At 44.9% G+C, this 72,089-nt stretch overlaps 1 protein-coding gene across 1 annotated transcript; it reads left to right on the top strand.

Annotated features, from left to right (window-relative positions):
- The first annotated feature begins 14,077 nt into the window (after positions 1 to 14,077).
- klf13 (Kruppel like factor 13) lies at positions 14,078 to 45,127 on the top strand. The gene is made up of 2 exons (XM_084335537.1): positions 14,078 to 14,799; positions 37,925 to 45,127. Exons 1-2 carry the CDS (start codon positions 14,358 to 14,360, stop codon positions 38,260 to 38,262), a joined length of 780 nt encoding a protein of 259 aa, XP_084191663.1. The 5' UTR covers positions 14,078 to 14,357; the 3' UTR covers positions 38,263 to 45,127.
- The last annotated feature ends 26,962 nt before the right edge of the window (positions 45,128 to 72,089 follow it).

Below are 72,089 nucleotides of genomic sequence, written 5' to 3'. Positions count from 1 at the left end.
TTATTAGCAGTTGTCATGACAGCGCGTCGCATGACAACCAGGAGAGGGGCGGGGCTGTCGTTGCTATGACGAAGATCTATAAATCGAACAGTGGTTCCGGGTAGGGGCAGACTACAATCTGACTGAGACTAAGAGGGAAGAAACCATCAGAGACTCTCATCCCTCTCACCATCGCCGGTGAGGGGGGGAATGACACATCATCATTAGCTTCGGCTAACGGGAGAAGGGTTCTGGCTAGACAAGGCCTGAGCCACCATTGGACTGAATAACAGCAGAGACGATAGCAATGAAAATACAATCTGATAACATCTGGGCTGAGGCTTCTGTTTATACCAATAAACGCTCTTTAGGTATGCTGTCAAGGTGTCGAATTCTTACGAAGGTGGTGAAACATTATGGTGGCGGTTTGCACTAACGGGGAGAGATAAGGATTGTACAGCCAGTATATGAGACGTCGGGATCATTAGAAGTACACAACGCAGAGGGACCATGGAGAGGTGATAACACAAGAAAACGTGATACTGGCAGATTGATCAGAATCTAACAATGTACATTGAACACTTTTGTCTACGTACTTGACTTCTATTTTATACTTATTATACTTATTTTATACTTATCTATTTTTATCTAGCACAATCTCTGGAGCAAAACAGAAAGAAGCATTTTATATAAAAGTACTCTGTATTTTTGTATGACAACTAATAAAGAAACTTGAAACGTGATACTTTCAAATCCCTCTCAGAATGTAAAGCTGTAAATGTGATGGTGTTCCCCACTAGGAGTAGAGCTCAGGCGTGGAGACAAAACGCTCTGTGGTGAAGCTCATCATCGGGACGCAGCATACAGCTCCTAAAATGTTACCACACCACTAACTCAAAATAATTCTCTGAGAGTCACTCACAGTCAGTTGACGGTTCACTCTCTTGAAACTACCACAAGTCGGGGAAAGCTATTTAAATGTTTATAGTTAGTTATCTCACACTGAGACACAGTGGTTTTCTTTAGACACCGTAATGTTTAGTCCATTTCATTTAGTGATTCTGTTGGATGTTTTACTTAAAACTGCACTATGGAAGATTGGCATCCTATTGGCAAATTCACTGGGTTTAAACATGGAGGATGAGACAAAATGGCAACAGAAAGCATGTTGTATCGTTCCAATTGTTAGGGCAAGACACATGCCTTATTCCTCCACAATGTTATCGGTTATGTCGCTTATTGGCGTTGTCTAGTAATTCTCACATGACTGTAGCAAAAATGCAAAGTATATACATGGGGAAAACACACATTATGGGCTCTCAAGATCTGCCAAAGTGTAGCTCTGTGACGTATCTGGAGTTTAAACTGTTGTTGACCTACATACAGAGGAGCCATGTTGGTGTGTAGATCTGCCCTCAAATCACCCCGACCCCAAATGACTCTCCAGACAGGACACTCCCAGTCAACATAGCAACAGTCAGAATCTCTCCTCCCACCGGAGCCATGCAGGCCACTGCAATCCCTGCTCCACTTGGAACTGGCACTCTGTGGGGGGAAGGGACTGAGTCAACATACAGTATGGCTTTATTGTGCATTGTAAGGGCTTTGCAGATGATGTATAGGTGGCCTCCTCTGTTAGTCTAATGTATTGCTAAGTGTATAACTGCATAGCTGACATGTATCACCCTTTTAATATTTACGAAAATATAGACAACGCCTCTGGAAAGTTTTCTGTGGCTATTGCATGCATTTCCATTGTACAGTTGTTACAGTGAATTACTCAGTTCTCACCTCCAGCCTAATATGTTTCATATTTGCAAGTGTATCACGTGGGCTGCGCCCCCCGTGGTGCTGCGACACCTGCAGTGGAATGATCTGATGACTGTTTTCTAAGCATGTTTACTTTGGGAGGAGAATGAGCTGCTGGCCCCGTTTAGTGGCTCCATCGCGTGTCTATAGCAGTCTACCACCATTTGGTGACGCAAGGAGAGCTATTAATACCGGAACGGGATGTTCTCGGTTCAGCATCGGGGTCATTTGAGGAAACAACATATCCCCCCCCCCCCCCATACAGTTTCAATATTGCGAGTATGAAAATATATACAGTGAAGCACCTTCTCCTGTTTCCTTTACTCGCCCGCCGCGCGCTCCGCCACAGCTCACCGCGCAGTGCGCTTTTTACAGTCGATCGCCCACTTGTGTGTGAACTCGATGACTTCAGAGTGCACTCCAACCAGAAGCCACGTGCAGAGAAACATATACATGTGATGGAAGAGTTCCCCCAGAGAAAATCTGGTATTATTATTATTAGTAGTATAGTAGTAGTAGTAGTAGTAGTAGTAGTAGTAGTAGTAGTAGTAGTAGTAGTAGTAGTAGTAGTAGTAGTAGTTAGTAGTAGTAGTAGTAGTAGTAGTAGTAGTAGTAGTAGTAGTAGTAGTAGTAGTAGTAGTAGTAGTAGTAATATTTCCCCCACTTAGACCTAATTGGAAATGTGACTTTTCTCTATAGGTTTGTGTGTCTATAAGCCTGGTTATGGAGCTATATGTGAGAGGCAACAATTACAGGCATCCTTTACGAGTGAATGGGGACGCTAAATAAAATGAAACTGCACAGAATTATTTCACATTAAATGCTATTACATACGGCATTAGATTATATTAATTACTATTACTATTATTATTATTATTATTATTATTATTATTATTATTATTATTATTATTATTATTATTATTATTATTATTATTATTATTATTATTATTATTATTATTATTATTATTATGTGTATCATGTCTCTGTTTACTATAGCCTTGACTCCTAACATTACAAACGTTAGGGGGGGGGCATTGTAAAAAAGGCTGATGTAGGCTATAGTCTGAGAGAAAAGAGCTCTTGATGATGAGTGCTTATCAATAGGCTATTCCAGTGCCTTTTGAAAGCACCATAATGAATAATACAGGTGGCCAATGGAGCAAAATACTTCAGTCCGGCTCAATCTGAGAGGCTCAGCTTCAACGCTGTTTTGTGTGCATGCATGATGAGTAACCAAACTCATTTAGGAGTAGACTAATCTATTGAAACCTTACACTCAACTACGTGTCAGGAAACAAGTGTCAGGGAAAGAGAGAGACAGCCATTCTGATACTCAACTTGACCTCAGACCATTCACGTCAAGCTAATGTAGTGCTTCAATTGAATATACAACACAATAGACACATAAACAAAAACCCTTGTGCCCCCGGTGCTCCGTGTGATCTTGGGCTCGGACCAAGTCCAGTAAGTGGTATATATGCTATAGTTCCTCTGGGACAACACAGCTTCGGGGCCTCGTGTGTTGAGCGGCCAGGGAAAAGAGCCTCTCGTTCTGAAACATCACCGTGCGGGGGTGCTGCGCCGTGGACTCACCGTCCGGCTGAATGGAGCCTTTGAGAGTCGGGTCGCCTGCACCGGTGGCTAAAAGGCACATCTTTCTCTGAGCCACTGCAGTCTTTGAATGGGACTACTAGTCACAGACGAATGGGCGCAGCAGCAAAAACTGTGTCCGTGTGACTTTGCTCTTTTCAGTTGCATTGTGCGGAGTGGATTGTTACAGTTCAAGCCAAAAAGGACGTCAACAATTCTTTGGGACGGAAGTACTTTGTACCCTTTCCTAGGTCTGTTGGTTGTCCGTCTGTCGGTCCATCCCAAAATGTAAAGAAAATGTTGTTTGCAACATCATAGTACATGAAAGAGACATGAGTCTCAGTGATAGATATTGGTGTGCCAGTGCCTCACAATAAATATCTCACAAGTTGACCATTATGGTGATGCAAAATGTAAAACTTTTGAAAATCCATAACTCATACACCATAAGTTCAAGGAGGAACTGACTACCAAGGGCCCCGCGCTGACGGGTTTACATACATGGCGGGACCCTTGGTGAGTCTGAACTAAACGGTTTTTAAAGGTTTTTCTTACTAAAAGGTGTGTATGAGTCGCAAGGGGGAAGGGGTCCCACAGACACATCATGTGCACAGGGCCCAGAATTTCTTGCCATGCCCCTGGACACAAATCCACCTAATCTTATTCTACAACTTTGATACTGGGATCCCCCATGTCTGCCATATTGGATTTTCTGCCATTAAATATTTTTGTAAAATCACTTTCCCCCCTCACTCATCCTAGGCCGATCTTAGCCTGATTCTGACAGAGCTTGTTGTGTGGCATCTAGGGAACGTCTTCACATGTGTAGTTTATGAAGTAAATTGTAGGACTACCACACCCAATTGCATTTAGGAAAATCATAAACAGGAACCCTACATGTTACTTGTTAAAACGTTGTCCTATTTGCACCAAATGTGACACATAATGAATCATTAATAATAATAATAATTCATTACATTTAATTCATTACACATGTTTGTTCCAAGAGGTGCGTAAAAGTTTTGTGTCATTTGGCCACATGGTGGCGCTATTCACAAGAACATAATAATAATAGAGACATGAAATTTGCCACAATAATAATAATAATAATAATAGAGACAAGATATTTGCCACAATTTGCCACAATTATAGATATTCGGTTTGTAAATGCCTCACAACAAATATCACAGCAATCAGCCAGATGGTGGCGCTATAATCTAAGGTCAAAATGTACAACTTTGACAAGACACAGATTGTACACCTTAAGTCCAATTGACATGAGACTTCATACACATTTCCAGTGATCCTTAGTCTACAACTTTACCAACTAGATAACTGCATAGAGATAATATCAAGGCAGCAATTAATGGTAAGAACGGTAGGTTTCCTGTAGCCAGATTGGTCACAGCTTATCACAAATGACAAGCTTGTTTCATGGTCATTGTGTCCTGCTTTAGGGTGAGATAATGGTAAACAAAGAACAGCAGCCAAACAAAACACAGGAATGGACAAATTCCGAGGGCAGTCTTTGTGTGGGAAATGGCAAAAGGGGGAGGGTCTTAACCCCCTTGGTATACTATCAGTGGATGAACTTGTCAGTTATTCTGGTCTAAATCACCACAGGCAATATTTGAGTCTCTTGTATAACCTCAGTCTCTTTTAACCCTTTCAATACCACACTACCAAACTGTTAACCCTTTCACTGCGACAATACAGAAGGTTAACCCTTTCACTACCACAATACAGAAGGTTAACCCTTTCACTACCACAATACAAAGGGTTAACCCTTTCACTACCACACTACAGAAGGTTAACCCTTTCACTACCACACTACAGAACCATCTGTAGTGAAAGGGTTAACCTTCTGTAGTGTGGTAGTGAAAGGGTTATGTTTGTGCTCTTTTGTTTATTATAATGACGTTGTGACACTGGAGTCTTGGTGCTGTATGGTAATGAATAACATTGTTGCTCATGTAGGCAGAATATCCTCCTGGAAAGCAACCAAGCCACAGTCTTTTCCACTAACATTTAGTTTGGGCTTGTTTGTTTCCCTCAGTTACACCTGACCTCTTATGATTACAGTGTGTTGGGTACATTCACCTGGGTGAATCAGAGAAAGCATGTGTCATTCACTCTCAGAAAGTGCTTTTACAATTAATACGTATTCGGACATGACTTGAAGTTGCACTATGCAGTTTTGGGGGAGAGGGATTTGTTTACATTTGCAGAGCCTAGCTGCAGTTAGTTTATTTCAAGGTCATCGGTCATGTAATCGGTCCAGTGTGTCTCTCTGACTTGGCTGACAGCGGGTCAAGGACCTGAATTCTCTAATCTCTTTAAAATCGAGAAAAGGTCAACGACAAGTATTTTAATTTCTATCATTGTCCATTGGAATAGATATTAGATTAGATTGGATTTGATTAAAATGTATTGTCATTATACAGCCCAACTACAGTACAACAACAGAAAAGTTTGGCATCCAACCAGAGTGCAAATTTAACAGTAAAGTGTAATAGTAATACAATGCACAGGTGATTAAACTGGGTACAAAATATGTAAATTAGTACTACTGAGTAATAGTGCTAATCAAATGTATACAGAGTTATAGTATTATTATGTACAGTGATACAGGTATAAAGACACTATGGTAGTAAGTCATACTGGCCAGCAGTATAACTAGTAAGAGTAGGTAAAGGATATGTACAGATATAGATATAGTATCTATCTACATATATGTAAAAAGGACTATATGCAGGTATGTACAGACAGATGTGGATAAATATGTATACGATGAGAATAATAAAAAAAAAATATATATACAGCATTATTGTACATGCTTGCTATCATACAGAGCTATGGGTTATATGCAGGTGTATAAGTAGGTATATAGAAGGATTCTATGCAGGTATATACAGTTATACAGATATGGTAAATATAAATGTATATATACGGTATATACAGCACTATTGTACATGCTATCATACAAAGTTATATGGGTAGACAATAGTTGAGGTAGGTAGTTAAGATTACTATAATTACAGTGTAGCAGTTGTAGAAAGCAGTAGGCAGGCATAGATTGAGTATAGGCATCTCATATCAGAGGTGTCCTTGAGGTCCCAGAGGTGTCCTTGACAATGCTGCGTGCCTTCCTCAGACACCATTTGTGATGAATAGACTCAATTGCAGGGAGAGATGTATTGGTGATGCGTTGGGTGATGGTGAACCTTCTTGACCAGTGATGAGGTGTTGAGGGTCCAAGAAAGGAGATGTGGACTCCCAGGAATTTGAAGAGAGACACGCTCAACCTCCGTCCCGTTGCTATGGACGGGGGCGTGCGTGCCGGTGCCAGCTCTAGTCTTCCTGAAGTCCACAATGAGCTCCTTGATTTTCTTGGTGTTGAGGGCCAGGTTGTTGTTGGTGCACCACTCTGCCAGCCGACTCCCTGTAGGCCGACTCATCGTTGTTTTGTTGTTCCTATACATATGCATTCAAAACATTTATGAATTCATTTCCATCATTGTCCATTTAAATTAAACCCCACCCTCAAGTGTCTAATAGTGTAATACTGTGTAATAGTGTTATAGTGTAATAGTGCGTAATAGAGCATAATAATGTAATAGTTTGTAATAATGTAATAGTGTTTAAGTGTGTAATAATTTAATGTGTAATAGTTTAATAGGAATAGTGCAGGGAGATTGGTCTATGTCTGCTGTAGACTAGAAACAAAAAATGTATACCCTCTGCAACTCCCAAATACATAACCCTGATTGTCAATTCAGATCTTCTAACTTCCACAGTCAGGAGAATAATGCCATCAAATCAAGCTCATCTAGTTTTTTCCCCACCAAACTGTGGATCAGTGCAATGAAGACTTTTGTCAGTCTGCCCTTGACTGGACAACTTGCCAGCTGGTTTTAGTGGTCAGGGTGTCCTGTACTTGAAGATCTGTCCATTGACAAAGGCAAAGTGAGGGCCAATGAAAGCACACTCCCTGCCTGACAGCTTTGTGTCCCAGACAGGCCTGTTTGGACACCGTGCGCTGGGGCTTGGTGCTGGGATTTGGGATTGTACAAAAGGTCTCTTGAGTCATCACATTGCTGTTGCCACATGGAGAGGGGGATGTAACGTCCTCCTATGTCCCTCTAATGGGCATTTCAGATCAAGATCATAGAAAATACTTAAATGTGTCTAAAGATGAATACTTTAACGTAATAATCAAATATTTTGAGTCATACAATTATGTCCTCAGTTAACATCACAGCGTGTAACAGTGACGATCTATTGCTTTTTGAGAGGTTCAACATGTCGCTGCTCATCTCCTCAACGCGTTGTGTTGTTGTGTTCAACCAGACACTGAGAGTTGATATAGCTGTATATCATGGGGGGAGGAATCTTGTGAAAAGAGGAACCAGCCTCTTGTCGCGCTGTCATAAACCAGGCCACCAGAGCGCCACATGAAACACAAGAACACTGAGTTTTTGTGGTGAAAGAATATGTAAAGTAATACAGCCAGATGGCCTTCTGAATGCCACATCGCCCGGTTCGCACTGAACACTGGGAACTTTCTAGTGTGGGCTTTTGTGCACAGAGCTGAAAGTCTGCATTCATTCTCACAGGACGGTATCAGCTGTATCAGAAAGGCAGGTCTAATCCTGCAGGCTCAAGGCCCAAGACCGGGGTTTATTCCCACAACTGAACGGGCTATGAGGTGGGCAAATAAGAAACTAACAACTTGACGCGTTAAAACTGCATTATGTAACTTTTTCATGAAAGGAAATATTGCTTCTTTAGCAATATACATCACAGAGTAAGGCTAAACAAGAAAAAACCCTCCCAACAGTGATACATGAAACACTGAAATTGCCCATGCAAGCTCTTCTGGTTGGGTACGACCAGTGCCAATCAAAAATGTAAAAGCCTACACTCTAATTTCTAGCATAAAATGTGAACAATAATGTAAAACAGAAACCAGGTTGAGGCGAATCCGGGTGTCAGCATTGCCTCCGGCTTGGGCCGGTCATCATACTATCTCAATTGGCAGAGGTAGCGGGTGGAAGTCAATGGGTGGGGATTGGACGTTGTGGACAGCGACTCCTACAGGTCGGTTGGGGGACGCCTGCACAGCAGAGACAGGAAGTAGCGGGGGTAGTGTGAGCCTCCCATGCGTTACACCTCGCCACTGAGAGTCCGCGCTGTCTGGTGAAAAGATGCGACAGGCTGCCTCCTCGTGTACCGGAGGGGACACGTGATGCAAGGCTTCTATCCTCCCTACGACCGACCAGTGGGAGGCATAGTCAAGCAACGTTCAAGACAGGGGAGGGGAGAATTGGAAATACGAAATTGGGATGGGAGAAAATTTGAAAAATAAGGAGAAAAAGTGGATAAAAAAAAACAGAAAAAAAACAGGTGTCTTTTATTTGCAGTTTTTTATCCTCCATTTTTAAACACTGTGCAGTTACTTCTCACAGCCATGGGGTGCCAGTCTTCCACAATGCAGCTTTAAATGATACTTCCCGTTATTTTCAACCTATTTTACCATCATTTGGCGATCATACCAATTGATTCTGACCAAAATGGGCAGAAAGAAAGTAGCCTCTGCATCGGTCTCCAAGCCTGGCGTTACTTGTGTGGTGTTGTTGTGTGGTGTTCTGTGCTAGACACACACTACAAAGGTTTTCCACAGACTCCCAGAGGCACTCTCTGATCGGCAGGAGGTTTTGCACACTGTGTGTGTACTTTTCCAAGAGGAACACAGTGGTGGTGTTAGTTTTCCAATGCGACCACAGTCTTAACCGCTCAGGCCCAGACATATTTCTAATCATAATTATTATTATTTTTTTATATAGCTTCCATGGATATCCCCTTCATAGCCATTCCCAATGGCCTTCTCTGGTTGAAAAGTGTAACAACGTCATTGGTATTTGTTTATTTTTAAAGCCCTTATTGGTAAACTTCTCTCTTACATCACATCAATGTTGGAATGGAATATTGGAACTTATTCTACATGTTCAAATGACTGGTTGGATAGGGTTGCTCAATTGCTCTGAACTAAGAAAACCTGCTTCTTCCTTATGAATTGAAAATGGGGGACCATGATGTAAACAAGACGAAAGTCTTTCTCTGGTCTGCATCCCCTTAACAATTGTGTGTATTGAGCCGTACTGTATTGTACCCATTCTGCAATCTGTTAATAAAGTTTTAAATCAATCAATCAATTCCTTTGATGCTTCCAACACCTGGAATTCCCTCCAACTGATTCTAAAGTTGGAGGTTCTTCCTTCTCTTGCTGCATTTAAAAGTATGATCTCCGACCACTGCGTATCAACTTGTAACGGTCTTAACTGATTTGTATTCTTTTTTTGTTGTTGTGCCAGTTAACTGTGTCTTTGTTTTGTAAGCCTCGTCGTCACTAATGAGGGTAACCTCAGTGTCTCACGACGAGTTAAAATAAAGGTTTGAAATTAAAGATGCTAGTCTGTGGAAAACCTTTGGTGCACGTGCATGGCACAAATGTGATTTTGTGCTGCTGGACAGGCAAGGTCACTCTTGCTCATGACTCTGCCTACCTCTGAAATTGCCTACCCTGCCTTTAACTGGACCTGGAGCTGTGGTGTTCTGGCCGCTCGGGTCAGCTCTCCTGTCTGCAGCAGTCAAATGTCTGTTTAATCAAAAACACAAAATATGTCCTTTCAGAGTCAGTTCAGAGTTTATGTATGTAAGAATATATTTGAACTCCACCCGCTGAAATCATGTTTAGGGTCTTGTGAAGAGGATGACTGGTACTATTTTCAATTAGTGTCCTGTTACCACAACCAATCCATGTTTGTATTTTGATTTGTGAATAGAAAATGGGGGAAATAAATGTCAGAACAATGACTTAACTTAATGTTACTGGTAATGGGTTCATGCTAAAAACTGATCAGGTATATGATTGAATTGGCTGAATGACTGAATAATGACAGTTGTCTCAGAAGGCCCCCGAGAAGCACTTGGACTCTTCCTTCTTGTCTTGAGAATGGACCATGTTCATAAGATCCTGTTTGGTGCATTATTCTAAAGATAATCAAATCTGATGCTCCAATTTAACAAGACAGCTTTCCGGATCCTCAGGAACACAGTGACGATTCTCCGAGGGCTTTCTGAACAGGCTCAGATGGCAGAGATGTTGAATAGTAAATGAAAATGTGTCAAATTATTGTTGTGTCAGTGACATTCATCCTTTGTAATGTGTGGGTTGGCTCGAAACCAGTCGCCAGACTGGTTAAGACCAATATTTTATCTTAGCCCCATTTTATGTGCTCGGTTTATAAGCTAGTGTGATGGTTGTGGTATCATTTGAAACTAGACAACCTAATGAATCAATTAGTACCAGGCACATCATGCTATTTTCAAAAGGGTCCCAAGACCTCTCACCTCACGATATCTGAATGAAAATGGGTCCAGTATTGGGGCAGTTTTGGGTCAAAGTAGTACAAATGTGTTATTTTCACCTATTATAAAAAAAAATGTATTTTCCTATTTATGCATACTGCGGTCCTGTTGTAGATTTGAACTCCCATCGGAAATTATAAGGAAATATGCCCAGAGTCAGCAAGAGCGGGCGGAAGATGACTCATCGGCAGACAACGCTGCAATTGACCCAGGAATGAAACAAACAATGAGCATGATGATCTATCTATTATACCTGATATACTGCTCCAGGAATCAAGCGCAGGTGTGCATTTGTGTATGGGCCACGATAACCTCCTCTGCAGGCCTGAAGAGCATCAAGGCAAGAACAGGTGTCTGAAGGCGGTGGGACAGAGACTTTGCATCGACCACTACTTCCTCAGAAGCAAATCGAGTCAGTCAAGCGAATTTCAGCAGCAGGATAAAAACCAGAGTCTACAGGACATCAATCACCCTGTCCCAGAGGAAGAGGAGGAGTCAAGCACAGCAGAGCTCTGCCTGCAACCGAGCCAAAATCCTGTGAGAGAAAGGAGTGGGAAATGGTCAACACAGACCTGAGAAAAGCTAAGGGGAACCACAGTAAAAAAAAACTGAAAGAATGGGACAACTGATCTACAGCCATGGAGCTGAGCACTTTGGAGCTTCGGAGAAGAGGAAGAAAGCGTCATCCATCCCAACCAAGTCCAGGAGACAGCAGGAAATAGAGCGACTGGTCAAGGAGAGAAGGCAGCTGAAGAAACATTGGAGGAAAGTCTCAGTGGAGGAGAAGGAGGGAAAAAATCTGCTACAGGCAGAAATCAAGAATCGGCTTTCAACTTTGAGGAGAGCTGAGAATCTGAAAAAGAGGCGCAGAAAGAAGGATCAGTCAAGATCAAACTTCTTCAAAGACCCCTTACATTTAGGAAATAGTCTATTCACAAAGGACAAAAGTGGCAAACTCATACTGTAACATCAAGGAAATATCTGGAAGCTCACCTGAAATTAATCCACTTGACATGCCACCATTACATTCCCCAGAACATCAGCTAGACGTCAGGTGGTAAGAACTGTATGCCAGACAAGAGCCACATCCTCCCCTGGACCCAATGGAGTCCTACAGGCTTTATAAAATGCACCAGATGTACAACATTTTCTGAGGAGACTGGTGAAGGTGGTGGGGCAGAAACAAGCAATACCAACAGCAGGGCAGGAGGTGTCCTGATCCCAAAGGAAAAGGACTCTGCTGATATCAGCCAGCTTCACCACGTCAGCCTCTTGAATGTTGAAGGCAAAATCTTCTTCAGTGTAATGGCTCACAGGCTGACTGTCCTGGAAAATAATTAACCACTACATCGACACATCAGTGCAGAAAGCAGGCTTTGCTGGGTATTTGGGTCACACACACACACACACACACACACACACACACACACACACACACACACACACACACACACACACACACACACACACACACACACACACACACACACACACAATACATTTGCTAAGGTTTCCTTCAAGGTCTTCGTGGGATATACTGGAGGGATTTTGGATCATGTTGATCAATTCTTGTGTGGTCAAAAGTGTTTTTTTTTGTCAATTTTGCACCAAATCTGTTTAACATATGCTGTATAATGTCCCCAAGCCTGTGTAGTGGAGGTGTAGTGGTTACGTCAATGTTGTTTCCGGCCGGTCCACCTTGATTGAAATTGCAATGTATTTCCAATGGACACATTTCTAAATCGTCTAGTTTAAAATAAATAAAGCAGGAACATTGGCATGGTGTACCTTTCTGTGTGTATTCATCCACAATCTATAGCTCAACATGAAACAATTAGCAATTAATCGTAAAATAATTATCTATAATTTTATTTCAACCAATAATGCTTAAACAACAATATTAGTGATAGAAGTGAACTCATTTTGTGCAAAAATGGAAAGCTTGCCAATGTTCATGAGGCAGAATTATTACAATAGCTGATAATACATTTTCCCAATGATAAATCCCTATATGGGTGGACCGCGCGGGAAACTAAAGTGAGACTACACCTCCCTATACAAACGTACTTTTAATAAATTGAATAGGACAGATTCAAAACACGTTTATTGCATATTAATAGACATAACATATTGACATGGTGTTGAGCTGCATCTCAAATGACTCCTTAGGGTCCGAGCTTTACGTGCTGTATAGGACACTTGTATGTGGCACCTAGTGCTGACTTTGACCTTGAACATGTAACCACTTTGACACAGTCTCATGGTTTAAGTGGTTAATGACCCCTTATGAGCTTTTGTTTTTAATCATTTTAACAGAAAAGATGTCTCCCGGACCCCCCTAGAGAGGCTGAAGTTCAAACTAAAGTTCTAAAGTTCAAACTGCCAACTCCCCTGCTGGAAACAAATGGTTTCACCCATGGGTCATGTGGTTTTATGTCAATAATAATAAAAAAAAATACATTTTAAAAAGTGGATGGAGCAGTGGTGACACCAGGTTGGATTCTGTTTGGATCTCAAATGTATGGGGTGATGCAGGACAAAGAAAGCTAAAAAAAAAAGAAAAAAAAAAAGAAAAAAAAACCATTCAAATGTTTAGGATGCTTCTATCCATCATGATAGGACACCTTGTGATTCAGTAATAACGGCTAAGAGTTCTGTTCTTCCTTACAAACATAGATACACAAATGTTCTAGAATGTTTGGTTATGACATCATACTGTGCCATCACAAATGTTCTAGAATGTTTGATTATGACATCATACTGTCACATCACAAATGTTCCAGAATGTTTGATTATGACATCATACTGTGACATCACAAATGTTCTAGAATGTTCTATTATGACAAATAAGACTGTATGACTTTATCTAAATCCAATCAATATTCCTAATGCCGTTTCAATGTAAGGTTATAAAAATAAACATATAAACATTCATATAATACAATAACCTAAATATATAGATTTGGCTCCTCTACAAATTGGTTTTCCCTTACAAGTTCCACCTTATAAAACCTAGTAAAAATCATAATAAAATAACGTCGCCGTTGACAGCAACCCCTCCCTCTCTGAATGCATCGTGGCGTCCGTGTTGTGAAACGTACAAGTGGCCGAAGTTCTACAGTTTTAATGGTGCATTTGGGGACACGCAGTATCCAATGAGCGAGCGGCCACTCTGACGAGCCGCGCCGGCCGGCACGCCCCCAGCATGGACCCCAGCAGCAGGAACAGGCGCTCACTGGAGACAGACACTAGGCTGGAGAGTGTATTGAAGCCGCGATGGGACTTATGACATCTAAGTTTTCAGACGCATTCTCACCAGAACCATTTCACTAAAGAGAGACCCTTTCGTTTAGCTTGTCTACATTTTTATCCGAAACGTCTCTCCGTTAGGATGTTGGTGTTATTGGAAAGCCGGGTATGATCATAAAGTCAGTTCTCTGATGAGAGCGACCACCACCACACAAAGGGAACCACGGAACAATTACTTTTGACAAGCTATCATTTTTCGAATGTTGTAAGGAAAAACGTTGGGCCGTTACAAATACGAAATGGATCACTTTGCTGCAGAGTGCCTTGTTTCAATGTCCAGTCATGCAATTGTCCACGGTCCTAAAGGGAATAGGGAGATGAAACCAGAAATCGCGTCTGCTCCAAAGAACGGGGAGGAAATAAGAGAACCCATTGTGAAAGACAACTCCTCGCTTTTTGTGGTGGCAAGAATTCTGGCGGATTTTAACCAACAGACTCCTAACAATGTTGCCGACCAGGCGAAAATAAAGGAGGAGAACATACCGAACCTCATAGATGATGATGGACATTCTGCCACACCTACTACCATCTCCGACCCTGCGCTCAAACAAAGAGGCAAACGGCTGAGAGGTCGAACTGAACACGAATCACCTCAGAAAAAGCACAAATGCCACTATTCAGGTTGTGAAAAAGTTTATGGCAAATCATCCCACCTCAAAGCCCACCTAAGGACACACACAGGTCAGTTTCATTGGATGCAAATGTTTGTTGCTTTATTGAAGATGAATTGGCAATGAGTTCCATAGCATGCGAAACTGTATACAATTATTAAAAGTGAGTAAAAGTCATTTTACAATTATATGATTTTCATACAGTCAATACGATGTATTGTCAGCCAGCCTAGTGCTAATAATAATAGTAGCATATACAGAGTATATCTTACTGGTTTGGTCAATGCATTTATGTTCATGGGTAGTATTTAAATCAATGGAATCAAGTTGCTGCATTGATGTGAAGCATATTGGATTGTTCTTTTAAGTTGGACACAACTTTCCGAAATGCCCTTTTATCTTCATATGGGGGAGGGAGCCACAAACACTGCCACTCCCACTCGCGACAGCTCCTTCAACCCCAATACAGTCCTCAGCTCAGATGAACCCCATCGCTGGGTTAAAAACCCGGACTGCGGTGCAGAACACGATCACACTCTGTCTGTCAAACACCGTACATGTATTTTTTTTTAATGCAAATCCAGAGTCAAGAGTTTGGTGAGCCTCGTGGCTGCAGACAAAAGGTTTATAGAGACTAATCAAAAGATAAAGCCAAGTGAATAGATGTAATGTCTAAGATACAACTACTGGCATCAGCAACATGATGTAATGTGGTAGTTTCTCAACAATTATGCATGTAAGACTGTATGCTAGTGAATAGGCGTCCATACTACTACTGGCATGCAGAAAGTTATCAAATCCATCTGGCAAGTTGTAGTACCGTCACTGCAGAGAGACGGGTCATCAACATGGGAGAATAGAAAATCCAAATCACCATTATGTCACATTTGACCTTCTTGAAGGACTATTCCTCTGATAGTGTCTCTTTGCATTCCGTGGGAAAGGCTAGACTGAAAAGAAAGATGTAGATCAAGGGTTGATAATAGTTATGCAGTCGCCTGTCTGCCCAGAGCCCTTTGTTGTGATGTGCCACACCCCCACAGACAGACTGCCAGCTGATCTGGCCAGCAACAGACTCAGCTAGCTGAGCCCAGACGTAAGCAGCCATATAGCTGACAGTCGATCCCTATGCTTTATAGTCTGGAGTCTATTCAGCCCTGAATGTGTCACACACACTCCTGCATCCACTTTGACTCGAACATAGCCAATGTAGCTTTCTACAAAACTAAAGAATGAACATTTGCCCCTTTTTGACAAAGTAGCATTCAGCACGGGTGTTTGTTCAGTTTCATCCCCACTAGTCTATATAGACTAAATATGATTTGGTTTCATCATCAGCTATTACCAGTCAACGTCTTTTGTGCACCAGCTGCAGATTGATGTTCAGCATGACTGATTTCAAGTTGGTAATGGGGGTCATTGTGGGCTGTGTTGTAGGCAGACACGCTTAGTTTGCAGTTCCACAGCATATCTGTTTATACTATAGCATAACTGTTTATTTCAGACTCCTTTAGCTGGACTCGGGTTCCTTCATTGAGTGCTTGTCCTTATCCTTAGGGGTGCGTGTGCATGTGATATTTTTTATTATGTATTCAGGTGTGTTGCTATTGTTTCACATGAAAAGGAAACATTTGTCTGATTAATCAACAAAGGGGAGTCATACTGTTCTATTAACATTCCTATGCATTTCCTTTTCAACATAAATGCCTCTAATCACTCCCCCCAGTCTTCTCCCCATCTGGTGTTACTCCTCACTATTATCCCGGCCTGCGCTCCTCCCCTGATAGGCTTCTCGTTGGGCACAGATCTTCTGTATCTGTATGTGCTCCCCCTGTGTCTGGCTTTGCAATTGAGTTGCAGTCTGGGCAAGTCGTGAGGAGTGTTTTCTGCTCATTTGTTTGGGTGAGGATGTGGGTCATCTGAGTTCACTGAGTGCACGTTTCCTCTCAGCCACTACTAGCGGAGCAGGGAGAGAATGGATCCCTGCCTATAGTTCCAGCCAGACACTGCTATCCAAGCGACAGGGGAACGCCGTGTTACAGAGAGAAAATACAGCTCCAGGGAGCAGGAGTCGTTGTTATCTCCACTAGGCGGAAGCCTCTGGGGGAGATCATGTAATCGGTTGTGTCTGTGCATCTGTCTGTCTATCCGTCTGGCCGTACGTTTCACAAACTACAAGGCCGATTGCTCTTATATTTGTTGTGCACATCCATGACCGCTACAGGAAGAAGCCTATTGATTTTGGTGAGCCCATGACCTTTCCTCTAGCGCCACCATCAGTCCAAATATGAATTTCCTACTTGTGAGCATAACTCGATTTATCGTATTGATAACTTGAATAGCTTTCATTAAAAAAATTTTTTTTTAAACTTTTTTAATCAATTAACTCTTGATTTTGGTGACCCCATGACCTTTCCTCTAGCACCATCTGCCAAACCTTACATTTTAGAATGAGTGTATCTCGAATGCCTTTCATTAAAATCATATAAAATATGCGGTGCACTAGGGCTGGGCGATATGACCAAAAACGTTATCGCGATAAAATTATAAAATTATTTTCATATAATTCGATATCGATAATTATCGTCGATATAATGTATGTCAAGTTTAATTAACTTATTATGCTGCTGCGAATGTCTCGAGTCGAGTTGATGTCGTCATCAGTCCGCGCACGTTAGAAGTTAGCCGACAAGCGGAATATCTCATGGCAATGTAATAAATATGACACTAAAATACTCTCTTCCGCCACAATATATTGAAACGACGTCCACTGTATACCCCACACTACTATGAACGTGGCCTCAGAATTCACAGCGCACACATACTCTGCACGTAAATATATAAAACGTCGCCGTGCAAGCTAGTTAGCCTAGCCAGCCTGTTGTCTTATTATGCTGCTGCGAATGTCTCGAGTCGAGTTGATGTCGTCATCAGTCCGCGCACGTTAGAAGTTAGCCGACAAGCGGAATATCTCATGGCAATGTAATAAATATGACACTAAAATACTCTCTTCCGCCACAATATATTGAAACGACGTCCACTGTATACCCCACACTACTATGAACGTGGCCTCAGAATTCACAGCGCACACATACTCTGCACGTAAATATATAAAACGTCGCCGTGCAAGCTAGTTAGCCTAGCAAGCCTTGTTGTTGAGTGAGTCCTACCTCTCTACCCAGAGGTGCAGCGCTGGGTCTCCTTCCTGGTCTCCTTCGCTCTCGGCCATCTCCTTCACCGATTGGTTGTTAGTGCGTGCTCATATCCAAGCTTGGAAAATCGATATATCGAAACTTTGCGACCACGTTTCATGTTTATTTCGAGGAAATAATTTATCGCGATAGTTATCGTTATCGTTTTATCGCCCAGCCCTACGGTGCACATTCATGACCCCAGGAGGAATAATCCCATACATTTTGGTGTCCCCATCAAACAGCATTCATCCGAATCGTTTCCAATTTGTGGTGTACATTCATGACCCCAAGAGGAAGAATCTTATACATTTTGGTGTCTCCGTGAATTTTCTTCTAGCCCCACCATCAGGCCAAACTTTCAATACACAAATTAGTGTATCTCCTGATCCGATTTCCACCAAACTTCACAAATATATGTGCTTTACAATGTAATAGTGGAATCTAACTATAAAGGAAGGAATCTCTGTGTGTCTGTGAGTCTATATGGCACGAAATAAACTTTTTGACTCACCGGCCAGTAGGGATGGGTATCGTTAGGATTTTATCGATACTACTACTCTTATCGATACTGCTTAACGGTTCGGTACTTTATCGATACTCTTATCGGTTCTTTTTGGTTCTTTTTTTGCAAGAAAAAAAGACAATTAATTAAGAACAGAATCAACATTGCTTTATTATTTATAAATACAACTTTATAAATAAGTATTATAAATAAATATAATTTCTTCAGCAACAGCAGCAGCAATGTTCTTTTATATAACTTTATAAATAAATATAATAAATTAATATAATTTCTTCAGCAACAGCAGCAACAATGTTTTAAATGTGTCTGACTCTGAATTATAGACTTTTTATAATAAACAACAAATGCAAAAGGCTAACAGAACTGTGACACTGGTTCACCCTATCCTCTGTCATCCTTCCTCTAGCTGCTAGGGATAAAGGACTTTGGGTGGTGGAGGGAGGTAGAGGGAGGATGTGGTGGCCCTGGGCTCACTGGCCTGGGACATAGTGGCTGACGCCTCAGCTTGACGATCTATACAAAGTTTAGATTGTAGTATTTGTAGCTAAACAATTGTTTTGTTTATTAGCCTATTTGTAATAATTCGTTATTAGCCTAGGCAACTCCGTATCTTGGCTTACGGTTACGGCTGCAGTGGATGCAGATGGAACACTGCGCGCAAGGCAGTCGAATACGCGCATTTCTGCACACTAATATCATGTTTTGCCAACAGATGTTTTGATAAATTGATTTGCTCGTATTGCCACCCTTACTGGCAAATGTTTTGTTGCACTTGTGGCAACGTGCATTGTCGGCATTGACCCTTGTAAAGTATATCCATACTTTAGAACGCTTCGCTCTATCCGCCATGATCACGACTCAGTGCATGCAGAGCTGCTGTCTGTGTGCAGAGCGCTATAGCACGGGGCGTCGGGGACTTTCATTAAGGAGTACCCGTATGTAGTACCCGGATGTCTATGTGTAGCACTAGCGAGCGACTCGCGAGGAGTGTGTGTAATAATTGACTCGCTGGCTGCGGCTCGCTTCTCGTGCAGAGACAGAGAGGATCGTTCGCAACTTTTAAATAATAATAATAATAATAATAATTTCTCTAGAGTATCGATAGCAGTACCGAGGACGTCAGAGCTTATAAATACTCCGGTATTTTCTAATATAGTACCGGTTCCCGTTTAAAACCGGGGTCCGGGGGGCATCCCTACCGGCCAGTGGCGGGTAGATGGGAAAAATCTACCCGCCAAGCATATTTCTTACCAGCCAATTTTTTTATTTTTTTATAAAATATATTATATAATCATACTTGTAGTTGTATTATCTACGAGACATCGCCACCACGCAACAAGTCAAAATGCTCGCTATGTGCAAACAGCTCCACTGTCTGTGTGTATACTCGAGTAGCCTCCAGCTCCAGCAAGGATTTTCCGGCGCTGCAGCTGGACCCTATACTCTGCGTTGTTCAAATCACATTCAGCATTGCCCTCATGCGATGGAAGCCAGGGGCTCGAATATGCATCGAATCAATGTTATAAGACATTGATATAAGGAGCTATCTGTAGCTACTGCTAGCCGGCTAGATAACGTTAAGACAACGCCTCAGTGAACTATTTAGTTTACTGGGACATTTCGTAGTGAGCTAACGTGAGCTAACGTGAGCTACCTAGCCAACGGAGGTAGCATGCACTACTAGACTATTGCTGGAGCATTTGTTGATATCAGGAGCTATCAGTAGCTAGCCGGCTAGATAACGTTAGATAATGCCTCATGTATTAAACTAAAAGTGAATAGTTGACTGGGTCATTTTGAAACGGTAGCTAACGTTAGCTCACGGAGGTCCCACTGACTAGAGCAGTGAGCTGACTGCCCGAGGCAATAGCCTCTGTGTTTACACGTGTTTGGGAGGGGCAGGAGGAGGAGGAGGAGCAGGGCGCCGCAGCAGGTCTGTGTGCTTGAGACAGAACGCAAGTGAGAACTCCGCTAAGAATTGGATCATGTTTTTCGATTGGTTTTCACATGACTATTTGCTTGCCCGCCACATGGCGGACAGACCTCTCAGTCTCACTCGCCAAACGTAAAATCTGCCCGCCAATGGCGGGTGGCAGGCTCTAATTTCGTGCCCTGTGTCTGCCTGCCTCTCGATAACCGTTTGTCCGATTTGCTTCATGCTCGGCAGGTGTATTGCTGAGGATCAGGAGAGTGCAGTGTTTAATTTTGTGCCATTTGGCCAGCTGGTGGTGCTATAACAACAAACTATGTTTTGACCTGTATCTTTTGAAATGTAACTCTCCGAAACAAAATTATTCTATGGGTCCAGATTAATCGATCCATGTACGCCAAATGGCCCATTTGCATCTAGATATATTTTTATTAGAGGTGGGCATAGATTAATTTTTTTAATCTAGATTAATCTATCTGCAATCCTGGATTTAATCTAGATAAAAAAAAATTTAAAAAAAATGCCGAAGGCATTCAAAATATGTGTGTTCTACCCAAATAATGACCAGAAGTAAGTCCTTACTTTTTCTTTCCTCCTTATGTTTCTCAGGCCAGGTGGCCCATTACACCATGAGCCCATCTCCCGTTTCCAAAATGCATTACAGACTGTTTGAAAAAGCTGTTTTGCTATGATAATTGGTAATGAAATATCAAAATAATGTTCAATAAGATGTACTTGTGTTTAATAAGTTGTTTTATTCAGAAGTTAACACAAATAAATAATATTACCAGTACAGTATCTAGCACACTCTCAGGAGCAAAACAGAAAGAAGCAGTTGATCAGCCAGTCAGCAGTTGATCAGCCAATGCAAATCAACTGCTCCAGTGGAGTTGCTCAGTGGCCAATGGTGTCAACTGTGGTTGTACTGGGCAGCTCCCAGGTGTGAATGGAACTGTGTGAATGTGAAGCAGGGCGTTCCTGAAAAAGAGCATCTGTGCTCAGCGAACCTACCCTGGGTAGATTAAGGTAAAAAAAAAAAAAATATTAAAAAAAAAAAAATCCGTTAACGGCCAAGCTCTAATTTTTATACAAAGCATCTCTGGACCACGCCGAAAAAAGTTACCTTTTCAGATTTTTGATATTCCTTACAGTGTTGCTAATAGCTGGCCCTTTGCTCAAATGCTGTGGGTAGGGCTCATATTACAAGGCATTTCACATCTCCTGAATGCTTTGTGCTGTTTCAACCACATTTGGTTGACATGTGTTGTTATGATGTGTGACAATGACAAATTTGGTGCCATTTGGCTTATAGGTGGCGCTGCGTATACTGTAGGTGGAGCCATAATGCTCCTGTCTGTCCTTTGCATATCTTGAGAAGAACCATTCATCTGATCAACTTCACACTTGGTGGGTGTATTGCTGAGGACCAGAGTTGAATGTGTAGTTGATTGGATGTGTGGTTCTCTACTGCAAGCAGCAATACCGCAGTTTTTGACTGCTGCAAGCAGCACTTCCAGAGTCCAAGCAATCGGCCATGGGCACATGCTCCGAACGGCAATGTTTTCAGTGCTCTAGTAGGAATAATGCGGGGAGATCTGCTTTCATTGGTCTATGTTTGCCCTGGCCCCCACATTTAAGCCCCGCCCAATGCATAGGCTACTAGAGAAGAAATATATCTTCTAGTGTGCCTCCTGTTATTCCCCAACGCTTATTTATCCCAGCTTTGAGCCCCCTCTGCAAATAATATATCAGAGTGCAACAGGAACTCAACACCAAACTGCACATTAGTGTGCACTGCCAAAAAAAAACTTCCAGGAATAGCTTAAAATAAACTTGACCCCATAATAAATTCCAAGAGAGAAACGTAATAATCTGTTCACTTAATTATCTAGAACTATGTAATGACTATAAAACCTCTCCTTGTTTTGATTCTGTTTTTCCTTTTTCAGTCCAGGTTCATTGAGGTGGAAAGGTTGGTGAGACCGAAGGATCCCACCTCTGTGTATTAACCATATTAACCATAACTTCATTTGATTACATGTCCATTAACTTTTGCCTTAACAGTAATGACATTAGGCCATTAGACATGTGACCTGCCCACAAGGTGCAGTGTTTTCTGCTCCACCAAAACACGGTGCACTATCCATTTCCTAGATATTATTTTTATTCAACGTTTTAACACATATAGAAACAAAACAGACAAGATCCGAACTCCCTGTTGCAAGACATCAGACATGCACAACAACAACAAAATAAAAGCTAAATCATGTCAAGATTGACAGGTACATATAGCAGACCCAGAGTCTGAGGTATTTAGTCATTAGTCTGATTGGTGAGCTTGTGATGGTACCTTGTGGTTTGCATCATTGCACGCTAGACTAGTTCAGTAATGCTGTTGGTTCAGATCTAGAGACCAGGCTCATCCATTAGCTGTTCAACTCTTCCTAATGTAATGTAAAGTAGTGGTAACCGCGTATAGAGGTAATGTAAAAATGGCATACAACACAAATGGATTATCAGCGTATATTATGATAACCCATACGTAGAAAACATATGTAGATAACATATGTAGAAACTAGGGATGCACCGATCCGATATTGGTATCGGTATCGGCCGCCGATATCAGTAAAAAATAGCTGGATTGGGTATCGGTAAAAAAAATTATATATATCGGATTTCTTTTTTTTCTTTTTTCTTTTCTTTTCTTTTTTAAAATAATAAATAAAATAGGAAATAACCATTCAGTACATTTATATCTATGTGTTAATTTGTTACATTTAGTTTCACTAAGTTAGGAAAGTAATGTTTTAAGTCAAGCCTGATGTTGCCTTGCACAAAAGAATGACCCCAGTCTCTTCCACACAGTGACAATAAGGCATACAGTTTATTAATTGAATGAATGAAGTTTATTTTCTGTCTTTGTTTACAACAAATCAAAAACACACTTGTGATCCTTTACAATTCTTAAAAACAAAATATATATAATTATTATAAAAATTTTTTTTTAAACGTGGATAAAATATATATATTTTTTAAAACTTTTTAGTAAAAAAAAAATTGGACAATGGGTATCGTATCGGTATTGGCCGATACCCAAACCCAGGTATCGGTATCGGGACTGAAAAAGTCGGATCGGTGCATCCCTAGTAGAAACACAAACTGAATCAAATCAGTTTTTTTCGCTACTTCTCCTATGCATTCTGAGCAACCATCACCAATTTTGATACAAAGCATCTCTGAGACCAAGCCCCAAAAAGTGACCTTTTCTGATGTTTCATATTCCATACAGTGTTGCTGTTGCTATAGTTGGCCATCAATATTTGCTCATATTGGCTAAATCACAAGTTTTAATAGTCTGTCCTTTGCATATCTCGGGAACCATTCATCCGACCGACTTCACACTTGGTGGGTGTGTTGTTGAGGGAAGTGCAGTGTTGAATGGGACGTTGATTGGTTGCAGGGTTCTTGACAACGCTGCAAGCAGCTATAACACGGTTCTTGATAACGCTGCAAGCAGCACTTCAGATAAAGTCATGTTTTTTTTTATAAAAAAAAAAAAAAATCTCCCTCCTTTTTTTTCCGATTTTTTCTCCCATCCCACTGTTAGTCGTTATGCCAATTCCCAACCCCCTTCCTGGTTGTTGCACACTTTCCCCTGCTGTTGGTCCGGGAGGCCGGAGACTGTCACATGTTTTTCCTCCGACACATGTGCAGCCAGCCGGCAGCCAGCCTGGCCACGCAGATTCTCACTGGGAGAGTGTAACGTGTGGGAGGCCGCACTACCTCTCTCCAGATCCTACCCTCGCTGAGCAGGCGCCCCGACTGAACTGTAGGGGTCGCTGTCCACAACGCCCAGGACCCACCCGCCAGCTTTCCCCACCCCCTAATACTGACAATTGTATTAGTGTGAACGGCCAAGCTGGTGACAACGCCGGGAGCTGGATTCGAACACGCGAACCCAGCGTCTCCAGCGTTGGTGACGAACGCAATCTCCGCTACGCCACCCGACCGCACAGATAAAGTCATGTTAAAAAATAACTGGTCACATGCCCTGTCCCTGGAGACTTGTGAGTTTCTTTCAAAGTCAAACTGAAATCTAGGCAGGAAAAAAAAAATTATTCCAAAGGCAATCAACAATCATGTTTATAATGGATGATCACATAATTACAAGTTCTGCCTGTCATAGATGAGTAAACACAGGTGTAACTGTAAAGAATAATGAACTAAGTTATGAACTAACTAATAATTATTGTATATCTATGGTTACACCTATGTTTACTGTTTACCCATCTATGACAAGTCAAAATGTCTGCTGTGAAAAGGGCCTTGCCACTCTAAAGGCTTATTTATGCTGGGGAGGTGCACAGCGTGAAAGTGTTAAGCAACAGCATGCACCTTTATGCACCTCAGCATCAACCTTAATGTCCATAGGAAACATCTTTGTCATCTGAGGGAAGCACGTCTGAGTGCAGGGCGTGGCTGCTGTTGTTACTAGGCTACTATAGAAAACCCATCAGAAGTGAGGTGCTCTTTTGCTAAAAGTGTAGTTCAACCTCTAGCACTCAGCGAAACGAATGACGAAGCCGGCCCTGAAAAGACAGTAAGTTAACAGTAGACAAAATTAAAAACATACGTATGGTAGTCAACGGCGAGAGACAAATAATTGTGTGATCCCGTTTGAATTGTGCCATGAATTCCACATTGTCAATTAAAAAGATACTTTTGCAAGTCAAGAAAGTTGATTGACTTGCAAGTTAGCTAACGTAACAGTTTTAACAGTTTTTGATGCTATAGCGTAATGTTAGCTAGCTGACAATTACGCGTTTAAAATGACACATCATATGTGTATAATTCATCGCACTAAAGTGCTGATACTGCCACATTTTTGCCAGTGCTGTACTGACGGGATGGTAATGGCTAGAAGGGGTTCACATTACTGACGGGATGGTAATGGCTAGAAGGGGTTCACATTACAGCCGGCTGCTCTCTGACGTCACAGAGGAACAGCGCTCGGTGTGCGTTGCACTGTGGACTCGTCACATGACCCGCATGACGTCACGGAGGAACAGCGCACGGTGTGCGTTGCACTGTGGACTCGTCACATGAACCGCATGACGTCACGGCTGGTGTACGGAAGGGTTCAGCGCCCGTTGGGTTCAGCGCACGACACGTCTGACTAGATATCATGGGAGGAGCGAACAATAGATAATAACATTAACCTACATTGTATTCTTTAAACATACCTGGCATTTTGCATTTGGTTTGAAATGTGTTTGTAGAAATCAGGAAATTGGAATAGTGCCAGTATCATCTCTCCCTCCTCTGCCTGGCTGGTTGGCTGGCTGGCTGGTTGCCTGGCTGGTTGGTTGACTGGCTGGTTGCCTGGCTGGTTGGTTGACTGGCTGGTTGCCTGGCTGGTTGCCTGGCTGGTTGGTTGGCTGGCTGCCTGGCTGGTTGCCAGGCTGGTTGGTTGGTTGACTGGCTGGCTGGTTGGTTGGCTGCCTGGCGGGTTGGTTGGCTGGCTGGCTGCGTTTTGTTCCTATCGGAAGTGCAGGGATTGGTCACAGCGTGCAGTTGGTGTACGCCAAGGAGTGCACTGCGAGTGCGACTGACGGCAAAAAGCTGTCGCTAAATCCTTTTTTTGTAGGAGTTTGTTCCAGCTAACTAGAAAGTTCACATGTTACATGACAGCATTTTCCACAACATAGGACAAGTGTATGTGCTGGGGGTGGGGGAGGGGGCGTCTCCCCATTTCAGGAGATCAGACAAAGCTGTCTGGTAACCTTATAGCCTCAACCTGCCACAGATTCCCAGCCTTCACACTCAACACAATATAATGAGCAATTTGTATTCAGCATGTATTCCCTCCAACATGTGCCTCGCCCCCCACCAAACTCTGATGGAGTTTTTACAAACTTTTAAAGTCCACCTGAAATTAGATTTTCGATTTTCAGAACATGTAGCCTACATGTATTGCCCCCACATTCATCCACCCCCCGCTCTCTCTCTCTCTCTCTCTCTCTCTCTATTTTGGCAAAAGTTGACTTTTAGTTCATCGTTGTGTTTCCAAAATCAGAGCCACTTATGTGCCGTTCGCATAGGATGTGACAACAGCACTGCTTCTCCCTGAAAGCCATTATTTCCAACGGCTGGCACCAGGCATTATGTAAGTTTGATGGTATTTTCAGTTTTACCATGACACTGGGGCCATCGTATAAACAACCATGGTGAAAGTCATGCATTGCCATGGTACGACTTCTTGTGTCACTTGAATAATACAACCATAACATCATGGTATAATCCATTTTAAACCGGGATGGTATCATTTTATGGTCACTACTGTAATGTTCGCGACCAGCTCTGACTGTATTCCAAGGTTATTATTATTATCCATGTTAGTGAGCTTCAATCCGTTCTAACCCGTCAGCCTCTAGAAAGATACCTCCATCTTCGATGTCATCAGCGAATAACCCCCCCCCCCCCCATGAGATGTGCTGTGGCGTTCTTTACGGGAACCTCATTACTTTGCTCTGGTCATGTCATGTAAACTGCCATCTCTAATGGAGAGATGGGCCCCTGACAAGCTCATTACAAGTCGTGTCTTTTTTCCAGAGAGGACTGTCGGACCCTCCTGCGCTGCCCACAGCTGTGGCTAACAGGGCCGTCATGAATCCCTGGATCGCCAGGAGGAGTGGGGGACAATAGTCCTCAAAGACAAAGAGTCTACTGGCATATTTTACAGTTGATCTGTCTTTTTGTCTCGGTCCCCACTCTTTTGTGCTTTATTGGGGGCACCTCTAATATTATGGGATGGTGAAAGAGGGCCCGCCCCCTCCCCCCGGACTGTCCTTAAAAGTAAGAGGCGCCACCTGGCAGCTCTTTTCACAATTCCTCTGCTATTTAAAATCAATTATACATGCGTTCTATTTTTAGTTTGAGCAACAAACCATCCAGCAACAACGTCCCCCCCCCCCCCCCCCCAACATTAAATGATCCCAAATTCCACATGGGAAATAAAAACAAGGATCTCTTGACTATATATATATACACCACATCCCAGGCCAGGGGTGTTATTTTGGTATGTTCTGCTACACAGCAGCACACTGTTCCTGTCGGGGTGATGGGTGTGATGAGGTAGGTGGGTGGAGATGGGGGGGGTTCCCCGCCTTTCCTGCAGCTTGGCCTTGGCTCGGTGATGGGTAGCTAACAGCTCCACCGGGGGACAAGAGGTCAGTCTGTCTGCGCACACCAGGATGTCCACCGTCCATCCCTCTCTGCTCAGCCCTATTTCCACTGGAGACCTCAACGAAATGACGGCTCGAGGAGAACCTGGACAAAAAAGAAACCTGTTTGTGTTATTCTCCATGGTGATGTTACAGTTGAACATGTCTGTGAATCCACCAATGGACAAGTTACAACGTTTTGTCCCCTTTTAATGATAATTATCTGTTATTAGATTTAAGCTTTTCCTCAAAGGGGCTCTTGTAAATTAAGCTCGGTCGGCCCCCATTAAGCTCACACGTAGTGGAACAGTATGTATCCAATGGAAACAAGGTATTAGTGAAATCTACTTGATCCTTGGGATGTAAATAAAACTAAACTGGGGCGGCCATCTTGCCCGCTCTAATCCTCTGGCTCAGTGCTGTTATTCTCCTGGGTGTTGGCCTGTGACAGACTTAGGGGGCCACATCTCCCCGGGGTGTAGTGGCGTACACACCGTCCTTGTGTTTATCTCATAACCTTTACATGCAAAGATGACTAAAGGACAGCATGTGACTGACGTCGGAATATACAACTACATGTACAACTTGTGATTACATTAAGCAACCAAGCATGGTCTGCATTCATTATACTAAAAGTCCCTCATCTGTTTTCTTGGCTGGCTGTGCTTATTTCAATTATACGCAGTCGCATAGCTTGTATATTCTTTAGTTAGCTTCGGAGAATTCCCATAAAAGCCACCTTGTCTACCCCCCATCCCCCACCCCCCTTGCCCCCTGGGCCGTCCCTGTGTTCTCCGACCTGTTCTAATGCAAAGTGAAATAGGGGCTGAAGCGTGTTGTGTTCCGAGGTCCAGCCCTGGTGGCAGCCTGCGGTGGGGTGTCGATTACCGCCGACAGGAAGAGAGGGATATAGACCTGGAGTATGCTGCATTTTTCACCTCCACCGTGGAAAAGCCACCAACCGCATCTCTCACGCAACGCAACGGCAGGGATCTTCAGTCCACAGAGAGAGAGAGAGAGAGAGGGAGAGGGAGAGTACAGTACAGTACAGCATGGTGGGGGGTGGGGCAGCACGCCGGGGATATACACTGTCAATGCCCTCCATTGATGTAGGTCATTTATTCAGCCGCATCTGCAGCCAATCTGATTAGCGTGTTTGAGGGCTGTGACCTCTGCAGGAGAGAACACACCCCCCATCAGCCTGACAACGAGAAGGTCCCCTTTTCGAGAGCGGGGAGCCTGCCAGTTGTCCCACTGTCCGTGGTGGATTCAGCACGCTTTGAGTTAAGAGGGGAACGGCTGAAACGCTCCGCAGGACTGATGTTGGACGAGTCTCGTCTCTGCTGCCGGGCTGTTTTCACACTCCCTGCGGTGTGGGTAGGTGTGTGTTCCCCTCCTCTATAGGATAAATCACCTCCTTCACAACACTGGGGTGTGGTTCTCAGCAAGCGACGAGGAGGAGGAACAGTTGGTCGAGCATATAGGGCAAAGGGGGGTGGGGTGGGGGGGGGGGGGTGTGATGGTCCCATAACCATTTCTCACTATTCCTCTCACACTCTCTCCCTCAGTGTGTCAGATAAGATGCTGGATAGCACAGCCGCCATGCAGTCAGCCTCGGTATCTTGTGTCATCTGTATGTACAAGAGTGAGGCCTCTTCTGGCATTACTGTACCTCTTTGTTTTGATATAAGGTTAGCAGGGGTATCTATCTCACAGCCTGTGTGCTGTTAGTATCGATGGACTCCACCGGCTGAATGAGCTGGTGGTCTGTGTGAGTGACGGTGGGACGGCCCAGCCGATGTGCCAGTGCTTCCGTAAACACACTGTAAACACCAACTGCCTCCCAGCCGATGTGCCAGTGCTTCCGTAAACACACTGTAAACACCCGCCGCAACTGCCTTCCTGCCCTCGGTGAACTGGGGGTTAAAAAGTTGTCTGCATGCACACAACACGCCAGGCAGATATGGGTCATTTTAGCCCTCAAGGCTGCGAGAGAGAGCCCACTCACGCTAATTGAGGCAATAGTGATGAGCTGGTCAATGCAGTCAAGCTATCCCCTTGATTCCCCTAAAGGGTTAAAAGGATGAAGTAATGTATGGCTGAGTGTGTGCAGGAATCAGACAGTCGCCCTCAACCTCGTTGTGTGTCTGTGGGTGAATGTCAATAGTCCTGTGCAGAGCAGACAAGGGGGGGGGAGTGAGTTACGGTTAGCATGCACGGACGTCTGATTGAGATGCATCATGGGAGTGCCTCTCCTGCTGGGAGTGAGACCGCCTCTATTGTTTACAACCTGACGGCTATAATAGGCCCACTATGGGCAGGCAGGCTATTCAATGGCAAGAAAGGTCCTCTTAACGAAGACAAAACACGCTAGTAGATCAAATTCTCTCTGTTTTGGGCGCTTTTCTATTCTTGATCACTTCCCTGGGTTCTCTGTTACCCCTGCAGAGATAACTAATTCAACGACACATCTCAACTAGGGCTGGGCGATTAATCGATATTTCTATTAATTCGAATGAATGATTTAGGACAATTTTGAAAAATTAAAATCGATTTAAAAAAAAATGATTTTTTTGTCACCTTTTATTTTACAAAAAGTGATGTTTGGTGAAAGTTAGATTTGCACTTTATTAATCCCAATAGGGAAATTCATTATTGTTTGATGATCAAGAGGCACCTTTTATTTGTTTTAAGTGAAGTTTGGTGAAAAAGCAAGTTATTGCACTATTAATCCCAATAGGGACATTCATCTTTGTTTGATCAAGAGTAACCTTTTATATTTTATATAAAATATATATATAAAATATATATATTTATATATATATATATATATATATATATATATATATATATATATATATATATATATATATATATATATATAATTATAATTTTTTTTTTAAGTGAAGATTGGTGAAAGTTAGGTTTGCACTCAATCCCAATAGGGACATTCATCTTGGTTTGATAATCTTTTTTTGTCAAATAAAAATCTTTTTTGTTTTTGCTCAAGAGAAAAAAATCGATTAAAATCGTAAATCGGATTAAAAAAATAATAATCTGGGATTTTATTTTTAAGCCATATCGCCCAGCCCTAATCTCACCCCAAATCTCGATGGAGGTCCATAAACGGCTAAACGGATACAATGTTTTGACTTAGCGACGCAACATGACACACCCCTCCCACGGAGTGCATTTTTCTCTTTACACTCAGATGAACATGCACTCTTAACGGTTGTTTTGGTCTCTGTGACACATTTCAAAACAAGCTAGTCGTTTTTCTTTTCTCCGTTCAGAACCGCACTCAGCTTTCCGAACCTTTGTTGTTATTTCTGCTCCAGCGGGGGCTGCGTGTAAAGATGCCGTCTGAACAATGATGAGAAGAGGGGCAGTGGAGCCTCAGAGTATATTTACTGTTTGCACATGTGTTCATGCTTATACCCCCTTGGCGGGCAGCACAGTGTACGCAGGGTGTGGACTTAACCCTATCCTGTCCCTGTGGGTGTGGACTTAACCCTATCCTGTCCCTGTGGGTGCCAGCCAACCATGATGTCATGGTGGAAACCCTGCCCTGAGAGGAGGTGATATGGAGAGGAGGTGATATGGAGAGGAGGTGATATGGAGAGGTGGTGATATGGAGAGGAGGTGATATGGAGAGGAGGTGATATGGAGAGGAGGTGATATGGAGAGGAGGTGATATGGACAGGAGGTGACATGGAGAGGAGGTGATATGGAGAGGAGGTGATATGGAGAGGAGGTGACATGGAGAGGAGGTGACATGGAGAGGAGGTGATATGGAGAGGAGTTGATATGGAGAGGAGGTGATATGGAGAGGAGGTGCTGAGGAGTAATTTCAGCAATAAAGCCAGAGCTGGAGCTCTGTGGCACCTGGTTGGCTCCTGGCTGCCTCCTGGTTGGCTCCTGGCTGGCTCCTGGTTGGCTCCTGGCTGGCTCCTGGCTGGCTCCTGGCTGGCTCCTGGCTGGCTCCTGGCTGGCTCCTGCCTGGCTCCTGGCTGGCTCCTGCCTGGCTCCTGGCTGGCTCCTGGCTGGCTCCTGGCTGGCTCCTGCCTGGCTCCTGGCTGGCTCCTGCCTGGCTCCTGGCTGGCTCCTGGCTGGCTCCTGCCTGGCTCCTGGCTGGCTCCTGGCTGGCTCCTGGCTGTCTCCTGGTTGGCTCCTGGCTGGCTCCTGGCTGGCTCCTGGTTGGCTCCTGGCTGGCTCCTGGCTGGCTCCTGGTTGGCTCCTGGCTGGCTCCTGGCTGGCTCCTGGTTGGCTCCTGGTTGGCTCCTGGCTGGCTCCTGGTTTTCTCCTGGTTGGCTCCTGGCTGGCTCCTGGTTGGCTCCTGGCTGGCTCCTGGCTGGCTCCTGGTTGGCTCCTGGTTGGCCCCAGGCCACAGTTGGCCGTAAACACTCAAGTAAATTACAGCCTTCTGATGATCCCTGCCACTGTAGTTAGTGGTGCTCCTCTGGCTTCATATTACCAGCCTCCATTGAGCCAGCATGGAGCTGAGATGACTCTGATGAGCTGTCGTGTGCAGTATGAGCCTCTAACCCGACCAGCCTTTCCTTTTACTGCTACGTTTCTCCACATGTCCTCACAGCGAGGAAGGCTTATAAAACGTGAAGTCCATCTCACTTTACTTTGCACGCGCCACACGTCGTTGCCTGGCTCGTTTATACGTAGCTCTGAAAAAGACATTTCCTATTATGACTTTTAACTGTAGGCAGAGCGAGGTGATCTCTCTGGAGGATCCAGATGAAGGGAGTTTCTCAGCCCACGGTCGCCCTAGTGCCGCTCTAGTGGGGCGGCGTGGCTCAGGGGTAGAGCGGGGCGTCCAATGATCGAAGGGTTGGTGGTTCGAATCCCGCTCAAGCCCATGTCCATCCCATTGCCGTTGTGTCCTTGGGCAAGACACTTAACCTACTTGCCTCGTATGAATGTGTATGCATGTGAATGAATGTTGGTGGTGGTCGGAGGGGCCGTAGGCGTTGATTATTCGCCACGCTTCCGTGAGTCTGCCTCAGGGCAGCTCTGGCTGCAATTGTAGCTTACCACCACCGGTATGACTGTGTATGAACGAATAATGGACTCTGTGAAGTGCTCTGAGTAAAGAGAGAGCGCTATATAAATCCAATCCATTATTATTATTATTAGTGCTCACGGGGCAAAGCCCGCTAGACCTTCAAGCTGCAGAGCTGCTTGTGAGAGAGTGGCCCACGCCTGAGGAAACACCAGGAATGTTATCTGCTCCACGGTGAAATGCTGGTAGCCGCGTTGCCGGAGCAGGCGACCCAAGTCCTCCACGTCTGAACTGCGATGTGATCTCTCCTCCAGAAAGCGTTCCTATAGTATGTTCTCAAGCTACTCCGTTGCACACACGCTCAGAAGCCAATTGATAAGACGATGCATGCAAGGAGGATAGAGACAAATGGTTTATTTACCGACCTAGTGGCCCCAAAGGCAACGGTTATATAACAGGAGCACCTGTGACATAATCACATGTCCACACAGGGGAGACACTGGTAGAAGTACAGTTTGCGTGCATGATGTAACTCACTCACCACCGGGTAACTGGGTCAGTGTGTTCGTTAGAGAAAAGCTTCCCTAATTACCCCGCCCCTCTTTCTCTTTCTCTCTCTGAGAAAGAAAAGGCCACACACACACACGTGGCCAGAGATGGGCCGGCCAATCGGTGGACCCCGGCATCACAGTCGCCATGGTCGGGATCACTGGATGGGCAGGAGAGAGGGATGAGGGGCGTGGCTGACTCTGGATTCTCTCCTTCATGGAGATGCTGAGTGGTGGTTGGACACTATTGTCTGTAGAGATGTCTGAGTGTGATGACACTATTGAGAGGTATTAGCCCCTATGGTTGTTTTTCCGTACCTCCCTGCTCTCACCACCGTCACTCACAGAGATCCATGTTATGAAACCAGGCCGTATGTAATGAAGTGTGCCGTGTCTGTCTTTATGTAAGTGACTGTTTCAGGGCTGACGTTCTTTTGATGCAATAAATAACTCTTTTGACCCAGTTCTCATAATAATAATGCACTTTATTTGTATAGCACCTTTCATACAAGATTTGCAGCCCAAAGTGCTTTACATCAGTAGAATAGACATAGAATAGACAATGAAAGCAATGCAGATAATAACAAAATCATCAGAAATAGAATAGAAATATCAGCATAAACAATAAAATAGAATACAATAACACAGTGTGAATGTAGTGAGTGCAAAGTGCCAGAATGCATTCAAAGGCTACGGTGAAGAGGTTTTTAAGCTTACTTTAGAAAATATTTAGTAAGCTAGCTTCCATAGCTGTGCATAGGTATTAGGTAAGGTGTTCCATAGCTTTGGTGCGTAATTAGCAATGGCTGCGTACCAGATTTTCTTTTAGTTGTTGCTGGGAACCTTCAACCAGGCAGTAGTAGATGTTCTTGGGGGCACATAGTTGACAAGAGAATTGGCAATGTAGCTTGGTCCTGTTCCATGTAGGGATTTGTATATAAGGAGAAGGACCTTAAAATCAATTTGAAATGTTACCGGAAGCCAGTGCAGAGTAGCTAACACTGGATTGATGTGGTCTCTCCTCTTGGTTCTAGTTAATAGTGTTCTCTAATGATGATTATAGTAGAAGATTTATGCTACTATGGATTACGACGGGCAGACTAATAACCACGTCCTCTCTCCTCAAGAGCCCAAGGAGCTCCACATGGAGCGGGACACCTGATGCTTCAACTACCACTGCATCACCGTATCAGGGAAGATAGACGGTGTATCTCCACTCAACTCTCTGGTGTCTGGTGAAATATTTATGTTGTTGGATCTGTTACGCTGGTTGCTGAGCCTTAAGCAGCTCTGCGGAGCAGGGCTCCACTTCTCAGCCCCATAACCCAGTCTGCTGTGCCAGGTGGCGGTTTCTCTTGTTAATAAGGTAGGAAATCGATTTTTGATGGGATGAGGGCCATGGCATTTACATGGAATAGGCACTTCTGTGAGTCTGTCCTCACCTTTTACGGGCTGGTAATAAAGTCAATATAGACTTATTCCACACAATGGCATATGGTTGAGTCAAGTCCCCATTCCAAATGATAAATTCTTTTTTTTAGAAGAGCGAGGATCATTATTCCCCCCCCCCCTTTCTTCAGGGACTATAGAGTGAGAAGTGTGCCTCAAATGCCCGCGAGGGTCGTATTTCCCTGTTTCTTCAGGAACTATAGGCTAATCTTAGTCTTTGTCTATTTTTGTTTATGTTCCAAGGAAGGTTCAATCCAGGATGTTTAAACAGGGTCAAACAAGCATGACCTCTTCATCTTTATATACAGTGTGCATTGTATCACTGTGTGGGAAAGATAACTTAAAACTGTGCGTTTTCTCTTGTGTTTGCTCTAGCAGGAGAACGAGTACAGTACATTCTGTGGATGTATGTTTTGGGGGAATTCGTAGTGTGAGACCGGAGGCGTTTCTGCTAGCCAGTGTGAAATTCATGGACGTGTGTATAGCCTTGGGTGTGTACCGGACCCGTTTGCATGCAGGATGGGGGAGCTACTGTATATAGGAGCCAGCAGGAGTGGCGGTGGGCAGGGCTGGGTTTGTCTCGAGCCGAGGGAGGTGAGCCATCTAAGGATACAGACTGGGCTGTCTAGACTTGCTCTGTCTGTCTGCATATTTTGTAACCATGCAGTATAGGGGGGAGGGGCCACGGCTGGCAGGGCACCGGGTTTTCGCCTCCTTTACGAGGTTCATTGACATCAGGTAGCGTTTGAGTGTTTGAACTTGGAACAACACTGTTTCCATTGTGGCCCCCCAGGGGAAACCACAGCAAAAAGATAGCATTTTGGCAGACTGCTGTTGTGTTGTCATGCTAGCTATGAAAAAAAAATGCATACAATGGTGTCTCTTCCTCTTCACATCTTCAACCTTTGGCTTAGTTTCATACATAACAACTGATCCCGTTCCCTTTGTAAAGCGCTAATGCATCAAAAGTCTATGCGCTGCCCCTCCGTATAGCACTGCTAGGTCATGCGGGTAAAATTAGAACGCCGCCATTGTCAGGCAGAAAATCAGTCGCACGGAACTAAAAGGAATATGGTATTAGCCATAATGGCCACGCAGAAGACTGTATTTAGACTCCATCCACACTGTTTTCCACATCAAAAATCGAAGGAAACCACACCACGATATATAGTACCATCTGGCTTTGAGTAGATTTGTGTCAAAGCCCACTTTTTATTGCCGGTGGATGGGGGAAGGGTATAATTTCCCAGGCGGAGAGTCGTAGATAGCTGCATGGTGGAAAATGGGCTTGGTAACTATTCTGAAGACCATTAGCATTTGGATCTCAGCCAATTAAACTGTGCCTCTGCTCTTCTAGCATGGAGACAGTATTGAGGTGATTTACCCTGAGTCTCATTGCTAGCTACTGTAGTAGCTACAGGTCCCTTCTGTCACTGTCTCAGACACGTTTAAAGACTAGCTAGTAGCTACAGGTCCCTTCTGTCACTGTCCCAGACACATTTAAAGACTAGCTAGTAGCTACAGGTCCCTTCTGTCACTGTCCCAGACACATTTAAAGACTAGCTAGTAGCTACAGGTCCCTTCTGTCACTGTCTCAGACACATTTAAAGACTAACTAGTAGCTACAGGTCCCTTCTGTCACTGACCCAGACACATTTAAAGACTAGCTAGTAGCTACAGGTCCCTTCTGTCACTGACCCAGACACATTTAAAGACTAGCTAGTAGCTACAGGTCCCTTCTGTCACTGACCCAGACACATTTAAAGACTAGCTAGTAGCTACAGGTCCCTTCTGTCACTGTCCCAGACACATTTAAAGACTAGCTAGTAGCTACAGGTCCCTTCTGTCACTGACCCAGACACATTTAAAGACTAGCTAGTAGCTACAGGTCCCTTCTGTCACTGACCCAGACACATTTAAAGACTAGCTAGTAGCTACTCTACACTTGAGTGCATGCTTACCAACTGTTAGTCTGCAACACTACTATCACGACATCTAAGAAGGGAGATCCCCCCTTGAATGGCCCTTCTAAGGTTTCTCTCCTCCACACTGCCTGTGGAGCATTTTTCCCTATTGTTAGGTTTTAGTGAGTTTTTTCTTACCTTCGCGTGGGGTGCTGGGAGTGCTTGCATTCTTTCATTTATTTGCATTTATTTAAAATTTGTTGGACCTTATGGTGTTCTTGTTCTGTTCTTGACTTATTGTTATGTTTTCTTCTTGACTTTTTTAAAGAAGACATGTACGGCCCATGGGGACATTAACGTGTGTTGTCGGGCCTTATAAATAAATTTGATTTGATTTGATTCTGTCACTGACCCAGACACATTTAAAGACTAACTAGTAGCTACAGGTCCCTTCTGTCACTGTCTCAGACACATTTAAAGAGTGTCTGGTGTGGGTGATGTTGGCCAAACTCACAGGGCACAGCTAGGTTCCAGTGGGCCCAGTCTTTATGGGGCCCCCTCCTTAATGACAGGTGTCCTTAATTGGCAGGGGTGCTGCTGTCCCCCCACCCCATACACAAATTTTTCTTCCTTTCATTATCAGCAATGTTCTCCCAGAGTACAGAGGAAAAGGCAGGTCATGTCTATAGTAAGTAAAAAATGGAGTACTATTGTAGTTTAAGATCAGCAGGTCATGTAGAGTTTCTGCACGAGAGACTGTATAACCTGACGGTAACCCTTTGACAGTTCCACCTCTACTGACACAATGGAGGAACAGAAAAAAGCCCTGTCTTGTTCAGCTGGCCCAGTCTCCTCTGAAAACAGCTTGTCAGTGTTTATGACTTGTCAGCAGCTAAACACCTTTTATGAATCCCTGCAATTAGATGCTTTTGGAGGCAGCTTGTGGCATTTTAAAGAGCTAAGAGTTTCATAAGCCAAGCGTTGGAATACACATCACTGTGTTCCTTTCAGGGTGTCACAATACAAGCACATGCCGATACTTAATAACACCAGTTACAGTTTGAACAATTCCTTTGAAATCATCAGATATTCCTCACTTTCCGACTGTAACAAATAAAATATACAACAAGCTGACATTTTAAGTTAAAATAATATAAACATTACATTTTGTGTGTTTCCTGATGAACAAACAGCAGTAGCATCGGAGTAGTTTCATGAGTACATGAGCACAGCATGGGACCCATACTGGTATCGGGACATCCCTAGTTACTTTCCATTTTTCCCACATCTCACATTCTGTTCCCAGTGTAAACGAGTCCCATCCTAATCAAAGCGCTACATTTAAGCTGTGGCTGCTATCTGTGTTCCTGTTGATTAAATACTGACAGGCTCTCTTTCCTTGCGCTCCAGGAGAACGTCCGTTCCCGTGCACCTGGCCAGACTGCAGTAAGAAGTTCGCCCGCTCCGACGAGCTGGCCCGCCACTACCGCACCCACACGGGGGAGAAGAAGTTTGGCTGCCCGCTCTGCGACAAACGTTTCATGCGCAGCGACCACCTGATGAAGCACGCCCGGCGCCACTCGGAGTTCCAGCCCGGCATGCTGAAGAGGCCACACGGCAGCGGGTGTGGCTCCGCCCGGCCCGGCTCCCTCAGCGACTACAGCCGTTCCGACGCCTCCAGCCCCACCCTCAGCCCCACCCTCAGCCCCGCCCTCAGCCCCGCCCTCAGCCCCGCCGACTCGCCTTAAACTGAAAAACCGGGCCCCCGCACTTTCCACCTCCATCCTCAGAGGCCTGTGTTCTTATCCACAATTACGCGTGTTGCACAGTCGTCAGCAACCCCCTCCCCCTTCCCTCTTAGCTAATCCTGCGCTTGCTGTGGTGTACCGTACTGTACATAACTGCTTATTGTAGTGCAATTACTTGTGTGATCCTAAAAGAAGGTGATGCCTTTCCCAGATGGCACTATTTACATTCTGTACCGTATGTCTGTATTTTTCTAGATTTCTGAACATGGCTAGTTGTCCGATGTGTTTTTCTCTGTCAACTAAACGCTGTTTAGTAGAAAAGGAAAGAAAAAGACAAAAAAACAAACACACCGACAACAAAACGACAACTCTATGAAATATCTTTTTTCTCCCCCCTCTTTTTTCTTTTTAAACAGGTGAGGAGGGTTACATACACACACACACCTCAGGATCTGAAGATAGTTGCTTTTTTTTTTTTTTATAACCGCAGTACTATCAAGTACTCACCTTGATTGCACAATACAAGCATCACTTTACTCTGAAGTTCAACAAAGGGGGTTGGATTCTATGCCCTTCTCAGGGATTGGCCTTGTTTTATCGACAGAATGAACAGAATGGACATGGTGAATTGATACATACATATTTAGCAGCCAGCCTTACAACTCAACAAGATTTGCACTCTTTCCCTTTTCGTTTTTATTTTTTTATTTTTTTTCACATTCAAGGAAACTAGGTCCCAGGTCTTCTTTTCGTTCAAACGAGTCGTTCAAACGCAAACTCATCTCGCATGTTTGAAAATAGTTCAGCCGGCAACTGGGAGTTCAAATGTAATTGCTTCTATGAGAAGAGGGAGAGAAAAAAAACACTCCCACTTCTTGTAAACAAAATACCGCTGTTGTTCCTCTGTCGTGATGTGAACGTTCAATTACCATCTCGCTGGCTAGTCATTTCGTAGACCAGTGACGCGCAGCATAGACAATGTAGATCTACACAATATGATCAGTGCGTCCAGACCAAGTCGTGTGCTTTTTAGAACCTCTGAAATGGAGAGTCAAGTTTGAAAGCAGCTGTTTCTTCTGTATAAAAAAAAGAAAGGAAAGAAAAAAGCTCTCAGCAGCAGTATTTCACACAATATATCAACCAAAAGGGACCTCATGCCATACAAAAGGATGTATAAATCCCTCTCACAAGCACATAGGGAAATCGCCAAAGAAAAGAGTGAATTAAATGTTCTCACTCAGTCTTGTAAGCCTGGCTTTATTTAGCTGGCTGTTAGTCTGCGTCACAGGTAGAGCCAACGCGACCTGCCTACTCTCCTCTCCTCTTGGCCCTGCCTGGTGCGGAGGGAACCGCTGCGTCCCACAAGGAGCTACCTATGCATAGCCCACCGCAGGAGAAGTGGCACGATGCCATTCCTGGGGAGTTCTCCCTGCCTCGCTGGCCCTACTTGTCCTGTCAGGGAGGGAGAAACTTAACTAGAGAGCCAAGCGCTGCCAAAACCCAGACCGGGGCCAGAGGAGGCTGCCGCTGCCCACCGGGGGACAAATGTAGGCCAGAGTGTAACGGCAGCGCAGGGCAGAGCTGGGGCCGGGCCGCTGCCTGACGGGGAACATCATGTGAACAAAGCTGCCCCTATCTGCTGGAGGCAGGAAAGAGAGGTCCAGAGGGCCCCTGATAAAGAGACAAGGTTTTATCATGAGCTGAGCAACATAGAGGAAGAGACACCCAGCCGCCCCTCCCCCATCCCTTCCTCTCCTTCCCTTGTTCCTTCCCTGCCTTTCCCAGTTTGCTAAAAGTTCCAGGTTTCCTCTGCTAAAAGTTCCAGGTTTCCTCTGCTAAAAGTTCTAGTTTTCCTCTGCTAAAAGTTCCAGTTTTCCTCTGCTAAAAGTTCCAGTTTTCCTCTGCTAAAAGTTCCAGTTTGCATCTGCTAAAAGTGGAGGGGGGAAAAAAGTAGATATGATGACAGGGTTATGATTCAAGCCCCTGTGTTTGGTAAGAGAAGAGGAGTGTATCAACAACAGAACTACCTATGTACCTACAGAACGCTAAATGGAAGTTTGAGTCACACCGCTACGACAGTCTTCTGTCAGCACTTTGACAATATAAGACATGCTTGTTCACGGCGTGTGAAGTACGTGAGACGCGTCATGCTTCAGCCTAAGCACAGGGAGCTAATCCCCCACCACACCACTGGAGGCACATTGCATAATGCCAAGGAATACATTGCCTGAAATTCCAAACCGATAACTGTGAGCTTCTCAAACAGCTGCTTTTAAACTTCGCAACTCGTGACAAGGGGGGAGGGGTGGGGGGCTTTAAACTCTTGTAAAAACTTTTGGAACCAAAACGAACATATCAGCAGAGTGGCGGCGCTAACCAGCCCCACTTCCTCCTGCCTGCGGAGCTTGGATGTCCCGTGAGAAAGCTGACTTGTGTTTCTAGACAGACATGCCTCAATAGGTCAGGCAAAAGGCACAGTAAACCTTCCAGGAAAAAGGGCACCACTATCCAAACGGCCGCAACCCCGCCAGTCTGTGTTATGCACACATTTTCTCTTAATGCCCCGGCACTATAGGGTCAGGATTGGTTTCACCCATGTGGTACGAGGCCTGTTCTGCCCCCCCCCCCTCCACCCAGCAGCCCCCTTCCTGACTGCTGCCCAAGCCCCAATGTCATCATTATGAATTGCATGCTTCCAGCTCCTACCCCCCGTCCCCCCCCGCCCAGCCGACCCCTATAACCCCATGCCTTCCTCTACATGCATGTTAACGCCCTAGCCCACTGCGGAGGGTCTCTGGGGCCGACGGAGCAGGTGTACGTTTATGAATGGTGGGCCTTGTCTCCTTCTGGTCTCCCCAGCGGCCATCCGAGGGAAAGCCACATATAATCCTCATCTTTATCGCGTCCTCCAGAGAGAAAACATCCCTTATTTAGATCAAATGCAGTCAGTAGACTACATGTAAAGATAGAGGCGGGGAAAAAACACCTCTCTGTAAGATAAACTCTGTGGAAAAAACTTTCTGGGCTGCAATATGACACTTTGAATGCCGCTGATCAATAGCTCTCAGTGAGAGAAACACGGAGGAAGGGAGAGGTGTATACCGTTGGGTGTAGGTTTTTAAAAATCAATTCTTGTTAATGCTGCTGAGCAGCATTTTGTGGTTTCTAGTTTCTACCCATTAACCCACCTTTTTGTTGTTCTAGTCACCTTTTACATTTTCATTTATAGCACAATAAAAAAATAAAAAGAAGAAAATAAACAAAACAGGCCAATAATTCCTAATCTTTTTGCTCAGTGGCTCTCGCCCTCAAAACAGGTTACCTTAATCATTTCTTAATGGTCCATAACCTGCACACATTTACCTCAAGGTCATCATCAGCAGGGCGGATTTGGGACAGTTTGTGGATTTAGTTGTTATTCTCTGACACTAGTTACTGCACGTTTAGTTTCAGTCAGCCTTCCTGGTGTTCCCAGGTGCGTGCTAGTCCTCACTGCCGGTCAGTGTCCAAAACACACTGGAAACACAGGACATCCTTGGTGTAAGCCCATCTCTTGCCTGTACTGTATGTCCCCTGTAAACTCCTCTAGGCCAGCTACGTCGTAGTAAATGCTGGGCACTCTGGAGGTACATTTAAAGCCCCTTTAAGAACCCTAGACCCCTTTGTGTGATTAGACTTGTCTCATACTAAGACTGTGACAACACAATAGAAACATGATTTATTCCAGTCTGTCCTTCCTTTCTACACCATCACTGGCATACAGGCCTCCATATGCATTGCTGTATGTCTAATAACGTTTATTTGTGTCACTGTACCAAAACTACTTGAATCATTAAGCATTTAGGCCATTGAACACACAACCTTGTACATGTCTATAATTCATACTCTGTTTTTCTTCTCATGTAACAAGATTAACCTAAAGTCTGTGGAGTAAGATGTATAGTCTCTTCTATTGTTTTTTTTCTATTGTATTGACATGATTTTCTGAACATTTCCCATTTTCTTCAGGTCACATTTATTATTTCAACTTTCATTTTTTATTTATCATTATGGTTGAGTTTTTATGATTTATTATTATTACTTCTTTTTGAAACAGGGTTAATTGAACATAATGAAAATTAGCAGGTTATTTCAGGAAAAGATTCTTTAAGTCAAGAGTTGGGAAGAGCAGGGGTTGATGACTTATCTTATCTGTTATGTTTCTCTTGAAATGTTTCATAATGTATATTTCCAAAATTCATACCACCTTAAAAATATTTTTGACTTCTGTTTGTAACTTCATATCTTTTTGAAATATCCATCAGTTGGCAATTTTATTTTAGATGGGTAACACAAGTAAGTAATTGATCTCAAGCCCTGTCGCCTTTTCGTGATCCTCCAATCACAACTGTTGCTTTCCTAGGGAAGCAACAGTTGTTATTGGAAGATCAAGAAAAAAGGGCAGGTAAATTGGTGGTTTATTTCTATGACTTTTTGTATGACATCTGGTTACATTCTATAACAACAGCCCCATGTAGTTGGTGTGCTGCAAAAAATGTGTGTGTCCAAAAGGTCAAAGGTTTTCAGGAATGGATGAAAAGGTTCCTATTGGCCTCCATACGTTTTACATTTCTAATCGTTTGACTTGGTCACAAAATATTTTTGACACACGGGTAACAATAGCTGTCAATTATAAAAAAACAAAAAAGTCTGAGATGCTGGACAACGACAATGAACGCCATTTATAAAGCACTCATAAATAACCAACTGTTACCAAATAATGTATAAAGGAAGAACCCTATTGATTGATAGTTTAAGTAGCTATTGCACAGTGTTACTAAATGTTTCGGTTACCTTGTTACAAAGAAATTATTCAAATTAATTGGCCTCTGGGTTGTCGTTGTTTTATACAGACCATCTCAACTTCCTAATTGAGTCATGATGACTATATTGATTGATCACAAAGTATGTGCATGATAGATGCAATTTGTGTGCCAAATGCATAGTGGTTATTTCATTAAGACGATACAAACTTTTGAGGACTCAAGTTAATATAATATACTAGACAATAACAAACTTGTACAGTTTTGTAAGTGCACATGTTCTTCTCTACAGGATTGAATGAAGCAACTTTGCGTATTAGATATGCAAGCATTAAGTTAAAATATTATTTTCTGCTTTATCTAAACATTATCTTGATTATCTAGCTTTGTTGTCATTTGATTTTCTTCTCGTTATTTAATTTATTTTCTTTTTTTTGCTGTACAATACAGAAACAATGTATAATGGCTTATTATTACTGGTATTTTCTTGCCATAAACAATCTTAATTATAATGTAAGCCCAACCATTCCAAAGGATCGATAATTTGCATTTGCTATAAATGTGCTGCTTGCATCAAACCAATACATCACTGCATTTCTATCTGCTATGCGCACTGTACTGTCTCGGCTGTGAGGTTTAACGCATTATGTTAGTTATAAACATGGTACTACCCGGGTTTACTCTCTCCTTTCTCTCCTGCAGTCTTGTGTAGACTGAGCCTGTTCAAATCAACAGCATGCAGCCGTGCAACAAGACACAGAGCATGTCTTCCTCATTACAAAGGCCTGAGGCTTTTCTAAGGGGGTGGCCGTTCTAGTGCTTAGGTTAGAAGGCTGTGGCAGGACAGAGTGGCTCTAGTGAGGAAGACCTCACTGTTGGCTATAATGCCCCCCAACCCAATTCTCTGCAGTTTGTGAAGTTGTTACCAAAGGCTTGGAAGGGATAGATGAATGTTTGTATGCTATGTGACAGTAAGTCTGAACACAGTTCTGACCTCCAGGTTCACCTTTATATACCGTAGATCGTGTAGTCACTCGCGGTTGTCGTTGATGTTCTCTCCGTGGACCTTTTCTCTGAACCTCAACTCGTTCTCCATCTGAAGGAACAGCCCGGTTAGTATGAACAAAAAAAATACTTTGAACCAGTCAAAGTCATGAAATGCAAAAATCAATCAATAAAAAGAAATATATATATATATATAGAGAGAGAGAGGGAGAGAAAAGGGACAGTGATCTGATCTTTATCACCAAGAAACCCGTAGCGAGTCCACAGATCATCCCGTTGTACGTTGTTACCCTTCACTGACAACGTGACACTTTGTCTGCATAGCGCTCTTTGCCATAATAGTGTACAGTATAATAGCCTACTGTTCTCGATCAAGTGTCAAGATATTCTGGCATTCATAGGATTTCAGGTTATTCCAAGCGTGCTGTGCTTTGAACAACTGACCCCCCCCCCCCCTCTGTTACGTGTTTAATGTAAGACTACGAGAGAGAGCCTTTCAACCCCCCTGACTGTCCTCCATGTACCTCCTCAACGTTAACCCACCTTCCCCGATAGCTGATTAGTTTCTTATCCTGTCCATTACCATCAGATGCCTGTTGTACTGACTCCATTGACAAAATTCACACGGTGGCCATTTTGCTCAAAATGGACGCCGTGTGAATATGGTCAATGGTGCTGCTCTTCTCTATTAGGGTCAGTGTACACCTACTATGTAAATATCTCTCTGACTCAACTATGGCCAGTCCATTCTCTCATACCATGACCTCAACCTAACTTCCGGGTATTTAATTGTGTTGTTCTTTTCCTCTCAAACAAACAAATATCACTACACTTAAAGTATTACAGTTTGTACATTTTCTCCAGGATTCTACACACATTCAATGTGCTGGTCTATAGTTGTCGCTCTGCTGTACCTTTCTATGACATTATTTTTTACATGTTAGACAATATATTGTGACTCATGTCCTATGCAAATATGGAAAACAGAATTGTTAACAGAATTGTCAATTAATGTATGTTGTCATAACTTGTATGCATGAAAATAGTGAAGTTTACATTTGGAAATAAAATTCATAAAATAAGCAGCAACATTTGCGCTTTGTTTCCTTCGACAGCGTGACCCCCCCCCCCCCCCCCCTCCTCTCAGGATGTGACATTATCTCAACCCTGCTGCACGATGTTGCATCAAACAGTTGGGAGACGTTTTGCAATCGCACTCAGTCTTAACTAAACACAAGGCACTGATGAGGAAAATATTGCAGACTGATAGAAACTTAAATAACTATTTTAGCCCCGCAGCAGATTCTGAGCTGCTAATCCCTGAAAGTGACAGACCAAAAGTCATGTAATAAGAGGTTGACGTTCTCGACGGATCTCTCACAAGCCTGACGTGTGCTACAGCTCTATTCTAGCAACAGGAAGTACACCTTGTTCCCTCATTGTAGCCATGCAAATATTTACAGTTATCTGCTGGGATTGTAAGAATGGGCAGGGCACCAAATGCTGGGGACTCTTTCCTCAATGTAAAATCTACTTAAAAGGCCCAGTCGGTGTTGTTTTTTTTAACATTTAAATGTGGGGTATATTCAACATACAATCTTGAAGAGTTACATCTTGTAGGTGGAAAATACTTCTTTTTGGAACTTTATTTACTATTTATTTACTGATTTCTCTAAATCAGAATATATATAGATCTGTTGAACTCAAACAAACTACAAACATTACAGCCACACAATACAGCAAATTAAATTACAAACTCATATTTACCTCTTGGCTAGTGTTAGTGTTTTGTATCAAGACAATGTGAAAACATGTCTCCATTCCTATTTCAGATTTTTGCTACACGACGCCAACATTATGGGAAATGTGCTTACAAGAAGATTAAATTCCTCTCAGTGCATTCTGTAGAAGACGATCTACTAGCCTAGCTTAGCACCAATGAATGGAAGCGGATACTAACCACTAGCCTAGTTTAAAACACAGGGAGATGCGTTTTTGGCAGCTAGGCTAGCTAGCTGGTCCATATCCACTTCCATTAATTTATGTTGAGCTAGGCTAGCTTGCAGCTGGATAGCTTTCTACTGAAATGCAGGATTCGGCAGGAACAACACAGATGACAATCACTGTCCTGCTACATCACTGTGATGTACTGTCCTGCTACATCACTGTCCTGCTACATCACTGTCCTGCTACATCACTGTGATGCACTGTCCTGCTACATCACTGTGATGCTACATCACTGTCCTGCTACATCACTGTCCTGCTACATCACTGTGATGCTACATCACTGTCCTGCTACATCACTGTGATGCTACATCACTGTCCTGCTACATCACTGTGATGCTACATCACTGTCCTGCTACATCACTGTGATGCTACATCACTGTCCTGCTACATCACTGTCCTGCTACATCACTGTCCTGCTACATCACTGTGATGCACTGTCCTGCTACATCACTGTGATGCTACATCACTGTCCTGCTACATCACTGTGATGCTACATCACTGTCCTGCTACATCACTGTGATGCACTGTCCTGCTACATCACTGTGATGCTACATCACTGTCCTGCTACATCACTGTGATGTACTGTCCTGCTACATCACTGTGATGTACTGTCCTGCTACATCACTGTGATGCACTGTCCTGCTACATCACTGTGATGCACTGTCCTGCTACATCACTGTGATCCACTGTCCTGCTACTGTTGCATCACTGTCCTGCACAGTACAGGACACAAAATGATTTAACTGCCTCTCCAAGATGGTAGCATTCCATACTTCTTTTTCATATTCCATTTAATGTACTCTACAATCTAAACACACATCCTCGTTTTTCCATTCCTCACTGTGGCTTGGTGCCTTTTTTAGGGAGAGATTACAGTATGCCCACTGACTCCAGAGATTGCAGGCCTGGCCAATCCCCCTCAGTGTGAATCATGGACTCTAGAGTGTAACAGAGAGGAGGAGGAGGAAGGTACTAAATAGCTTGCAGAGAAGCCTGGCTGCTCCCTGTTCAATCTGTCCACCTCCTGTCTCCAGGTTGATGCCACCAGTACACCACCAGGCCACGGTGACAGACAAGCTGCCACCCATGGCACACACTTTGTGTGTGTGTGTGTGTGTGTATGTTTATGCGTGTGTATGTGTGTGTATGCGTGCACAGAGCCCATTCAAACACATTACAGTTTATTCCAACTCCTCTTTCATGCATGCATTTATGAATTCATATACGTCTGTTGGAAGAGTACAATAGCAGTGGCGTAGCGAGGATGACGAGGCGATATTAGAGTGACATCCTGTATTATCTTCAGAGGCGTGAGATGTGTTGCCAGGGAGCTGTTGCCAAGAAAAATGTGCCTCTCCAAATGTGCACCATGTGTGTGTGTGTGTGTATATTTGCTCGGCTGGAACATTTTGTACATTGACCCCACAGGTCATGCAACAATAATCTAGAGTTCCATCACAGATCACTGACTGTGCTACTTTCACACAAAGCGGCCGGCCCACAACACAGGATCTCAGGTCGGTGCCGGGTGTGGGCGCGTGGGGGTCAGTGCAGGCTTTTGCCGATTATGGGGTTGCGACCCCCCAAACTGGGGTCCTTTGATTTTAGAAAATCTAAACTAAAATGACTGTAATAATATTTGGTCACAATATAAGACGTGGGAAAAACGACCGCAAATGGCTTTATGCACAGAAGCCCAGAGATCCATGCAGCTTGCCTGTGAAATGGTGTTGTATGTGGGGGTCAACTTGGAGAAAAGGTTGGGGAACCTCTGGGTTAGCTCATACTGCACTCCCCCAGTGTAAACACATGCTGGGTAGTAACACACGCTGTGGCTGGAGCTGCTCCCTGGACTATGTCTGCCCACTGCTCCTAACCAGTTCCTAATCGGTTGGGGTGGGTTAAATGCAGAGGATGAATTTCGTCATATATGTATAACGTACTTGAAGATCTTCTAGTCTGTTACATGGCTCTTAAAGGGGCATTTCCACCGAACCTGAATCCTAGCGCTCTGTTGTGAGCGGGACATAATAGGGACGTAAATCTTGTGTGAAAAATAAAACGTGTTCTGTGTCTCCAGAGCTCAGCTAGTTCCTCAACCTTCCTCGAGGAGGGAACTACGACCGTCCAAAACAGTTGTGGAAATATCTTTTCCAGTTCACTGGACGTCTGCTCTCCACCACGCTGATGTCATCCCGTGTCCACATGTCATCCTCGCAATGGAAAGCCAGGATTCAGGTTAATAATCTGAGAAATGTCCCCCTTCACTCTCAGGACGATTCTGTTTCCTCTTTCGGCAGTGAGTTATGCTGGTGCAGATACCGGCGGGGGCCGAGTGTAACACTTCCCCCGGTCCTGTGGGACCAGCCGCGTGTAGCTTTATGCCAAGCAAGCAGTGCAAAAATTTACCGTAGTGGCATGCAGTAATGCGCCTTTCATTTTCCGCCGCCCAGCGCCCAGGTCGCGCGGAAATAGGCTGTCTATTGCCATTCTCTTTGACAAACTCTAACCTTAACCAGCTCCTTAACAACGCCTAAACTTAACCGTTCTAACCTTAACCAACTCCGAAACAATGCCTAACCCTAACCTTAACCTTAACCATGCCTAACCTTAACCATAGAAATTATATTGCCATTCTCTTTGACAAACTCTAACCTTAACCAGCTCCTTAACAGCGCCTAAACTTAACCGTTCTAACCTTAACCAACTCCGAAACAATGCCTAACCTTAACCTTAACCATGCCTAACCTTAACCGGCGAAAGAATACACGTTAAAAAAAAATCACGTTAAAAAATATTTTCGATGGGATTCGAACTCGCCAGCAAACAAGCCATAGGATCCACAGCCATGTGTCCTTGCCAATTGAGCTATTGCTAGATACTGAATAAGGGGCGGTGACTTATATATATTGAGCTCCGCTCGTGTCGAACCGAGGCGGGATCTCATGCGCATGCGCGGGCACCTCGCGCGAGCACGCCGGCGCACGCACGCACCTGAGCGAGCACGCCGCCGCCGGTGCACGCACGGTAGCATTTGTCTGAAAAGAAGGGCGCTTTACCGCACTAGCGTGCGGTGACGAATGCGGAAGCATTTTTGCACTGCTTGCTTGGCATTAACGTACAGGCGGACCAGCCGGCAACCCTCCGCCCGGTTCGGTTGGTCCAGGACCCAGACATTCTCAACCCCCCATCAATAACCCTCATAACATAACATTGCCAACCGGTGGGCTGATGCAGATCTGGCATCAGCTCACACACCAGCTTATTATTATTTACTGCCAGTTATGTTTATTATGTTTATTGTCTGTGTTGTCGTTGTTGTCTCCACTTTGTTAGACTTGTGTTCCCCTGTCTGTGTTTTGTAAATATGTTTTAGTCTGGTTGTTTAATTGTTATTGTTTTCCCAGTGTGCTCTGTGTTCTGTTGTTTCTGTCTACCACACCTGTGTCCTGTTTGTAATTACCCTCTGTGTCTATCAGTGTCTGTATATTAGGTGTTGTGGGCCAGCAGTCCCTTGCGGGTTCATTGTTAAATGTTACCTATGTTTGTCAGTCGTGTATTGTTCCTGTCTTGTAAAGTAAACTGTCGACTTCTATCATCGTTATTTACTCTGCCATGAAGAAGAAGCATAATCGTAACAGCAGAGAGTTCTGCGGGTCACGAGAACACTGTGCTGCTGGTGTAGAACACTGTGCTGCTGGTGTAGAACACTGTGCTGCTGCTGGTGTAGAACACTGTGCTGCTGGTGTAGAACACTGTGCTGCTGCTGGTGTAGAACACTGTGCTGCTGCTGTAGAACACTGTGCTGCTGGTGTAGAACACTGCTGCTGCTGGTGTAGAACACTGTGCTGCTGGTGTAGAACACTGTGCTGCTGGTGTAGAACACTGTGCTGCTGCTGGTGTAGAACACTGCTGCTGCTGGTGTAGAACACTGTGCTGCTGGTGTAGAACACTGTGCTGCTGGTGTAGAACACTGTGCTGCTGCTGGTGTAGAACACTGTGCTGCTGCTGTAGAACACTGTGCTGCTGGTGTAGAACACTGTGCTGCTGGTGTAGAACACTGTGCTGCTGGTGTAGAACACTGTGCTGCTGCTGTAGAACACTGTGCTGCTGGTGTAGAACACTGTGCTGCTGGTGTAGAACACTGTGCTGCTCCTGGTGTAGAACACTGTGCTGCTGCTGGTGTAGAACACTGTGCTGCTGGTGTAGAACACTGTGCTGCTGGTGTAGAACACTGTGCTGCTGGTGTAGAACACTGTGCTGCTGCTGCTGTAGAACACTGCTGCTGCTGGTGTAGAACACTGTGCTGCTGGTGTAGAACACTGTGCTGCTGGTGTAGAACACTGTGCTGCTGGTGTAGAACACTGTGCTGCTGGTGTAGAACACTGTGCTGCTGGTGTAGAACACTGTGCTGCTGCTGTAGAACACTGTGCTGCTGGTGTAGAACACTGCTGCTGCTGGTGTAGAACACTGTGCTGCTGGTGTAGAACACTGTGCTGCTGCTGGTGTAGAACACTGTGCTGCTGGTGTAGAACACTGTGCTGCTGGTGTAGAACACTGTGCTGCTGCTGCTGTAGAACACTGTGCTGCTGCTGTAGAACACTGTGCTGCTGGTGTAGAACACTGTGCTGCTGGTGTAGAACACTGTGCTGCTGGTGTAGAACACTGTGCTGCTGGTGTAGAACACTGTGCTGCTGGTGTAGATCTCTCTCCACTCCGCTGAGAGGAAGTGAGGAGGAGGAGGAGGAGGAGGAGGAGGCTTCACTGTGACTGACTTATGTAGAACACTGTGCTGCTGGTGTAGAACACTGTGCTGCTGGTGTAGAACACTGTGCTGCTCCTGGTGTAGAACACTGTGCTGCTGGTGTAGAACACTGTGCTGCTGGTGTAGAACACTGTGCTGCTCCTGGTGTAGAACACTGTGCTGCTCCTGGTGTAGAACACTGTGCTGCTGGTGTAGAACACTGTGCTGCTCCTGGTGTAGAACACTGTGCTGCTGGTGTAGAACACTGTGCTGCTGCTGGTGTAGAACACTGTGCTGCTGGTGTAGAACACTGTGCTGCTGCTGTAGAACACTGTGCTGCTGCTGTAGAACACTGTGCTGCTGGTGTAGAACACTGTGCTGCTGGTGTAGAACACTGTGCTGCTGGTGTAGAACACTGTGCTGCTGGTGTAGAACACTGTGCTGCTGGTGTAGAACACTGTGCTGCTGGTGTAGAACACTGTGCTGCTGCTGCTGCTGTAGAACACTGTGCTGCTGGTGTAGAACACTGTGCTGCTGGTGTAGAACACTGTGCTGCTCCTGGTGTAGAACACTGTGCTGCTCCTGGTGTAGAACACTGTGCTGCTGGTGTAGAACACTGTGCTGCTCCTGGTGTAGAACACTGTGCTGCTGCTGGTGTAGAACACTGTGCTGCTGGTGTAAAACACTGTGCTGCTGGTGTAGAACACTGTGCTGCTGGTGTAGAACACTGTGCTGCTGGTGTAGAACACTGTGCTGCTGCTGGTGTAGAACACTGTGCTGCTGGTGTAGAACACTGTGCTGCTGGTGTAGAACACTGTGCTGCTCCTGGTGTAGAACACTGTGCTGCTCCTGGTGTAGAACACTGTGCTGCTGGTGTAGAACACTGTGCTGCTGGTGTAGAACACTGTGCTGCTGCTGGTGTAGAACACTGTGCTGCTCCTGGTGTAGAACACTGTGCTGCTGGTGTAGAACACTGTGCTGCTCCTGGTGTAGAACACTGTGCTGCTGCTGGTGTAGAACACTGTGCTGCTGGTGTAGAACACTGCTGCTGGTGTAGAACACTGTGCTGCTGGTGTAGAACACTGCTGCTGGTGTAGAACACTGTGCTGCTGGTGTAGAACACTGTGCTGCTGGTGTAGATCTCTCTCCACTCCGCTGAGAGGAAGTGAGGAGGAGGAGGAGGAGGAGGCTTCACTGTGACTGACTTATCTCTCCATTTACACACTTTCTCTGGATCACCGCGCCTCTCGAGGACACCGTCCAGAGGAGTGGAATGACTCTAAAATAGAGTAAGAGCCGATGATGATGCGTACACCTGCAGTCTGACTCGATACTCTCTGAGTATAGTGGGAGGGTGCATAGAAAGAGAGATGAAGAGGACGGAGGAGTGGGGGGGGCTCTGTGGGCGCCGGCGTTCTCTGACCTGCTTCAGAAAAGCAGGCCCTCCCTCCACCGTGGTGTGTGGGCAGTGCTGGCTGGAGCCTGACTCACAGCGGAATTAAGCTTCAGAAAAATAGAGTGAGTGAGAGAGAGATAGAAAGAGAGAGAGCAGGAGTGTGTGTGTGTGTGGAGGGGGGCAGCAACAGCAGCAGTTGTATCCACACAGAGGCCTATGTGTGTTGCACCACCTTCTTCCTGAGGGGACTGAGGGGCCATGTCATACCACCTACTCCAGAGTGCACTGCGTGGCAGGGCTGGCGCTGTAGCCCCTAAGCCGCAGAGGGGGTGGGATGAGCTCAGAGAGCGGAGGCTGACACTGGGCAGAGGAGAACAAGGCTTCAGCTACAGGAGGTGGGAGGGGAGCTCTGCGTTGCCACTAGACACCAGGGGAACCTGTTCAGAACCACCTGTACTGTACAGAGTGTACACTGCCAGTAACACAGCGTAATAGCCCATCACTATTGTAAGTGGGACTTTTTGATGGGGATAAAGCAATTAGGATAGAAGGTATTCCATTAATACTTGCGCAGGAATTGCCCCCATGATTTAATTTCCAACCCTTAATGAGATGATCAGCCGGTGCTAATCGTCAACATCAATATTTATGAACTCTCCATTATGCGGCCTCTGTAGGGGTCTGATTACGTGGGAAAGGAGACAGACGCATCAAAGGAAGATCATGATTAGCCTTGTGTTTATTTTTTCATACGCGGCTCGTTTGGAGAGGACTTTGACGCACGTGGCGACATGGAGTCCGTGCACTCGCTGCGAGCCGGGCAGAGCCTGCCAAGACGGCCGCTGCGTCTGTCTGACAGAGCTCTTTGTTGCTTTCAGCAGCGGGGAGGGCCTTCACGTAAAGAGGAACTTCCAAGAAGCAGGGATCCGAAGCAACGGAAAGACAATACCGTCCGTCTCCCAGAGTGCCCGTTACGGAAGAGCGATACGAGGGGTTAGGATAACGAGGGGTTAGGATACAAGGGGTTAGGATGCGTCGCCGGGGGAATGAGATCCTTATGTGTCAACATGTGAGTAACTTTATTATGGGAGGGGTTGGTATAAAAAAAAAAAAAAAAAAAAAAGTGATTAATCACAACCGACTTCTTTTTCCAATGTGAACACACCCATTCCACATGGTTCCACATGGTTCCCCAGACGGAGCCAACAACCATGATCCAGGGGCCACAGGGGAAACAATTGGAGAGTTGACTCCAAACCCACACTGCCCACACGACCGGCCCGGTCACGAGACTCTCTCCACTCTCTCCTTCCACATACAACTCTGGGCGGCCCGGGCCTGCTGAGGGACAGAGGAAGGAACGATGGAAACTAAACAAAAGCACGACAACACAAGAAAATGAACAAAGACCAACTGTGTTTCCTTATTTCTGCGCTCTCTCTTCTTTGAGAGAGATCCGCGGCCAATGGCATATGGTTGACGAGGACAGCAGAGGTTTGTAGCACGAGAGCTTCAATGCAGATAACACAGTGAACTAGGTCATGTGAGGATCCTGATAGACTGTGCAGGGATTGATTTGTTGGTCTGTTCCTAGGCTCACGGGCTGTGCTGCACACGTGAGCCTAATAGCAGTAGTGTTTTTCAACCGCAGCCTGTCATAATAACCTCGCATGACTCTGCCTTAGAAGATATATCAGATGTGTCAAAGGTTGGAATGAAAAATACTAGTGATCACTCTTCTCTGTCTTAGCCTCGTCTGTGTTTCTTGGAGATCTGCTTTGACTGAAGTTGAATTCAACTGGAGACTTGACAATGACCCCTGGATATCACCTTGGAACATCTAGACTAGAGCATTCCTTTCATGCTGTGTTTGGCAACACGCCCTCACTAGAGTTAAACTGAGAGGACGCATTAATTCACTCACGTTACGTTGCTTTAGCACTTATCCGTTTCACTCTATGGCGACAGTCCTCTTTCCAATGTCGCAGGGAGTCCCAGGAGAGAAAGAGGCAGGGTTACACCTCTGGAATGCCCCATTACTTGGCAGGTGACTCATAACAGTCTCTCAAGATGCTGTAACTTCAGACTGGTTTATTGGGAATTCTCCACTCATCTTATTCTATTTAGTTTCAGGGGGGAAAAACAGTTGAAACGGATGGAAAACCCTGAGATGAATGACCTTTTCCATGAATTCTGGCCATCACGGAAACCACTGCAAAAAGTGTCCAGTTCTAAAAAAAAAAAAAAATAAAAAATAAAATAAAATGCGATGGGGAGCTCCCGTAGCTCACCGCATATCTCGGCGCTATTTCTGCGTCGGGGAAAACCGTGCTCGTCACGGATCTGGGGGACACGAGTTCGATTCCCGGACCCGCCGTCATTTCTCAGAATGTCTTCCCCTGCTCTACATCCCATTTTCAACCTGTTTCTGTCGGTCATGCTTGACCAGAAAAGCGATAAACGATAAAAAAAATAAAGTAAAAAAAAAAAAAAAAAATGCGATGGCTTCTGTGATGTGTATGACTTTTATAGGTGCTGGGCAAGTATGAGTGCCTATTACTGCCATCGGCAACTACGTGAAGTGATACTCGTCACTGTGTGCGGCTCAGAAGACCACAACCGTGCTGCCACTGATTAGTTCTAGTGCAGTGTAAATGAGTTCTAGGACCCCGTCTGAAGTGTCCTCCAAGGTAAAGGGAACACCTCTGTTTGGTTGGAAGGGTGTTGAAAGCCCTTACTGGTAAACCTCCCCCTTACATCACAACACTGTTGGAATGGAATCTTTGAACTTATTCTACACGTTCAAATGACTGGTTTGTTCTTTGCTCTGAACTAGGTAAAACTGCTTTTTCCTTTGATGCTTCCAACAACTGGAATGCCCTCCGCTCCAACTGACTCTGAAGCTGAAGGTTCTTCCTTCTTTTGCTGCATTTAAAACTTAGCTGATTTTTATTGTTTATTCTTATTTGTTGTGTCTGTATGAATTTGCAGATAAACTGTGTCTTTGTGTAAGCCCGTCATCGCTGTAAATGAGGGTAATCTCAGTGTCTCACAAGTTGAAATAAAGGTTTGAAATTAAATGAAATTGAAATAAAATTAATGTTGAAAGGACAAAATATGCATTGCGGTTTTATGTTTAAAGGTTTTATGTTTAGGTTTAAAATAGCATCCTTCTAAACCTCTGTACCTTACAAGCTTCCATGAGAACTTCTCCAGACTGAGCATTCAACACAGAAGCAGGCATTAAAAGAACCGACACAGACGCATCACATTTGTAACAATAAACTATTTTCTTTTTTCTTTCTTTTTCCCTTTTTTCATATTTACATCAGTACCTAATGTGCAAATTAATAATTTAAAGTAGTGTAAAACCTTCAAAGGAATACAAAATCATATCTTACAGTCCTAACGTGTGTGGGAATGGGAGTGGCTGGATCTGCGCTGACATGGCTGACATCATACCTCAATGACCGCTCCTACCAAGTGTCATGGAGAGGGACTCTGTCGGCCACCCGCCCCCTCCGGACGGGTGTCCCCCAGGGCTCGGTCCTAGGACCCCTTCTCTTCTCCCTCTACACTAAATCACTGGGTAACATTATCACATCTCATGGCTTCTCATATCATTGTTATGCCGATGATACTCAACTCTTCCTCTCCTTCCCTCCCTCAGATATCCACGTCTCTGAGCGGATCTCGGCCTGTCTGTCCGACATCTCCGCCTGGATGACGACCAACCACCTCAAACTGAACCTAAGCAAAACAGAATTGCTCCACCTGTCGGCCAAATCCTCCCCCCTGACCGACCTCTCCATCACAGTCGAGAATGCAGCTGTGACCGCGTCGCCGACCGCCAAGAACCTTGGTGTTGTCCTCGACGACCAGTTGAACTTCTCTGCTCACATCGCAGCGACAACCAGAACCTGCAGATTCCTCCTGAGCAACGTCAGAAGGATACGCCCCTTCCTGACAAAAGAAGCCACCCAACTCCTCGTCCAATCAACAGTCATCTCCCGCCTCGACTACTGCAACGCACTGCTAGCTGGCCTCCCGGCCACTGCCACCAAGCCTCTTCAACTCATTCAAAATGCAGCGGCCCGCCTGATCTCAAACCTACCGAAGTCAGCCCATGTCACCCCACTTCTTAGGGACCTGCACTGGCTCCCCATTGCTGCACGTATCCGCTTCAAGACCCTCGACCTAGCATACCGTGCGGCAAAGGGAACCGCTCCCGCCTACCTCCGGTCAATGGTCTCTAACTACACACCCTCAAGACCCCTACGCTCTGCGTCTTCTGGCCGCCTCAGATCTACTCCTATCCAAGCTCCGGGAGGGTCATCAAAGAGAAGCCGCCTATTCTCAGTCCTTGCCCCACAATGGTGGAATGAACTACCCATCCCAGTTAGGACAGCCGAATCCCGTCCAATCTTTCGCCGTCGACTAAAGACTCACTTCTTCAACCATTATCTGAAATGATAAAAAAAAAAAAAAAAAAAAAAAAAAAAAAAAAAAAAAAAAAAAAAAAAAAAAAAAAAAAAAAAAAAAAAAAAAAAAATCTAACCCCGACTAACCTTAATGTCATGCACTTGTCCTAATAAACTAACCTACACTGTAACACGCAACACTTTGATGAACATTGTTACTCAGCTGATAGAGTTATACCCTTCTTGCTGTCTTGTCGCACAGAACTTGTAAGTCGCTTTGGATAAAAGCGTCAACTAAATGACTAAATGTAAATGTAAATGTAAATGTAACGTGGCGAGGAGTCCATGAGCTTGTCACGTCAGGAGGAGACGGAACACCGCAGTGTGTGGAGTAGAAAGACAGAGGAGGACAAGAGGAAGCAGTGGGCATCCTTGGCCAGTAGGACGCACTCAGTTTAAGGACAGCGTGGTATAAATATATCCAGGCAATCATCACCAGAAACACTGACAACACAAACACGGCTTCTTTACTGGAGTCCTGTGGAATGAGCAGAAAGCACTTGGAGGCCTGACAGGGTTTGGAACCCTCTGATTGGTTAAAGCACTGATGATGTCACAAAGGCTTAAAGGTGCTCTGAGCAGCAGGTGCTTTTAATGGCCTCTTGATATGAAGGAAGGAGAGACTGGTGGTGACAACATGTCTATATACTGCAGGTCACCACTTGGTACTGATTGCATGAGTGTGTTGTGAGGAGATCCGTTATTATACTTCAAAACAAATTGACGTCGTCCTGCTTTGACAACTCACAGTTCATCTAATCTAATACAGGTACCAATAGGTTAACATGTGGCTACAGGAAATGCACCGTAAAATACTGCATATCTGAATTCATCCCCAGCGGAGTTACTGTACAGTGGTTTGGCACATATTATCCATTTTGTAATTCAAAACTGCTGATTTTTAAGAAGCCAGTTTGGCAGTGCTTCTGAGCTTTGGCTAAGGGTGTGGCTACATTGATCCATTGTGTTTGTCCATCTACGTCATTACGTCATTCGTTTTCAATGACAAGTATTCTTTTGTTGGACAGGGTCGACGTGAGATTTGTTTGACAGACAGAAACGTTTGGAGAGGGCGAACCTTTGGAACTGATACATTCCAAACGTTCCGCGAAGCTCTTGTTTCTGCGCTTATGTTAGGTTCTAATAAAAAAAATTAACCAATGGACAGTAATGCATTCTGTCAAATATCTATCCATTCATTGACGGAGCAATGTAGCCGCAGCTGTAATCCATGTGTACCTGTGTGCATTCTAACACATGAAGCCCTCTTACAACAGCGCACAGTGACCATTCTTTACAATGAGACCCAGCTAACCTAGAGAGTAGCTATTATTGGTGCATAGACAGAACTGGGAGAAAGTATAGCTAAAATAATAAAATTATTGCTTTCACATTCATTATTAATCTCCCACGTATTTCATTTGATTGCAAAATACCTACATGTTTCTTTTCCCCACAAACACATTTTGAAGAGCTAAGCATTAAAGGTGCTATAAATAACATTCAGCCACTAGATGTCAAACTAGAACACCAGTGTGTCAGTTATCCAATCAGGTGCATTCCACGTGGGGAAATGGGAAGTAGGGAGGGGATACATGCACGCAACATGTAAATGACAACATTCATTTTGGACCCGCAAAAATCGTTTAAATTATAAATGAATTTATAAAATAAAATTTAGGGGGGAATTATTTTTATTCCGCACCTTTCTAAAAGCTCTTTGGATGTATTATTAAAAACAATAAGAAAAAAGATGACTACATAAAAACGTCATCTATAGCACCTTTAAGCATTGTGTTCAAATAAGCAAAACCTTCCACACCCTGGAGGAAACTTTTCACTCTCAAAAACACAGGACTTTCCCACCACACATACAGAAAACACAGCACAGTAGATAACTTTTACTCTAAAACAAGTAAAAGACTAAATTCGACGAGACGGAGAACACAAAAAACGAGCACAATATCTGGCCAAAGCTGCTCACCGTCTCCAGTTCTGCTTCCCTCATCATAAAGTAATATTATTTGCTAACAAGAGAAGGGCAACAGGGATACAAGGAGAGTGTTCTGAAAACGTATGGCATCGTGTCGCACTAAATGTGGAGTGTGAATGCGCTGCTTGGCTCGGCCCTGCTGGATGACATGGTTAAGCGGGCCGGTGCACTTTGTTCTCCCTCTCCCTGCGTTTCAGCTCCTCTCTGTGACAGTAGGAGCAGAAGCTGTCTGTCTCTGGCCTGCCGTAGAAGGAGCAGCTCTCCCTCTTACAGTGGAGCTGCTGAAAGCAGTACAAAGGGGCCCCTGAGCTCCGCCTCTTGTCCTTGTCCTGGCTGAGCCAGGTGTGCGCAGAGGGATCCTCGTCGGCGAACTCCAGGCAGCCCCGGATGTCGCCCGCGTCAAAGCCGTTGGTGTACGTGTGGGACTTGTGTTCACCGGGCATGACGTAGGGAAGGGTCTCTGTGGCGTTAGTGGCGCGCACCCCCGACAGGCGTGCAGGGCTGTGACTCTGGGAGGAGAGGGAGCGGTTTTGCTGGGGGTAGGTGGCACAGGTCTTCAGGGAGCCCACCGCAGGCTTATAGGGGTCACTCTGGAAGCTGGAGGCCTGTACGTTGACATCTCGCAGGTGAATCACACTATGCCTTTGGATGGGCGGCGTATGGCTGTAGTGGGCCGACACGGGTCTCTTACTGCCTATAACGGGGGAGGAGTACGGGGCCGGGTGAGAGGGGTGGTGAGAGGCCGGGGGTGGGGTGAGAGGAGGGATGGGGACCAGGGGGGCTGCAGGTACGGGGCTGTTCCTGCCCTGTACCTTGAGGCCCAGCGAGGGCGCGGCGTTGTGGCTGTGTGTGTGATGGGACAGGACCGGGGAGCAGCTCTCTGGCGGGGAGCTGTCCGCCCTCTCCCTCTGGAAGACACTCTCATGCTTCAGCGCCGCCCCGTTGGCAGTGGGTGGCTTCTTCTCTCCCTCCTTCCTCTTCTGCTCCTGCTCCTGGCTGAAGCGCTCCTGGGCACTCGTCAGGTAGAAGCTGATCATCTCCTCGTGGAACTGGTGCCGGTGGCTGGTGAGGAGGAGGCCCGCAAAGATGAACTTGCGCTCCCCCTGCATGGCGGCCCGCAGGATGTTGAGGCTGAGTTTGACATCTGTGCTGTATTTCCAGTTGTCCAGGGTTTTGTCTCCCGAGACTCTCCCCACGCCGTCCTGCCTGTCGGGGGGGGAGGAGCCGGAGGGTCCGTCTCTGTCCGTCGGGGAGGGGCTGGTGGTCTTCTCGGAGGAGGCGGAGCTGGCCGACTGGCCCGACTCCTCCTTGTTTCCCCTGGCGGCCTTGGCCTCCTTCTTCTTCACCTTCTCCCCTCTGCTCTCTGCGGCGCGGCCCGAGCTGGCCTTGTTCATCCTGCTGTGTACGAGGCCGCCCAGGCCGCCCATGTTCTTCTTCAGTCGGATCCCCAGGGTCTTGCTGAAGCTGCCCAGCTTGTTGGCCACAGAGTCGGCACGGTTCTTGTCCTTGCGCTGCTGCTTGTCCTTGTCCTTCTCCTTGTTGCCGGGCTGCTTGCCGGTGTTTACGTTGGAGTTGCTGCTGACGGACTCGCGGTCAGAGTCCATGGACTCGGCGAGAGACCGGACGTCCTCACCTGCAGAGGCCGTGGGAGACTCTGGCTGAGCCAGGGGAGCCTGCAGGACACACACACACACACGCACACAGACACACAGACACACAGACACACACACACACACACACACACACACACACACACACACACACACACACACACACACACACACACACACACACACACACACACACACACACACACACACACACACACACACACACACACACACACACACACACACACACACACACACACACTGTGAGAAACAAAACACCCCACACAGAACGCTGCACCATCCACAGTTTCTTGGTGGAAATTGCCGTCTACATTTTTTAACACAGAGCTTCTGGCTTCTTATTCCATATGCTTGGGCCTCATTCAGAACACATTCATGAATCAAATAGACTGTCACTGTTTTAACGGTGCCACGTTCCGGCACTCATGCTTGGCTGCGTGGTTACTGAGAGCATAATCGCATTCGGACAGTGACAATAAAAACAGAACTGTGGCGACTGCATGATTTAAATGCCATCTGGAACCGAGTGAGCATCTAGAGTGTAATGACAAGAATTAAGCAAGATGATGACACACAGCCCCACCCCACTACCCCACCCCACTCAGCCCACTACCCCACCCCACTCAGCCCACTACCCCACCCCACTCAGCCCACTACCCCACCCCACTCAGCCCACTACCCCACCCCACTCAGCCCACTACCCCACCCCACTCAGCCTAAAAGAAGAAAAAAAACACCATTACCCTCGTTTCAGATGGAATTCGAATCCATGTTACATTCATGTAGTTGTGCAGCAGATTCAGTTTGGCCTCCAGAGACAGGATGAGACTAGAGGAAAACATGTATCCATGGTTATCACCAAGTAATGCCACAGTCATCTTCAGAACGCGCTTGATTGATCCTTGATTGATTGATGAGTGTTTAACCAAATGAAGACATCAGCTGCCATGCAATTTCTATATCACATTTATTGTATAAATTACACATGGTTCTACCATTTTAGATTTTATTTAATTGTTTTGTGTTTTTCCAGCTTTATTGGTCAGACATGACCGACAGAGGAGAGGGAGAACGGGAGAAGATGTGGGGGAGGACATGCGACAAATCCGTCCGGGAGCGAGAGGCGAACCCGAGTCGGCCGCGTGAGTCTGCGAGGCAGTATGCGGTGCGCCACTGGGGGGGCGCCCTGGTTCTACCATTTTAAAGAAATCATACCCCTAATACATGCAATGAATTACAAGGTTACTTGGGTCTACTGTTTCATAACGGACTGAACACTCACAACGCTTCAAATATGAATTGTTCATTCATCCTCCAGCCTTTTCATGTATAAGTTAACCACCTGACCGGCAGGAATGTGACGCACACCCTTACATAAACTCATTCCTAAACTCAGAGGCCTAAACTCCAGGCCGGTGGGAAGGAATGCTGCTTTAGCGGGTCCGTTCCTGGGAAAACCTTCTGGATGAATGACGTGCCACACAATTTGTTCTCTGCTCACTCTTTGAAGTGACCTGAGAGCCTGAAGCTCATAATCAGAAGTAAATCCCTCACATGCAGTAAACCGGTACAAAGAAAGGCCTGCATGTAGAGCCATGTCGGCCCTGACCGGCCGCCCACTTCATCTCTCTGTTTATGGGACTACCTTGGTACGCGGTGTCTCAGAAAGGCTGGGTCACCAGACCCCGTGGTGCAGGACTTACTGGGCTAGCTTGGCATTGTCGTTGTCCTCTCTCCCCCAGTCCCAGTCTCTCCCAGGGTCCACAGCAAAGTGGAGAACCAGCAGCTTGTGCTCCGAGTCGGTCAGCGGGATGACAGCTGGAAGAGAAGAGAGGATCAGGGCTTTAGACTGGCCTAGCGATACCACTGGAGACCTCATACTGTACATATACATACATTATCATATCAGAGACAACAAGGCTTTAGTCTGGCCTAGAAATACCACTGAAGACCTCATACACCAGGTAGGACTAGAGAGATGACAGAGGGACCAATAGATTTCACCCCAGGTGACACATCTCAGGGGCATTTTGTGAAATATTTGATTACTTTTATGATACGTTGCATAATGTTGAAGTAAGTTCTAACACACCTGTTTCTATATGCCATAACATTATTGTTGGGATATTGTTTTTTATGGTAGAAGACATAACTGAATTCAAATATCACACACAGGTTATTATATGGGATGATTTTAGGGGAAAATTTTTGTCCCCGTCTGTGCAAATTTGAGGGCAACATTTGATTCATGAGGGCAACTTTGCACCTTGTTTCTGTACTTTTCCTACACAGTGTATTGACATACAGTATTTTTCACACCCTGCGACCCACTGCTGCGCTCGCAACACAGAGCTGATCCCGCCCCAACACAGAGCTGATCCCGCCCCAACACAGAGCTGATCCCGCCCCAACACAGAGCTGATCCCGCCCCAACACAGAGCTGATCCAGCCCCAACACAGAGCTGATCCCGCCCCAACACAGAGCTGATCCCGCCCCAACACAGAGCTGATCCCGCCCCAACACAGAGCTGATCCCGCCCCAACACAGAGCTGATCCCACCCCAACACAGAGCTGATCCCGCCCCAACACAGAGCTGATCCCGCCCCAACACAGAGCTGATCCCGCCCCAACACAGAGCTGATCCCGCCCCAACACAGAGCTGATCCCGCCCCAACACAGAGCTGATCCCGCCCCAACACAGAGCTGATCCCGCCCCAACACAGAGCTGATCCCGCCCCAACACAGAGCTGATCCCACCCCAACACAGAGCTGATCCCACCCCAACACAGAGCTGATCCCGCCCCAACACAGAGCTGATCCCGCCCCAACACAGAGCTGATCCCGCCCCAACACAGAGCTGATCCCGCCCCAACACAGAGCTGATCCCGCCCCAACACAGAGCTGATCCCGCCCCAACACAGAGCTGATCCCGCCCCAACACAGAGCTGATCCCGCCCCAACACAGAGCTGATCCCGCCCCAACACAGAGCTGATCCCACCCCAACACAGAGCTGATCCCGCCCCAACACAGAGCTGATCCCGCCCCAACACAGAGCTGATCCCGCCCCAACACAGAGCTGATCCCACCCCAACACAGAGCTGATCCCGCCCCAACACAGAGCTGATCCCGCCCCAACACAGAGCTGATCCCACCCCAACACAGAGCTGATCCCGCCCCAACACAGAGCTGATCCCACCCCAACACAGAGCTGATCCCTGCCCCGCTGATGCAACTGTCCTGCCCTGGGGTACCTACTCCTTTTGCTAATTGTTTTGTACTTTGTAAGGGAACAGCTGGTAACACACTATGCAAAGCAGGGGCTTAATAAACCCTTGCTGTGGTGATATCAGCCCTTTATGATATGTGGGTGATGTGCATTGACTCACTCCATGACCAGAAGAGGAAGTGGAAACTTCACACATTGTCTTCGAGCCCGAAGGGAAGTGAGTAGTTCTCACAGTGGTGTCACTTGGGATGAGCAATATAGTGTAATGGTACTGGCAGCGGGGGCAACGTGTGAGCCGGGGGGGGGGGGCAACGTGTGAGCTGGGGGGCAACGTGTGAGCCGGGGGCAGAGCCGGGGGCAGAGCCGGGGGCAGAGCCGGGGGACAGAGCCGGGGGGCAGAGCCGAGGGACAGAGCCGGGGGGCAGAGCCGAGGGACAGTGCCGGGGGGAAACTCAAATAGTATTGCTCTCCTCCTCTACCGATATATAATATATATATATTATCTTTATTAGCATTTCACAGCTTTTTCTGGCCACGCAGGACCGATAGAGGAGAGAGGGAGAACGGGAGGAAAGGTAGGGAAGACATGCGGCAAATGGCCACCGGGACTGGGAAACGAACCCGGGGCGACCGCTCCGCGACTCAGCGCGCTATATGGTGTGCTACTGGAGCGCCCCTCCTCTACCGATATTTGCCACTCACAAGCAGGACGCATGTTTCAACACTAATCACTGAGTACAGAACATAAAACAGATGCCCACCTGGGTTTCCTCTCATTGGAGTGTGTGTGTGTGTAGGTGTGTGTGTGTGTGTGTGTGTAGGTGTGTGTGTGTGTGTGTGTGTAGGTGTGTGTGTGCGTGCGTAGGTGTGTGTAGGTGTGTGTGCGTGCGTGCATGCGTGCATGTGTGTGTGTGTGTGTGTAGGTGTGTGTGTAGGTGTGTGTGTGTGCGTGCGTGCGCGCGTGTGTGTGTAGGTGTGTGTGTGTGTGTGTAGGTGTGTGTGTGCGCGCGTGTGTGTGTCGGTGTGTGTAGGTGTGTGTGTGTGTGTCGAATTTATGTGAGAAATCTGCACAATCTCAAGACTGCACACTCATGGAATCAGGACACACCACCGAATGAGGAACGTTTTAGATGTTATTTTGTTTGAGGAGCTGAAGAGGACTCACGTCATGAACCAGTTGTCTCTGACACGGCGGTCACAGACCCTAGTGTGTCTACGGCCGTCTCGCTGACTCATGATTTCCAACACATATATCACAATCAAGGAGAATCCTCCTCGCCACCAAACAGACTAAACAACACTGGTCTGGCCTTAGGCTCCAGAGGAGACCGGCATCCATGGGGTTTGCTGATCATTCAGTCTCACATTCATAATCCGGCTGTAGGTGAGGATATTCTACAATCTGCTGTTAAAGCTAGACCGACCAACCGAGTACCAACCTGGCAACGTGGCTTACAACCACCACCCACAGTGTATCAACATCTAATCTGTTGCACATGTTGTGAATGGCTGTAATGCATATAAAGGCCTGTATGCTGCATGTATGTTATGATCATATTGTGGATTTGGTTGTTACAGCTGTCAGAGGTAAGTAAGTAAGTAAGTAAGTAAGTAAGTATTTATAAAGCACCTTTCATACATGTCATGTAGCTCAAAGTGCTGTACACAAACATAGGCATATATAACGATAAAAGCAATAAAGTCACAGTGATCAGTTAAGATCAATGTTAAAAAAAAAAAGAAAAAAAAAAATAAAAAAAAAAAAAAAAAAATAATAATAATAATAATAATAATAATAATAATAATAATAATAATAATAATAATAATAATAATAATAATAATAATAATAATAATAATAATAATAATAATAATAATAATAATAATAATAATAATAACGTAAAAATGAAAATAACGTAAAAATGAAAACATGAAAACAGTCATTTGCTTACCAGTTTGGGAGAACAGGTCCGCACAAACATGTCCGCTCAGTAGCAACCGGAAGTAGGAAATGCACTAAACCAATGCACTTGTACGGTAGGTAGTGTAACTGAGGGGTACAATTCCCTGACTGTATTGATAAGTATGGTATCATTAAACCACTACCGCTTTATGTACTTTAATTACTGGCCATACAGTACATGATATCTAAATATAATGAACACTTCCCACAATGAACCGGTTCTACACAAAGTTGTCTTTAAGTATTTATTGCAGCAAAAGGTACATAATACTTCTCTATTATACTTTGAATGCACTTGTAAGGCAAAGGAATGTGCGTAGGCAAATCAACAATGAATGTCCATTCTCTGGTTACGCAGGAGGTAATTATACAACCTGAATCTTAGGGAATTATATCTATGGTACACTAGTAATATATAGCGGGAGATACTGGAAGGGTCCCCCTGGTTGTAAGCCAGCAGGGGTAGAGGATCTGTCGGTAGTAGAGAGTCTGGTCAACGATGACTAAGGAGACTCCAAGTACAGGAGACGGTGCAATAGCCTCTTGATCCACAGACGAATACAGCTGTTCTCCGTAGACTGTAGCTCCACAGTGAAGAAAGCTAGCCGGCCTCAGGCTCTCTGAGGCGCCGACTCGACTTGGCTCCTCGCGGGGTAAATCCAACACGTGTAAGCGTCGGCGATTCTCCGCTCCATAAATCACAGGACCAAAGCAAATATAATCCAGCCGCAAAGGGCTATGTAGTCGTCGGGTAGATTAATCCAGTGTACATGTCCACACGGTTCTCGTCTAGGTCTCCTCGGGTGAAAGCGCCATGAAAGCAGCCCAGCCTGGATAAGAACTCTAGCTAATACGAGGAAGCGTTGGTGATGCTGGTCACTGTAGAACTTTAGCCGCACGATACACTATACACAAATAGACTATTACTGACTTAATAGAAATATGTCGCACTCGACGGTATAGCGCCAAACTCTGACAATTCAGTTATTAATTCGCACGCGGTCTCAATGCTCTATTCTGGGGCCAAACAGGCCATACTTCACCGCACGTTGTATCGTGGGTGAGGCTTCAACTTATTGGGTAACTCTTGACTTCTGACTAAGTAAGACTAAGTGCTTCTGTATTCACCTGCACCATATTTATATGCACGGTGAACAAACTAGTGCCAGCCTCATTTCTGTCTCGTAGCCCTGGGCAAGGCCGGGCATGTTCAGACATGTCTTGTCGGTGGCCTTGAACCTGACTCTGGAGGCACGGCTCTGGCGCCTGTGGACCGCTGTCCAATAGGAGAATGAAATATTATGGTCTGGGCTAAAGGGATATTCCGTGTATATGTACAGGGAATATACAAGGGATATCAAACGATATACAAATACTATGCAATATATATCAATAAATAAATATATATATTCGGTTTAATCTGATCCTTTGTAACAGGTAGCAATGTTAGCTCTTATAACGCTAGTGTAGTTACGTTTTTATTAGTGGTCAGAGTTGGGTCCATAAGACTTATCCAAGCCCCATGGATCCATCAGTGGTCGCGTATTGTGTGCGTATGTACCCGTTCCCTCATCTAAAGAGTTGGGTCCATAAGGCTTATCCAAGCCTTACGGATCCATCAGTGGTCGTGTATTGTGTGCGTATGTACCCGTTCCCTCATCTAAAGAGTTGGGTCCACAAGGCTTATCCTAGCCTCATGGATCCATCAGGTTTTTCCAAGCCATAACTATTTGTAAGCTAGACTGTATAGGTACGTTTTTAATTTTCCTTTAAAAATGTGTATGGAGCTGGCGTTTCTGATGTGTGTTGGTAGTGTGTTCCATAGTTTTGGAGCATAGTTGGCAAATGCCATACTTCCTATCCTCTTTTGGTTTCTGGGTGTGTCTAGTAAACCTGTAGTGGATGACCGTAGCGTTCTTGAGGGCAGATAACTAACTAGGGAATTTGCTATGTATTTTGGGCCTTGCTCATTAAGAGCTTTATATGTTAGGAAAAGGACCTTAAAATCAATTCTATGAGTTATTGGAAGCCAGTGCAGAGTGGCTAGGACTGGAGTGATATGTTCTCTTCTCCTTGTATGAGTTAGTAATCGAGCTGCAGAGTTTTGGATAAACTGAAGCTTCCCAATGGTTGCTTTGGGAAGACCAGTGAACAGTGCATTACAATAGTCAAGCCGACTTGATACAAAAGCATGAATCAGTGTCTCTGCATCCTTTTTATTTACGAAAGGTCTTACTTTCGCTATGTTTCTTAGGTGGAAGAATGACGTTTTCATGGCCTTATTTATATGAGACTTAAAGGTCAGGTCTGAGTCCAAGATGACACCTAGGCTTGTAACCTCAGTCTTTACATAGGATGACAGACTCCCCAGGTTTTCACACAGCACTTCCCTTTTCGCTTTTGGGCCGATCAATAGGATTTCGGTCTAGCTTTCGTTTAATTTTAGGAAGTTATTGTTCATCCACTTGTTTATTGCTAACAGACAATTTGTAATGGACTGTATGGCTGTAGTGTTATTTGGTTTTGCGGAGATATATAGTTGTGTATCATCAGCATAACTATGGAAGCATACATTGTGGTCTCGAATGATGTCCCCGAGGGGCAGCATATATAGTGAGAAGAGTAATGGACCAAGGCAGCTTCCTTGTGCAACTCCAAAGCTGCTGTCATGTTCCTCGGATACATTGTCTCCAAGCTTAACATAGAACCTTCTCCCCTTAATGTATGTTATGAGCCAATTTAGTACATGATCGGAAAAGCCAACCAGTCTTTCAAGACGACTGATCAGGATATTATGGTCAATCGTATCGAACGCTGCACTAAGGTCCAATAGGACAAGAATTGAGACTTTGCCAGCATCGGAGTTTAGCCTGAGGTCGCTAACTATTTTAGTAAGGGCAGTTTCAGTGCTGTGATTTGTTCTGAAACCTGATTGTAATTCCTCCATGATGTTATTATCTTTGAGAAAGGAGTTTATTTGTACTGAGACTATCTTTTCTAATATCTTGCTGATAAATGGAAGGTTCGATATTGGCCTATAGCTTTTTAGTTCGTTTACATCTAAGTTTGTTTTCTTTAGTAGTGGTTTTACTACAGCCGTTTTAAATGCATCTGGAAAAGTGCCTGTTTGAAGCAACATATTTATGATTTCAAGGACATGATTTGAGACACTATCGAACACCCGCTTGAGAAATGCTGTTGGTATAGGATCGAGGCAGGAGGTGGCGGAATTACACTCAGAGACAATCTTACAGAGGTCAGGTAATGTAATACATGTGAATTCCCCCATAGTTATCTCAGGTGGGTTTCCACTCACAGCCAGATCTATATCAGAGGCAATGCTTGCTCTAATCAATGATATTTTTTCATTAAAGAAAACTGCGAACTCTTCACATTTTGTGGCTGATTGCTGCGGTATATGGGGGGGTGGCATGTTAATCAGCCGGTCGATGGTGGAAAAAAGTACCCTGGAGTTACCCATATTTTCTGAGATCATTTTGGAAAAATATTCCTTTCTCGCAAGTTGTATTGCCTTATTGTATGCGCCCATGGCGTCTTTGTATAAATTAAAGTGAGCTGTGAGTTTGAATTTCCTCCATTTTCGCTCGGCTATCCTACATTTTCTCTTGTTATCTTTAACATTGGTTTTATTTAACCATGGAGAGATTCTATCAGTTTTTACCTTTTTAACCTTCAGAGGGGCAACAGTATCTAACACTGTTGACAAGGTGCTGTGGAAGTTTTGCACATCTGATTTAAGGAGGATTCACTGCATTGGTCATATGATTTCATCATACTAGAGAATTTTGCTTCAGCTCTAGCGTCCAGAAGCCTTCTGTGAACTAGGAATTCGCTTCTGGTCTTATGTAATATTAGGCTTGTACCATAGAACACACAATAATGGTCAGAAATTGGAATTTGTTTTACTGATACATTCTCAATGTTTAGCCCTGTTGTTATTAGTAGGTCCAGAGTGTTGCCATGTTGGTGGGTGGCCTCGTGAACATGTTGCATCAGTCCAAAACTGTCCAGTAGGTTCAGAAACTCGCAACCCCTGGGGTCATCCTTTTTGTTGATATGAATGTTTAGATCTCCATTAAGAATGATTCTATCATACCTGGTAATGCAGATCGATATGAGTTCTGAAAATTCCTGTATGAAGAGTGGCGAGTACCTTGGTGGTCGATACAATGTCACACATACTACTGGCATTTCTGTTTTCAATACAATAGCTAGGTATTCAAATGATAAAAATGTTCCCAGGTCAATATCACTGCACACAAATTGAGTGGAGATGATTGCTGCTATTCCTCCTCCCCTCCCACTCTGTCTGTTTGATTGATAGAATTTAAAATTGGAAGGGCAGGTCTCAATCAGTGTTGCTACACCAGTGATGTTGTCTAGCCATGTCTCTACTAAAAACATACAATGTACACCATGTTTTACTATGAGTTCATTTATCAGAAATGATTTTTGTTTCAGCGCTCTAACGTTGAACAGTGCTAGTTTTAGCTGTACGGGTTCTGTAGTGGGGCGTGAGACAGTCTGTGCTTGAACACTGATATTGATAAGGTTCGATTTACATATGGGACGTGATAATGAGTAATTGATTAGTCTTCTGGTGATCAGAATCGGGATGACACTCAACGTGTTTCTTTGTAGCTTAGGCTGCTTCTGTATATAGTCTACAGAGCTAGATATGGTTGGTTGTCAGGCCAGTGATGCTACACATTGTATGACGTTATGTATTAGCACATTTACCCCCGATATGTTTGGATGGATGCCATCGGGTCTGTAATGGTCTTTCCTGGACCAGAGCAGATCAAAGTTATTTATATAGCAAAGTCCTATAGTAGTACAGTAGGTCTGCAGCCACTGGTGCAACCAGAACAGACTGCTAAATCGCTCAGATCCACGACCTATGGATGGAATGGGGCCAGCCACAATGCATATTTTGCCCAGGCTTTCAATAGTGAGTATTAGTGATTCAAAGTCAGATTGGAGTTTAGCGGATTGTCTAGCCATTACGTCATTTGCTCCGATATGAATGATAACGGTGTGGGCGGACGGATATCTGTCGATGATTTCGGGAGTACACTCTAGTAAGTCAGTAACTTTTAAACCGGAAAAACAATATGTAACCGTGTGGTATTTGCAAAAACCTGGTGATGGAATCTCCGATGAGTAGGATCTCTGGCTGTTCATGGATGCATCCCCCGTCGTAGATGGCCAGGTTTCTATGGTGAAAAGCCGCAGGAGTAGCGTCTGCATTGCTGGCGGAGTTAGACAGTTGGTCGGGCAGCAGCGCCGTGTGGAGGGGCTCGTTCACAGCGGCATTTCCATCGATAACACTCGCCGTTTGAATGATCGTACTGGCATGGGCTGCAGAGCACCGCAGGCGAGGACGTTTAAACTTTGGGGAGTCGGACCCATCGCGTGAGTCTGGGGAATTTGGCGATGCGAGAGCAAACAGGGCAGAGCGCTTTCTGCTCCGGGTTGCAGCTATATTTCCATGGTTGAGTCGTGAGCTGGAGAGGGCCGCCGTCCTGGCAGCTTCGCTTGGAGCCTGGCTAGTAGCTAGCAGTGATGCCAGTAACGCGTTACTAAGTAACGCGTTATTGTAATCTGATTACTTTTCCCCGAAAATAGTAATCTAACGCGTTAATCTTTAAAAGCCAGTAATCTGATTGCAGTTACTTGTCCAAGTGGCTGTGCGTTACTATTTCGTTACTATCTCATCATAAATTCATAATGCAGGCGGAATGCAGTATTTTATTTCGTTTTCGACAGTCAAAAATACATTTTGAGCTGTTTTTCTTATTTGGCAGTGACGTCGTGTGGCAGTGAAAGGGTTACACAAGAATGTGTCCCGCGGCGTGACTGGTCCCTCTGTCTGTGAGTGACTCTGCTTTGGTACAATCACATTCCCCGTCCACAGTCTGCGAATCAGAGGCAGAGTAGGGCGGGTCTTCACAGCACGTCATGTGACATATGCGCCAATCGTGTGACAGCAGGGCTCCGTCGTTAGAATTCCACCCCAAAACGGTTGTCTAAACGCAAAATTAAAAGTGATTGCGGTTTCTGTTCAGACTTCCATCCCAAAACGCTCGTCTAAACGTAGCCTCAATCACTACTTCATGTTCATATGCGGAGGAAACAAAATACTGTCTACCGCTAAAAACAGCACATCCAATTGCATTGAAAGCATCTGGAATCACAACACTAGCCGACGCTTCGACTAGGTACAGGAGGACTCGGATGTCCAACAGCAAAAGAGAGAGATTGTTTCTTTCCCTTTTGATTAATGTATATTTGATGGTGGCAGAGCAAAAGCTCTTATTTGCCAGATTTACAGTTAATTTACATGTTAAAGAGAGACTGATTGTATGTTTATAGAGAGACATTTATAAAAACAATTTAATAGTTACAGTTGATATAATTGAATAGTTCAGCCTGCATTTGTTAGATGTGATACACTGGTTTTGTAAAACCACTGGCTGGCTGCTCTAATGCTGTGAGCATCATAGACTGTTGCTTTACCATACTTGATGGTACAGAAGCTGAAGCACTAGTTTAACAA

This window comes from Notolepis coatsorum (assembly GCF_963971535.1).
Source record: "Notolepis coatsorum genome assembly, chromosome: 18".
In the NCBI taxonomy this organism is placed as follows: Eukaryota; Metazoa; Chordata; class Actinopteri; order Aulopiformes; family Paralepididae; genus Notolepis; species Notolepis coatsorum.
Note: the sequence above shows the minus strand (reverse complement) of the source record. Positions and strands in the feature narration are given on the sequence as shown.

What these genes read in the sequence shown, in the direction of transcription:
- klf13 (XM_084335537.1), top strand. Translation starts at nt 14,358, where the DNA reads ATGGATCACTTTGCTGCAGAGTGCCTTGTTTCAATGTCCAGTCATGCA. An exon ending in CCACCTAAGGACACACACAG is followed by an intron (nt 14,800 to 37,924) that starts GTCAGTTTCATT and finishes CTTGCGCTCCAG; the next exon opens with GAGAACGTCCGTTCCCGTGC.